The sequence below is a fragment of the Musa acuminata genome, chromosome BXJ1-2, assembly GCF_036884655.1.
Source record: "Musa acuminata AAA Group cultivar baxijiao chromosome BXJ1-2, Cavendish_Baxijiao_AAA, whole genome shotgun sequence".
Lineage (NCBI taxonomy): Eukaryota > Viridiplantae > Streptophyta > Magnoliopsida > Zingiberales > Musaceae > Musa > Musa acuminata.
Window position 1 is genome coordinate 14133954 of NC_088328.1, and position 72089 is coordinate 14206042.

General features: G+C 35.9%; 2 non-coding genes and 1 pseudogene across 2 annotated transcripts; all 3 read left to right on the forward strand.

The window, feature by feature from the left end:
• Nucleotides 1–15872: 15872 nt before the first annotated feature.
• LOC135594760 (pentatricopeptide repeat-containing protein At2g04860-like) lies at nucleotides 15873–26794 on the forward strand (annotated as a pseudogene).
• Nucleotides 26795–44394: 17600 nt separating this feature from the next.
• Nucleotides 44395–44474, forward strand: LOC135613853 (small nucleolar RNA Z199). Its single transcript, XR_010487389.1, has one exon. It is a non-coding gene; the product is annotated as a small nucleolar RNA Z199 (small nucleolar RNA).
• A 103-nt stretch (nucleotides 44475–44577) lies between these two features.
• LOC135613881 (small nucleolar RNA U18) lies at nucleotides 44578–44648 on the forward strand. The gene has a single exon (XR_010487394.1). It is a non-coding gene; the product is annotated as a small nucleolar RNA U18 (small nucleolar RNA).
• The last annotated feature ends 27441 nt before the right edge of the window (nucleotides 44649–72089 follow it).

Consider the following 72089-nt stretch of genomic DNA (forward strand, 5'->3'; position numbering starts at 1 on the left):
ACACATATGATAAATCATATACCTTATTTTTCCAAAAATCTAGCAAAAGAATTATAATTGGGTTCATCATAAATACCATAAAATTTATCACCGTTGTCAAATATGATGATCTTGACTTTTCTATCTAATTATCTATCAACTTTATTTATATACACTTCAAGAGTGTAAACAATCATAGACTTTACATAAATTAAATATATATAATCATATCTCAATAGGTTATTTATATAGTGATAAAATGTCTCTCTTTAATGAGATGAAAGTATAGAGTGATAAACATAACCTTAAGGAGTTTATAAAACTATATTTTATTTTAATATTTAATTATAAAATCATTGTAAACTTAAGATTCATATTAATTATATATAGACTATTATACAGAATTCAAAGGTTAATTTTATTGAATCACAATAAGTTTACAATCACCAAAAAAAAAATATTATTATAATAATTCTAGGTAAAGAATCCAAATTCCTAAAATTATAAGAATATAATATGAATCCTCAAGATCTATCAATTGAATCATCTTTAGACGTAGGCGATAAATACAAACTAATATCGCTTTCACTTTAAGATGATTCCCTATAATAATGAATATTTCATTCTCTTTGGGTTTTATCCCCCTTCATTTTTTCTTTATGAATAGCTATTATTGGTAACATATGATCAAACATCAAATTAATCCATCAATAATATCTATAATATTTTATTTGAACCATATAAAGGTTATATTTATATCTTTTCATTTCAAATCAAATCTTATAGTCCTTTCCTTGCTACAGAAGTAACATTTTATTATGAGGATATTCTTTTATGAGTCTATATAGTAATTATAAACTCAGGTGACTTATGCTTTATCCTTATTTTAATGTTACCTACATTCTGAGTAGTACTCAAAATATTATGAGTCTTGAGCTTACAGCTTTATCATTTATTTTGAGGATATAATATTGAATTCCTCAAATACTATCATATTAAGGTATCAACTAATGACTTATCAGAAAATTTAAATTGATCTTTAGATATTCTCATACACTAGTTATAAAATGTACTGAAGTTAAAATTTCATAAAATTGAGTCTTTCATACATTTCATAAAATTGAGTCTTTCATACATTTCTTAATCAATTACCATAATTATTTATTTCACAAAATTTTTAATAATTAAATGTATATTCTTTTCAATTAATCTGATCAAGGTCTCACTCACTCAATATAACTTGTATATGCTCAAGTCATTTATTTCAAAAAGTATAGGGGCATTTACAAAAATACAATGAAGTACCACTATAATAATGTAACATTAATGCTTTGAGTTTCCAAAATATGATGAACTATTGATATTATCTATATTTCACTTTTGATAAAATATTAATATATCTAGTGTTTACTTAATCACTTATGGAGAACTAATATCATCCTTGTGGAATAGTGTTGTCAACAAAGGGAAGAACTGTAATTTACATAAGGGTAAAACTGTAAATATGTCAAAATATTAAAAATATTAATAAATTACATAAGGGTAAAGTTGTAATTTGATCGAAAGGAAACACTAGGGCAAAACTGTAATTTTGTCAAAAAGATCTGATCTGCAGTGCCGCCACCTTTGCGCGTGCGGCGCTGCCACGCCGCTGCCAGCGCGCGGCCGCTGTGGCCTCGGCGCTACAGCCGCGGGGCTTCCTCTCCCCGCGCGCGGCTGCCGCGGTTCCTGTCGCGCGTGGCCGTCGCCTTGCGCGGCCTAGCGCGCGCGGCTGCCGCTTAGTCGTGGCTTCTGCACGCGAGCGACCGCCGCCTGGATGCGGCCAACCCGCTCGCAGTCGCCGCCTGGGCGCGGCTCCTGCACGCGCGCGGCCGCCGCCTAGGTGCGGCCTGTGCCGACGCGCGGCCTGTGCCCACGGAGGGCAGCGGCTGCCGGCGTCTGCGGCCACCGCCCTTCCGCAGACGTCCTCTGCGGGCGCCACCATTACTCGTGAGGGCGGCCGCCACGTTGCCCAGCTCAACTGCTGCGACGCGCACGCTGCATGGTGCAGCCACCGCTCGCTAGGGGACCGCTGCCGGTGATGCAGAGGTGGTACACAGCCCTTAAGCGGGATTGTCGATAATGATCGACAGAGATCACTGCCTAACAACATCTATAGTAAATTCATCGATCGAACATAAAATTTTATATTTATCACAATTAACGAGCAAATCATATAGAAAAAATAAATCAATAATATTCGATAAATCATTAATATATCATAAATAAAAATAATATATTTAATATATTTAATCTCAAGAACCTAGACTCTTATATCAATTATTAGCATAAAATCTATAATCATATTATATATAATGTGAAAAAAATTTTATGCCAAGTTTAAAATCAAATAAAATTAGATCTAATAATATTATGATGCATACCTTGTTGCTATCTGATCTACAAGTGCCCTCATTGTAGATCAGATAAATTAGGAGAGAGAAAACTTGAGAGAAAGATCTTAATCTCTCAACTACATTGAGATGCACTGAGATCACCCTTTTAACCCATAGAGGTTGCGAGAGCATAGGGTCTAAGATAAGTTAGGAAAGTTCCTCCCATCAAAATTACTTAGGACCACATAATTTAACACCTCTCCCTACGAATAAGAACAGCAACCCCACACCCGAAAAGCCCCCAGAACAAGGGTTAAAAGTGGCGAAAACTACAAGATCTGCCCTATCAAACTAAACTAAAAGATTGCCCAACCAGTTCAATTGATTTGGAAGATCCAACTGATAATATGAGATAGTGAACGAAAATAGATTTGGAGCATCTTATATGATTAGCCGCACAATGATATTATTACTCTTAGGTATCACACGTGTATAGGGCCAATATAAAAAGATAAAATATGGTCTAAAATATCCCATGAATAACAAGAATTTTATTGTAATTCATATCCCATGAGCTTATCATCCCAAGCTACTTTGATAGCTATTGGTCAGATAAAACTTAGGAAGATAAATTACAAATAATATTCACTAAATTTTTTTATCCTGATTCTTATTGCCATTATAAATATTATTTTATTTAATATCATTTAGGACTAATTTCATAATGTATTTTATAAATTATTAGTCCAGGTCACTTTGGTGGCTACAAGACCAATACAAAAATATAAAATATAATTTAAAATATCTTATAAATAATCAAAACTTTATTATAATTCATATCTTATAAGTCTATCATCTTAGGCTACTTTGGCAACTATCGATAAGATAAAACTTATGAAGATAAATTATAAATAATATTTATAAATTTATTTATCTTGACTCATACTAAAGTAATTCAATAATAAAATAACAACCATAATAATTATTAAATATTAATCAATAAAATAAAAAACTCATATGATAATCATGATAGCATATAAATCATGAAGAGCCTTTATGTGAAAGAAAACTATCATTTCATAATTTTAAGTATATACATATGAATAATCAAATAAATATCCAAGAACAATAATTGAATTTTATTTGCCACATGTTAAAACCGACGTCTACAACCACCGCCCTTCCATAGGCGTCCTCTGCGAGCACCACCATTACGCATGAGGGCGGTCGCCACGTTGCCCAGCACAACTGCTACGATGTGCACGCTGCATGGTGCAGCCACCGCTCACTAGCGGACCGTTGCCTTGATGTGCGAGGTGGTACACGGCCCTCAAGCGGGTTTGTCGATAATGATCAATAGAGATCACTACCTCAACAACATCTATGGTAAATTCATCGATCGGACATAAAATTATACATTGCTCATAATTAACAAGCAAATCATATAGAAAAAACAGTTCAATAATATTCGATGAATCATTAATGCATCATAAATAAAAATAATATATCTAATATATTTAATCTCAAGAATCTAGGCTCTGATATCAATTGTTAGCATAAAATCTGTAATCATGCTATCTATAATGCAAAAAAAACTTTTATGCTAAGATTGAAATCAAATAAAATTAGATCTAACAATATTACGATGCGTACCTTTCATTGTTGTTTAGAAGAATAAACTATATCTGATATACAAGTACCCTCATCGTCAGATCTGGATTAGGGAACTAAGAGAGAGGAAAATTGAGAGAAAGACCTTAATCTCTCAACTACATTGATATGCATTGAGATCACCCTTCTAAAGGTCTTGTCTATTTATAAGCGAGAGCAAAGGATATTAGATAAGTTATTCGGAGAATTCCTTTATTTATAATATATCTTACCTAAATAGGGCCACATAATCTAAGGGTTAAAAGTGGCGGAAACTACAAGATCTACCCTATCAAACTACACATAGTCTAAGGGTTAAAAGTGGCGGAAACTACAAGATCTACCCTATCAAACTAAACTAAAAAGATTGCCCAACCAGTTCAATTGATTTGGAAGATCCAACTGGTAATATGCGACAGTGAACGGAGATAGATTTGGAACATCTTATATGATTAGCCACACAATGATATTATTACTCTTAGATATCACACGTGGCTAAGTGTAAGAATTACTGCATCCTCATCCCCTTGCTGGCAAGCCAGAGTTAGTTCACATATCTCCAGAAAGTTTGGCTGCGATTCTTCATGGGATCTGAAGTCAAACAAGCAGGGTGGTGTCTATGCCCATGAGCTCAGATTTCATCGTCTCACCCAACTGGATGGCAAAAGCCGATTTGAACATTCTTGAGAGGCATCCAACGCGCTGCATATCACCATATTTGAACTAAATGGGCTTTATGTATCAAGAGACTAGTTTGAAGTATTAATTATAATATATAAGTATATTATGCTTTTGGATGGAGACTTCTCTAACTCATTGTATAATATAAGTCTTGGTGACTCTACATTTATAGTTTACATTAAGAAATGATAATGGAGTACTTCAAAAATTTTTGTTCATGATGGACATATCGGATGTTACAGGAGATGATGCATCAGTTGTGAGGGTTGCAGCACTCATCCTTTGCTTGTTTGGAATATGCCAAGCATCAGGAGACACTTCGACAATGAAAGATACATAGGAGCATGATTAGTTGATTTGTCAAATAACTAATAGTTAGACAAAAAAAATTTGGAAAACAGTCTATTTATTTCACATGAAAACTCTTATATTTGTTAGAGATATAATTTAAACTTTAATTAAGATTAGCTTAAGATTTAGAAGTTGAATGGGATTAGGACTTTACGTTGTTCAATAAGAGTAGAAGTTTCAATGCTGTTAGGCTTTTATATATTAGGATGCATGACATCTTATTCAACACACAAGAGAAGAGAGGGTGTTGTCGAGCACTTCAATCCTCTCTAATAAAGGTTCCATTTTTTTTGTTTGATTTTCTTGTCTATCATTCTCTCTCATCTTCTTCTTTTTTTTCTTTTATTATTATGTGGGTTTGGGTTTAAAATTTAACATTGTATTAGAAAAAAATAAATAAATATTTAAAGGTCTTGTTAGAGAGAGAAATAATGCTATTAGAGAGAACCAATACTATTAGAGAGAGAAACTATGGAGAGAAAACTAAGGAGAGAGAAACTCCTTGTGGGCGCGGTTGTAAGGGCCCTGCCTGCACTCGGCCGGCTTAGCGACTGCTGCTGCAGGCAACCTGCTTGCACGCAGATGGCAATGCCAAAACTTTTCCAAAGCACAACAAATATAGTTCAAAATCAATCTATCGTATGAACAACCTGGTTTTGATACCACTGTTGGGGAATCTTAGGGGTGACAACACATGTGTAGTGGAAGAATAAAAAAATAAAATCCTCAATTTCCTAAAGATTTGTTCATCGTCGTGCGAAGATTGGTGCGCAAAAATCTGCAAAACTAAAAACTGCGTATAGAATAGATTGTGTTACCTAGGGAGATCGTATATCTCTGTTTCTGTTGAATCTCGAATTTTGATGAAACCAATTGATAGTATTTATGATTTAATATGTGTTTTGAGTGACGTAGAAAGCTTCGATCAGGGAGAGACAATTAAAGCAGAAGGAATGATGTTCGACCGAAGAAAAACACATCAGAAGATTAGACTTCGCGCCAGAGGATCGATCGACGTATCGACATAAGACTTCGGGCCATGGTTTCAAGTATCGGGCCAAGAAGAGCGAATATTGCACTAAGGATATTGGAGTTACGAAGGTCAACTAGCCGATTGAGCAATAGGCCATAAGAGAGGACGATACGCCGAATAATCGGACAAAGCGTCGATGGATCAATGACATGCCATACAACATGATTCATACTTAGTAATAATTGTCTAGATTGAAGTATGTTTTATGTGTGCAGGATTAACTATGATTGTAAAGCATAAAGTAAAATGAAGTCGCGGAGTCAAGAACGCGATTTCGTTGGGAGTTCGAGAGTTCGTCGGAAGTCCAAATATTCGTCAGAAGTTCTATCAGAATTGACCGAGAAGTCTCGGCGCTTGCCAAAGAAGCTCATCGGAACTCTCTAAGAAGATCATCGTGAAGTCCAAGAGCTTGTCGGGAGTCCGCTGGAATATTACCGAGAGATCGTTGGAAGTTCATTAGAAGATCGTCGGAAGCTTGCTGAAAGAAACCTAGACTTACGGACTTTGTTTAGCTTATTAAATATCTTAAAATTCATGGTTAGCACATAATTAGGATTAGAATTGGGCCGACCCAATTAGGGGATAATTGGGCTCAAGTTTGGGCTGTGTTAGACGAAGAGAAAGGCCCAAACAATGACCAAACAAGTGAAACCATCGTAGCATAGTCTCCGAGACTATTAGGTGGTGGTACCACTAGTCTGGGCGGTGGTACCACCTAGACATAGTCTTTTAGGTGGTGGTACCGCCCATACCTTGAAATTTTAGGGGATTTGAATTTTGGCTCTATTTTTGAAGCCATTTGGAGTATATAAATACCCTAGCTATTCCTGCATGGAGACACAAGAAAAGTAAATGAAAACTCTATGTTTCTAGAGTTGAAAACCCTTGTAAAGTATAGAGTCCCTCCTCTTAAAGTTTAGAAACCGTTCTAAGGGAGAGTGTGAGGGAAGCTTTGTAAAAAGGGGGTGTAAAGGTTCTCTCCTGAGCCTACAAAAGGAGAATAGAGTTGTAAAAAGGAGGTTAATCTTTGCCTATTAAAAGAAGATTGTTAGTCGATGCCGATGGCCTCGACGAAAGAGGAATCTGTGGAGTAGATGTAGGTCACGATGACCGAACCACTATAACTCGATTTACATTAACTTCTTACAATTTACATTTACTGTAAACTGCCATTCTTTACTCGCTTTACATCTACTACACTCTTCCGTATGCTTTCAAGTTAACAACTTCTGAAACGAGTTTAATTGCAATGAGATTTTAAACCGACGTAATTTTTACTACTGCACTTATTCAACCCCCCCCCCCGCCCCCCTCTTAGTGCCGACTCGTTCCTAACAATTTGTATTAGAGCTTCATAATTTCTCATTTGGTTTAACACCTAAGAGAAATAGTTTTTTTCGGCTTTCAAAAGGGTCACTCTCTCATTCGTCCTCCCTTGTTCAATGGGACAAACTACAGATATTGGAAAAGTCGAATTAGAGTTTTATTGCTTTCATTGAATCTCGATTTATGGAATATTATCGAAAATAGATTTCAAAGGTCTTCTCTTCCAATGAACCATTAGAATGATTTGGAGAAGAAGACTTTTTCTTTAAATGCGAAGCTATGAAATTATGCTTAATGAGTTTATCTTTCGAAATTATGCATGATGATTCTTGTGATTTATGGATTATTAATTTTTACCATAATAAAAGTGGCTTATTGATTTTTGTCATAATAAATCTTGTACTTTTATTTTAAACGATGATATATATTTTGATTTGGCATAAAAAAAAAGAGGGGACAAAGGCGTGCTTGTATGAAACAAACAACTAAAAAGAGGAAAGCTTTCTCCTTGAAAAATTTCTCTACTTTATCGACTTTTTAAAAATAAGAGAGTAATGAACCTATCTTTTTCTTTAGAATCCCTTGAAAATGATTTTGATTTGACGATTTGAATTTGAATAAGCTTTATCTTGATTTCTTGGAATTACTTGAGATTTTTATTTTTAATCAAGATCTCTTCTTTGTACTCCTATGATTTTTCTTGATATTTTACTAAAGAGGAGATTTTCTATATGAATCATAAGATTTCTTATGCATGAATTGAAATCTTTTTCTCCTACGTTTCTTTTGTGATTTACTAAAGAGAATATCTTTTTCAAAATTCATGACTTAAAATTTTATTTGAATATCTTTTATTATTTGATCTCCTAAGATTTCTCTTTGAATATTTAAGTGGAGATTTATCAAAATGAATCATGTCTTTTGGTATTCACATGATCTCATCTTTCATGTTTTTTTATCTTTGTATAATTCCTTGTATTCTTGAAGTATATATCATCATCTAATTCTTCTTAATATTCTTCGATGATATGAATGCATGAAATACTCATGATATTATTTTGATGCTCTAAAATGATATAAACTTGCTAGCTTATGAGTATCATGTATGATATGATGATTGATTTATTTTTAGTATCATGCATAGAGTAAGGATGATATGTAAAGTTTTAAAATGCATGTTGTAAATTGAAACTATAATGATGCACAAACATATTGAAATAAGGTTGATACTTTACCTTTGTCATGATGTGAAGATTGATAAAAAGGAAAAAGAATTATAATATTATATTCTTCCCTTCTATTTGATAATGGCATAGGAGGAGCAAATTTTACTTGCTTGCTAGCTAGCTTTCATACTTTAAGAAGAAGCAAAAAACTTGCTCCTCTCAAAAGATGCAAAAAATCTTGCCAACTTTTATATGTGTAAATTTTGCTAGCTCCCAAATTATAAAGAGAAAAACTTGCTTGCTTGCTTGCACATCTAAAGAGAAACAAAAATTACAAACATACATATCGTAAAAAGAGGTAAAACTTATTAGTTTGCTCATCTCAAAAGCAAGAAATGCTATATTGGAATCTCAAGCAAAAGTGCTATCTTGCCTATCTCAAGAAGTAAAACTTAGAATTTGTACATTACAAAAGGAAGCAAGAATCGCTAGCTTGCATACTTCAACAAGAAAGCTATCTTGTATTTGCTTTCGAAATATTACTAGCTTACACTTTCTAAAATGATGAAAATTTTTTTTTGCTAGCTTGTATGTTGTAGAACATGCTATCTTACTACTTTGCATATCTAAAACTTCATAGCTTGTATGTTCTAATATGATATAGCACTTGCTAAATTTGCTAGCTTGCATGATGATAAAACTAAAGATTATGATTATATTGTAATGATTTGAACTGTAATATGTCATAAACACTTGATAGTTGAACTTCTCCTTTTTGTTGATGACAAAAGGGGAGAAGTATGATGTTATGCATAAGTTTATGATAAAACTCAAAATCAAAATATCAATAGAGGATGTGATGAGGACTTGGAAAAAGATAACATGGTCATCACAACATACATTAGTATCAAATTTAATATAATAATTATGATTATAGTTATAAATATTTTAAAAATTTTCTCACTCAAGATAGAAATTATGCTTACTAGAAATAGAAAGAGATATGTGAAAATTTTTTATAGACCTGTGACACAATTGAAAATTTTTTTCTAAATAGTACATGATATTTAGATACTAGAGCTAATAATCATATGACTAAAAAGAAATTTCTTCTTTGAGTTTGATAAATCCTTTATTTTAAAAGTGAAGTTTGGTGATTCTGTAAACATCAAAGGCATAGGAAAAATACTTATTAGGACAAAAGATAATAGTCTTGCATGTACTGCTAATGTTTTCTAAGAGAATATATCAGTTGGTAAAAACATAATATGAATAATCTAATAAATAATGTCTACAAAATTGAGGATGAAAAGAATCGAGTCATTTGCTACCGTCGAGATGTCTGCAAAATAATATGACTAGAAAAGATCAGCTGCTAATGTTTCCTTTGTATATTCATAGTGACAACGATTCTTCCTATTTTAATTCAGTAATTGAGGATGATTCTTGGTCATGACATTCACATTTTGGGCGTATATATTTTTATAGATTGAAAATATCATAAATAAAAAAAAGATGGTCACAAATTTTCCTATGGTTAACCATCTAAATGAAAGCATGGGAAGAATGTATTACAGGAAAACAAAATCATTAGTCCTTTCCTTCAAAACAGATATAGAAGAGTTAGAAAGCCACTAGAAAGTGTGATTAAGATATCTGTGTGTCGATTGATCCAGCTTCATTTGGTGACAAAAAATATTTCCTCACTATTACTGATGACATTAGTAGAAAAACTTAAATTTATTTTCTTGAAATGATCTAAAGCTTTTCATATTTTTTTAATATTTAAATCATGGTTAAAATAGAAAGTGACTATTATATTAAGATATTAAGAGTTGATAGGGATGGTAAATTTACTTCCAATGATTTTAATGGATATTAAAAAAATCATGACATTAAATGATAATTGACTACAGATGAAAATTAAATCGGTCTTTTTACATGATGAGTTACAAAAATAAGTTTATATTGATTGGGCTCCTCGATTTATGTTACAAGGATTTAAAAATTAAATTTATAAATTAAAAAATATTATATGATCTAAAACACGCACCTAGAGCATAATAATATATATATATATATATATATATATATATATATTATATTATGCTCTTCGTAGGATCTGGAGCTATTTCATGTCCTCTAATAGCAATCAATTGTAGAAATGTCAACGACAGAAGTAAGAAGTAGACCGTATTACAATAGCAACATGCGCATCAAGTCATTTGATTCAAAAATATGCTAGGAGGATTGATATTAAAATAAGATGTACAGACGAAAATTTTTTATGATGATTCTTTTGTAACTACTCGAAATCTAATCAATCATTATAGAAGCAAGTATATTCACGTGAGATATAACATCCTAAGACATCAAGTGAAAATAAAGGGATTCAGATAAGATATTATAGAAGTGAAGATGAAATTATAGATATCTTTACAAAATCTCTGAACACTAAGTATTAGTATACCTACGAAGACTGAAGTTAATTTGCGAAAGAGATAACAAGGATGAGGAGAAGAGAGAGACAAAGTGAAGGAGAGGAGACTTGGGAGAAAAAGGAAGAGGAGGAAAGTTGAGTTAGTGGTTTAAAATGTTGGGTCTAGCTGGGTTTGGACCAGATGATTTGGACAGTAAATTCAAATCTAATTTATTAAAAAAAATAAAATGAAAAGAGAAAGGGGAAGAGACATGCATGATGCGTACAGCGAGGGAATTGTGAACAGTGAAGGGTTTCGACATTGCAGTGAACTGAGGCGGTGCACAGAAACATTGTAGCTAAATTTTATCAGTTTTGACCCAAATTATATATGGAGAATCCTTTCAGTAAGCTCTACAATCCTAATGGTACTGATCTATAATTCACCCTATCTAAGGAACTCATTTTGATACATAAAGAGGAAAAAAGAATTATTCCGTTGTAATAGATTTTTCTCAACAAGTGGTATTAGAGCCAGGTTATTTGGTACTAGTTTTTTTCTTGTGTGATTGAAATGGAGGAGACAGGTGGTATGATTAAATTGAACTCATCAAATTATTTCACTTAGAGGTGTATGATGAAAGATTTGCTCTATTACAAAGATTTGTATAAGCTCATCAAGGTTAAAGATAAATCTTCTACTATGGACAATGAAGAATGAAAAGTTCAACATAAAAAAGCTATTATCTATATTAGAAGATGGATGGATATAAATTTGCATGAGCATATTTTTGATGAAACCAGAGCTGATATTGTTTGGCAAAGGTTAGAAAACCTCTTTACAAAAAAGATAGTAGGAAATAGAATTTTTCTTCTCAGAAGACTTGTAAATTTGAAATTTAAAGATGGTGGTAACATTATTGAGGACATAAGCTTATTTCAGAGTCTCACAAATAAGCTGATTGCTATGAAAATGAATATAGATGATGAGATATAAATATTATTACTTTTCAGCTCTTTACCATAAAGTTGGGAAATATATGTTGTGACAATTTGTAACTTTGCATCAAAGGGGACTCTAACTATAAATATGATTAAAGATAGTTTGTTAAATGAAGATGCTAGAAGGAAAGAACAAGAAGAATCTTCTTTTGGTGCATTTGTTATTGAAAAACAAGAAATACGTGGAAGAAGTCATAGCAGAAATCCACATGGTTATAGAGGAAGATCCAAGTCTAGAAGAGATATCAAATGTTTCTATTATAACAAGCCAGATCACAAGAAGAAAGAGTGTAGGTTTTGGAAGCGAGAACAGAATGAAAGGAAGAAAAATAAGAAAGAGATCAATACAATTGCTATTGAAGATGATATCATTATTGTTTGTGATGACGGTTGTGTCAGTCTTGCAGCTTATAACAGTAACTGGGTAATTGACTCTAGTGCTTAATTTCATATTACTTCTCATGGTGATTTCTTCATATCTTACACTATTGGTAATTTTGGTACTGTCAGAATGGAAAATAGTAGTACATCTAAGATTGTGAGTATTAGAGATATTTGCTTAGAGACCAATATTGTGAGCAAATTGATACTCAAATATGTAAGGTATGTTCCAAATATTCATCTTAACTTGATATTTATAGGCATACTTGATGATGAGAGATTTACATACTATTTTGGTGAAAGCAAATGGAAACTCACTAAAGGTTCTCTAATTGTGACGAGAGGAAAAACAAACTTAGACTCTTTTTATGTCATGGAAACTAAGCTACACAAAGGAGATATTAATGTAATTCAGAATAGTAAAAGTATAGATTGTTAGCATAAGAGGCTTGGTCATCTCAACGAGAATGGACTTCAAACTCTTTTTAGAAAGTAGTTTTTACTAGAGTTGCAAGGTACATCACTTAAATCTTATGATCATTGCTTAGCTGAAAAAACACAGAGTTATTTTTCATATATATCCATCATCTAGAAGATTAGATGTTATTGATTTGATTCATATTGATGTTTGTACTATGCAAACTAGAACTCATAGATGTGCTCTTTATTTTGTTACTTTCATTGATGACCATTCTAGAAAAGTGTAGGCTTTTGCTTTAAAATCTAAAGACTAGGTACTCGATGTTTTCAATAAGTTTCATGTCTTTGTTGAAAGAAAATTTAGCAAAAAGCTAAAGTATATTTGAGTAGATAATGATGATAAGTACATGGATCCTTTTGAGAATTATTGTAGGTTCCATGGTATCAGGCTTAAGAAAATAGTTCCTAAAATTCCTCAACAGAATGGTGTGGTAGAAAGGATGAACAAAACCGTTGAAGAAATGATTCGATGTATACTTTCCCACGCTAAGTTACCTAAGTCATTTTGGGGGGAGGCTATGAGAACTACAATTGACTTTATAAATCTTTCTCCATCAGTTCCTATAAAAGGTAATGTTTCAAAGAGAGTATAGAAAAGAAAAGATATATCTTATAATCACTTGAGAGTCTTTGGGTATAAAGCATTTGTTCATATTCCCAAAGATGAGAGGTCCAAACTTGATAATAAGGTAAAAGCATGTATCTTCTTGGGATATGGTCATGAAGAGTTTGGATACAAATTATATAATCTAGTGAACAAGAAGATTATTAGAAGCAGAGATATTATATTTCTTGAAAATCAATTATTTGATGATAGTGATAATGTTGAAAAACCAAAAACCTCTATTTATATTCCTTGGAGTTTGGGTCTAGTTTCTTCACTTGTAGTTCATGATGATCATGGAGGAGATGAACAAGAAGATCGTGGTGAGAATGTAACGGTTGATGATGTTGAACTAACTGAACAAGCACCTCTACTACCAACTGAGATTCCATTGAGAAGATCCATAAGAGAGCGACAACCATAACTAGATATCCTCTACATGAGTATGTTATGCTTACTGACGGGGGAGAGCCAGAAACTTACTAAGAAGCTATTCTACATGAGAGTAAGAATGAGTGAGTTAAAATCATGTAAGAAAACATGAGATCCTTGCTTGAGAATCATACATATGACTTAGTAAAGTTGCTTAAAAAGAAAAAGCTCTCAAGAATAAATGAGTTTACAAATTAAAGACTAAAAATAATAGCTCACAACAAAGATACAAGGCACGACTAGTTGTGAAAGGATTCAGTCAGAAGAAATGTATTGATTTTGAAGAAATATTTTCTCCTGTGGTGAAAATATTCTTTATCTGAGTTATTCTTGGTTTGGCTGCCCGCTTGAATTTAGAAGTTGAGTAACTTGATGTGAAAACAATATTTCTTCATGATGACTTAAAAGAAAAATTTATATGGAACAACCAGAAGGTTTTAAAATCAAGGGAAAAAAAAACCTAGTGTGTAAGCTTAAGAAAAGCTTATATGGACTCAAATATGTATCTAAATAATGGTACAAGAAGTTTAATTCCTTTATAATAAGTCAAGGGTATAATAAAACCACATCTGATCATTGTATATTTATGAAAAAGTTTTAAAATAATGATTTCATTATTCTCTTGCTATATGTTGATGATATGCTGATTGTCGGTCATGATGCCGATAAAATTGAAAAGCTTAAAAGAGACTAAGTCTTTTGCCATGAAAGACTTGGGATCGGTGAAACAAATACTTGGCATTAAGATTCTTCGTGATTGGAAGAAAAGGAAGATTTGACTATCTCAAGAGACTTACATTGAAAAGGTTCTTGAAAGATTCAACATGAGTAAAGCCAAAGCAGTTTGTTCTCCATTTGTAGGTCATTTCAAACTTAGTTCGAAACAATATCCTACAAGTGAGAAAGAAAAAGAAGAAATATCCAGAGTGTCTTACTCATCTGCAGTAGACAATTTGATGTATGCTATGGTTTATACTAGGCCAAATATAGCTCATGTAGTTGGAGTTGTCAGCCGATTTCTTTCTAATCCTAGTAAGGAACATTGGGCAGTAGTAAAATGGATAATAAGATATCTAAGAGGTACTTCCAGGTTGTATTTATGTTTTGGCAGTAATAAACCTGTGCTAGAAGGGTACACAAATGCAGACATGGCAGGTGATACTGATTACAAGAAGTCCACTTCGGGATTCTTGATGATATTTATAGGGGGAGCAGTCTCTTGGGAGTCTAAGTTATAGAATTGTGTTGCTCTATCAACTATAGAAGCAGAATATATAGCGATTACTAAAGCTTGCAAGGAAACTTTATGGATGAAAATGTTTCTACAGGATTTGAGCTTGAAACAAGAAGGATATATTATTTACTGTGACAGTCAGAGTATCATTCATCTCTTCAAGAATTCAACATACTATTCCAGATCTAAGTATATTGATGTGAGATATTATTGGATTCGTGATGTGCTTGAGATGAAAGACTTACAGTTGAAAAATGTGCATACCAATGAGAATAAAACATATATTTTAACAAAATCTTTACCTAAGAAAAAGCTTGAACCATGTAGGTGAAGAGCGGGCTTAGTATAGTCGACCATATGAGTTGGAGGGGAAGAATTTTTGGGTCCAACCTATATGTGGGCTTAGACTAGATGATTTGGGTAGTAAACCCAAATCTGATTTATTAAATAAAAATAAAAAGAGAAAGGGGAAGAGATGTGCATAGTGCATATAGTGAGGGAACCATGAATAGTGAAGAGTTTCTACGTTGCACTGAGACAGTGCACACAGAGAGAGAAAAAAACATAAAGAGAAAAATAAGATTTTAAGTTTTTTTGCTTGACAATCAATAAAACTTTATCAATTTTAACTCAAATTATATGTAGAGAATTTTTATAGCAAGCTCTAGTAACAATATTGATGTATAGTTTACCCTCTATGAGAAATCCATTTTGATACACAAAGAGGAAAAAATAATTATTCCGCTATAACATGTTTTTCTCAATATAAAAAAATTAATTTGAATCGGATCGGTTTAACCAAAAAAATCAAACTATAAAATCTGTCTTCGTTCTAATATCATCGGACGTAGTTGAGGATGTCTATGTTCAAATAGAAAAAAAAAAAAGGGACTAAAATCGAATAGCGAGGCATCATTTGCTAAAAAGCGAATAGTGAAATATTTTTCTTGTAAAATATCCTGGTAAATCCAAGAGCAGATGTGTAATATCACTGGAACATCGGTCGAGAGAGCACCATAGCTGGAGAGAGCCCCATATGCATGTGACACTACAAGAATCAAAACCTTAAACCCTTTGGTGTGATTTGGGGCAGTTCCGGGATCCAACCGTGAGGACATTTGGTGCCATCAATCACCAGGCTGGTGGTAGTTCAAGCGCATATGAAGAGGAGTGATGGTGTCCTGCTATGCGCTGAATGGTTATGGAAGAGAAGGTTTCAGTGTCTTTGAGTCACTGAGGAGGTCAGAAGGGCTTATTGGAGGTGGTTTTACTTTCATTAGCTTGCTCAACTCTTGTAGTTCATTGAGTTTTTTGCGACTTACGTAGCCAGGCTCATTGTCTGGTTGTAAAAATTAGCTCTTGATTCTGATGTAGTTGTTGGTAGCGCACTGGTGGATATGTACGTCAAGCGTGGAGTAATCAAGGATGCTTGCAAGGTTTTCGATGCAATGGATGCTAAAGGTGTTGTCTGTTGGAACGCTATAATAGTAGGTTATGGAAAATATGGTGAAGGCAAACAGGCCCTAAAACTTTTTGCTAAAATGCTTCAAGGAGGGCCGAGACCTGATGAAATAACAATTGCTAGTATTCTCAGCTCTTCTGCCAATTTAGCAGCTGCCGGTGAGGCTTCACAAGTCCATGATTATGTAGCAAAATGTAGGTTTCAGGCTTTCCTGCCAATTGGAAATGCTCTCATTATGGCATATGCGTAGTGTGGTAGCATTGATGATGCTACCCAATCATTTTATCTTCATCTGATTCGGTGACCTGGTCTTCAACCAAAGCCGGTCATCCGGATGAGGCTTATGATGTTTTAGCTAGTATTCCATTTGAACCTGATGCAAATGTTCTTGGAGCCTTTGTTGGTGCATGTAAGGTCCATGGCAATGCTAGAATGGCAGAATGGGCTGCTAAGAGACTCCTCGGTTTGGCGCCAAATAAGTCAGTGAATTATGCTCCCTTTTCTAGCCTCTATGGAGCTGAAGGTTGTTGGGAGGATGTGTTAAGCACGAGGAGGATGAGGCATATGTGTGGTAACAAGGAACCAGGTTGCAGTTGGATTGAGATTGGTGGCACAAATCATACCTTGGTATCTCATGACAGATCACAGTTGCAAGCTTGAGAAATATATTTTTATTGTAAATAATTATTCGGTTGATCGATAAGGAAAATTATAATTTATGACACACTGGTGGATGAGGAGCTATTAGAGTGAACTATCACTGAACTTTTCTGGTTGTTGAGCAATATATTAGTTTTGTTAAATATGCTGAAAGCATTCTGGAATGGTTGCTCGAATTTCTTATCTTGAGAAATTAATTTACACATCCTCACAGCTTTCTGTCGGTGGCCATGTGTTAATTAATCAGTTTTGGTTCCTGCCAATAAGGTAGGAATTAGGAGATGCTAGTTTTTAATAGAAATACTAGCTTATATACTTTTGTTCGACCTGCAACCTTTTTTCCACAAAGTATTGTTGTAAAATCTAAATTAATACTTGTACCAGTGAATTTTCTTCCATTATCTTGTCGTAAAAGGATAGCTCCTCTCTAGGTTGTCTTTCTGATATATTATCTTTTTTCAGGTGCTCTGGTGATTTTTTAATTAAACTTTCATCAGTCAGACCAGAGAACCCTTTCGGAAATTGATCCTATACTCCTAAAAATAATCCAGTTTGGATTTTGTGTACTTCAAAATATATTATCTCGCGTGAGCAAACATGGACTACAATATTCTAGTTTAGACCACTTGGTTAGCAGATCTTTGGGGTTCCACTTCCATCTCTGAAGCATCACATAAGGTCAGTTTGGAATTCTCACTTGTCTATGAATTATTAATTTATCTTAAGTTTAAAGACACGAAGAGTTTTCAGCTAAATCAGTCATTTCAATTGGAAGTATGTTAACGTGTATTTAATCGAAATAAAATCCACAATGGATCAATTTTCCTGTTATCATGCAATGGACCAATGACATTGCATAGGAGGTTCTTGTTTGTTTTTTGTTCTTACATATTCTAGTAATAGCACAAGTCTTATGACTAATTTCCATAAATTACCTCCTTCTATGCCTTTTGTGTCAGCAACATACTGTGTGAAAATGTGCATCATCAGAAACTATTCTAGTGTGTTCTGTTCAAGATTTGTAGGCTCTACTTCTTAAAATTCAATTTGATGAAAGTTGCTTGATACTTAATACTATTACAGAGTAATGTATTAGTTTAAGGCCTTGCATTATACAATATATTAGAAGCCTTCTTCATCTATTGACCTGTTATCACTTTATTCTTATCTTTCTTGATGACCATCAGGGTCGATTCTAATTTGTTGCACCTTATAGGCTTATACCTTTATGAACTGTTTTCTAACATTGTGCTCATTTAGGACATCATTTCTTGGTTTTCCTATTCCACATGCTCCTCTTCGTAAAAAGCTGCATTCTGCTAACATCGGTTTATCTCAGTCATCCCAGAAAAATGCTCGAATTGTGACTGCTAGTTTTGAGGCAAAAACAAGATGTAAAATTCAAGATCAATCAGCTATAGTTTGTTTGTCTGAACAATAACATGTCTTGCAACACTCTTGTACATGTTTTTGATATCATGTTGATCCAGTTACATTGTAGCTTAGTGATTTTGCAATTTGAAATGTCAAAAATAATGTCACATTATATATTTAAAGAGCTGGCTTCTTGAGCAAATGATCTTCATATGTCCGTGGTTAATCTCAGTTTTGCCTCGATTCATACTTTTATCTTGTATTTCATCCATATTAGTCAGTCAGTCACAAGAACTGCAGTGTGCTTACTGATTCATCTTCCTCTGTTAATGCAATGGATCAGTCAATTTGTCGTTCGATGCTCATTTTGTTGTTTATGCTTACTGATCCTAGTAATAGTGCAAATCTTTTATGAATAGGTGCTACAGCTATAGTTGGTATTGATCCACCAATACATATCATGTAATAATGCTATTTGCTCTTGTACACTTGGACTTTGCAGTTCACAACAGCTTCACCAACTCTATTGACCATTTAGTTCAAAACCAGTCCAACCATGAAATCCACTAGGAATATAAGATAGGTTTGATTGAAGATGTTTGATTGATTATATTCTCCAGTTTAGTTGCATTATGGTAGTCAGGAACTACCTGCCTTGCATATGTTCATGTACTGAGTCAAGGCTAAATTGTGATTTAACAAGTTCCAATTTTATAAGGACCTAACAAAATGTCTTTGTACTCTTTAAAACCCACTTATATTCGGGACTCAGCACTCGAGTATTACCATTCTTGTAGTATTAGGTGATGATCTGATCTTGACATAGATGTTGTTACTTAATCCTGCGGACGAATTGAACAGTGAATAATTATATTATTTTTCTGCAGATGTTTTTTCTTTTGAAGCTGGATAGTGTATACTTGGGCAATTCTGATTCCTTGTTCCATGTGCTATTTCAGGATTGATAGCTCCACAAGTCTTAGTGCACCAAAGGAAAATTCTCATTCCAGGTAACTGAACTTGTACATTCAACCGTTTCCACAATTAATTTTGCTTTCCATGTTCATAAGGATCATTATCTATTTTGTAAAAAGTTTGTATTGTTATGATGAGAATATTGAGTGGACATCTAAGAATTATAAGAAAAGATAGAAAATCAAATTATTTTAATTAATAAATAGTTTGGTGTAATTCATGAGGATGAATAGTCTGACGAGTTTTATATATGTTAGACAAAATAAATTGATTAATATTAGTGATAGAAGGAGGACCTAAAAATCTATTAGCAATCATAAAAAAGAGAGATTTAAATACTCCTGGCTTAACTAGCAGCATTATCTTGTCCACGATATAATGACTAAAGAAGGTCAATTTATTATTTTTATTATTATTATTTGTTTATTATGGTTCATGAGCTTATATAGTCCAATCGCTGTTTGCTGGTTGATGACAATTAATATCGGCTTGGATGGCCACTGAAAGGAAGGACTTTGGTAAGCATGCTTCAATGAGCCATCGAGTCTTGATGTATTTGACGGATTATGCTCCGAATTTCTCGATACATAAATGATCGTGACAACAAATTATTATTGTTATTATCATAAATGATGCTACCTTAAATTGATAGAAGGTTTTAGGTCCTTTGTAACTAACTTAGGCATCTAGATAATAGATGATAGAAAGAGAATGAAGAAGACGTAGTAAGAGTGGAATAAATAAAGATGATTTTTCCTGCCTGATAGAGGAAAGGCAGTTTGCTCTTGAATTGATAGTTTTCATTTTTCTTGCTCAAGCATTTCTCTTACGGAAGAATGTTCTTATTTATGATTGTTTTCCTTGTAGTTGGTAAGAGTATCATAATCCTTCAAAATTTTTCTAATCATAGCATTGTATTTCTTATTAGCATGGAAACAAAAGAGGATATTGTCAGCATATATCCAGTGATTTTAACTCTGAGTATTTAAAAATTGAATTATAATTTCTAATAAAATCTTTTTATGTCTCTCTCTATCTCTTGTTGTTGTACTACTAAATTATCTCACATCTTCTACCTACAACATTTATATGCCTCCTTATCACATGTTCATATTTTTTTTAAATAATTCTTTCGTATTTAATTTTTCTGTACCTAATTATTACAAATGAAAAATATTTTTCTATCTTTTTTTAGTGACTTTGCACGGCTATACCTATTCTTGTGTTAATTGTGTTTTTCGAATAAGTGATATACGAGAATTAAACATTAAACTATAGAATCAAATGTCAAGTTAAAGGATAAAATATTGAGTCGGTAAATCAAATGTCAAGTTCAATATGTCGCAGGATTAATCGATGTACCGGAGAATAGATCAATGTATCAAAGGTTGACATGTTGGAGGATCGATTCATATGTCAATGGATTGATCGACAAATCATACTTCATCCCTTGAGAGAAAGCTTAGTTGATCATAATCTATGTTTCATCTTTGTTTTCTTTTTTATTTGTTTTGAGAAAAATCTCTTTAGATTAATTTTTTTTCCAATTGAGATGTATGGATTCATGTGTCAATAGAGATTTTATTTTTTGATTAATGAAAATAGGCAAAAACTCTATTTGTCTCTACTATTCTATGAGTCTGCATATGACATCGTCACTCTCACGCCTTGCCCTTTACTAGAGTTAATGCATGTATGGATTTGGTTATATCTTTTTTTGTTGAATCTTTTTCATGGCCTATAGGTAATTTGATAAGCTAATGATTTTTTTATAATTCTAAATAAAGTTAATAATAACTAATTGATTATGACAAATTAGATAATATTTTAATTTTTTACAATGCCTCAACATGATATGATATGGGCGTGAAAGAGGTTCAAGAATCATTTTTTTTTTATGAGGACTGAAAATAAATTATTTAATCATGTATTATAGGGTGAATTTTGAAAGATCTCCCCTAATTCATACATATGACTTTTTCGCATAATATGTATATGATCGAGTATAAAATTTTATTTAATCACTTAAATTCGATAGCATTTGTTTGTCTCCTTTTCTTGGATTGGAAATAGAGTTTCATAAATAAGACCTCAGCATCCTTGAACAAGGCAGTCCACCACTTCAAAAAATCCCGATATACAAGTGTTCATGCGGCATTAACTATTGGACGAGGTGTTAGACATTTTTTATACCAAAATGTGTTTCTTGCTAGAAAAGAAAAGCAGTAGAGAAAAAAAATTATAGAAAAATTTTCATTAACATGTCCTCTCCTATTTATACAGGAGAGAGAATTTTTCTCAATAAATTAGAACATTTTTCTCAACAGAGTAGAGAGATTTCCTCGAACAGTTAGGGAAATCTCATTTGCTATCATGCACCCGCAAGATGGTGCTCCTATCAAGAAATGATGCTCCTATCAAGAAGACCAATCTTGCTCCTATCAAGAAAACCAATCTTGGACCGTTGCAATGTAAAAAGTTTACGAGCTAGAGGCTTCATGAGTGAGTCGGCTAATTGATCAACTGTATGGACATGAGAAACACAAAGTTGACGACGGACAACTTGATCGCGCACAAAGTGAAAGTCAATAGCAATTTGTTTCATACTGGAGTGAAACACCAGATTAGCACACAGATAGATAGCTCCGACATTATCACAATATATTATAGGAGTAGAATTGATGTTGAGTTCCTAGAGTAGATTTGTGATCTAATTGAGTTCTGCAGTGGTAGTGGTAATGGCACGGTATTCAGCTTCAGTTGTAGACCGTTCGATTGTCTTTTGCTTCTTAAAACTCCAACTGATTGGATTAGCACCAAGGAAGACAATATACCCCGATGTGGATATTCTATCATCAAGGTTGCCTACCCAATCAGCATCGACAAATGCATGAAGATGAAGTAAAGAGTGTTTACGAAGAAAGATACCATGATTGAGGGTCCCTTTAAGATATCGCAGAATTCTCTTGACCGTAGACCAATGCATAGTAGACGACTACTGCATAAACTGTGATAATTTATTGATTGCAAAGGAGATGTCTAGACGGGTGAGAGCTAAGAACTATAAATAACCAACAACTTGGCAGTATTGAGTGGGTTCCGTAGTAGGACTTCTATTAGATAATTTGAGAGAACCACTAGTAGAAAGGGGGGTTGTAACCGCATTTGTATCCTACATGTTTGTCTTTAATAACAAATCTTGAATATACTTTCGTTATGATAAAAAGAGACCTGAAGATATGATTGTAGCTTCGATGCCTAGAAAGTAGTTTAAGGGTCCTAGATCTTTAAGCGAGAATCGATCCGCCAACTATTTAATGAACGCTTGGATTTTGACGGGATTGTTGCCTATAATAATAATGTCATCCACATATACTAGAATATATTTTGTGTCTCCATGGTGATGTCGTAGAGATAATGAAGTGTCAGATTTGAAGTTGAGAAAGCCAACGGAAGTAAAAAAGGAGCTAAGTTCAGTGTACCAAGCTCTTGGAGCCTAACGAAGTCTATAAATAGCTTTCCGAAGTTTGCAAACATTCTTTGGATACTGAGGATGAGTGAAACCAGGAGGTTGTTGCATAAAAACATCTTCGGTTAGAGACCCCTATAAAAGGACATTATTAACATCCAATTGTCGTAATTGCCAACCTTTAGTGGTAGCCAGACTCAAGATAAGCCGGATTGTAGTGGACTTAACAACAAGACTAAACATCTTAGTGAAATCAACTCCAGGTCGTTGATGAAACCCTTTGGCGACAAGGCGTGCCTTATATCGAGCAACAGAGTCATTTGGGTTTCGCTTAATTCGAAAGACCCACTTACACCCGATGATGTTTTATGAATGATAAAAGGGTATTAGATCCCATGTTGAGTTCTGGAGGAGGGTATTATATTCCTCACACATGACGGTACGTCAATGCGAAGATTTTTGGGCTTGAGTGAAGGTGGTGGGTTCAACGGTGGGGGATGATGAATCCATAATAGCATGTAGGTTAAGGACTTAATGCGGTTTGAAAATACCACTCATAGAGCATGTGGTCATAGGATGGCTAGAGACTACAGGATCATGAGGCGGTGTTGGTGGAATAAGCGGTTGAGGATCAGTGGCACAAGCCGAGTCAAGTGGAGACACGTCAAGGGCACTTGGTCGAGAAGGAGGTAAAGATAATAATTGTGTTTCGGAACATATTACCCCATCAATTGGGGAAGAGAGGAGTGGAGTAGGAATGGAAGGAATGGGCAATTGCTGAACTGGAGTAGTATAGTGTGGATCAAGAGGGGAGGAACTGGATGATGTCATGGGAGGCTCGTCCGATTGGACCGGAGGTATACTCCAGTGAGATAGTGAAGTGGTCCGCATGGCAGGATAATGAAGGTTTTGGAAAGGAAAGTTAGACTCAACAAAAACAACGTGACGTGATATGAAGACTTTGTGAGTGTGGAGATTATAGTAGCGGAAAGCATTATGTTCAACTGAGTAACCAATAAAGATGCAAGGAGTAGATCATGATGTTAACTTATGAGAGGCATAGAGACGTAACTAAGGATAACATAGACAATCGAACACTCTGAGTTTACAAAAGTTAGGGGGTTTGTGAAATAGTATGTCAAAGGGGGACTGGTATTATAGTACTGGTGTAGGCATTCGATTAATAAGATAGACAGCAGTTTGAAAGGTTGTTGTCCAAAAAGTTGAAGGCACGGAAGCCTGATATAGAAGTGTGAGCCCAGCTTCTACTATATGCCAATGTTTACGTTCGACGGAGCCAACTAGTTGAAGAGTATGCGGGGGAGACTTGAGGTGTTGGATTCCACAAGCTGAGAGATAAGATGTCAGGGCTTGATATTCACCACCACCATCAGAGTAGACCGTTTTGATGGCAGACTGAAAATGATTTTCGACCAACGCCCGAAAGGTGGGAAAGATGGTGGAAACGTCATATTTATGGTGAAGAGGATATATCCATGTGTACTTAGTGAAGTGATCTACAAAAATAACATAAAATCTGAACTTATCAAAAGATAGGATTGGAGCAGGACCCAAACATCGGTATAAATAATTTCAAATGGTTTAGAGGAGGAAATGAAAGATGAGCCAAAAGGCTACCGATGACTCTTATTACTAAGACATGCATCACAATGAATCATAGAATTAGTGGATTTAAAAATAGGAAGAGAGTAACGAGAAAGTAATTTTTGCTAAATAAGGGATGAGGGATGACCAAGTCGACGATGCCACACATCAACTGGAGCCGCAACGGAAGAATGAACAGTGGGCTGGGTTATTTGGGAAGCTGACGGCCATTCGTAAATGTTGCTTCTATTCGGGCCCTGGACCAAGGATGCCCCCGTGCTCAAGTCTTTAACAAGAAATGAATCAGGAAAAAATTCAATTGAAGTATTGTTATGTTTGTAAAATTGAGAAACAGAAATGAGGTTGCGTTTAATATGAGGGGCGCATAAAACATCATCGAGTGTAAATGTAGTAGAATCAGAATTAAGCGTTGTGGAACCAATATGAGTTATAGGAAGTCATTTACCGTCACCGATTATGATATCTTCATCGTCGCCATAGGGGTTGTGAAGAGACATTCTGAAGATCAGCGGTGATGTGATGAGAAGCACCAGAGTCGACAATCCAGTTGGACTAGCTAGTTGTCGGAGTAGTTAGGAGATTTGCTTGAGGCCAGTGTGATGGAGTAGGGAGGCAGGGACGAGGCCGACAAACTTTAGCGGTATGTTCGATTTTATTACATAGTTGGTAGACGACCCGTCTTTGATGGCTCGGCGGGGCAGGATGCCAAGACGAATGATTATTGGAGTTGCCACTTTACGAGAAGTGATGACTAGGAGGATAAGAGGGGTGTTGCATAGGACTCATAGGATCAAGATGTACATTGGTCAAACCTTTGGTGATGTTTGGAGGGTATCGAGTGCTCTTCCGTTTGGACTTGTGACTGACTTGAGCTGTAATAGTCAATCCAAGCAGTTTGTCCGCATGCTTCAAATGCGTCTCATAATCAGTCAGCTTGTCATAGAGTTCTTCAAAGGAGACTGGTGAGTCGCGTGCCCGAATTACAGCAGCCAATTCCTTGTAGTCGTTGCCGAGACCATTTAGGGTATGGATGATGATCTCTTCGTCACATAGGGAATGACCTATCAAAGCCAAGTCATCGATGATAACCTTAATATTTTATAGATAATTAGTTATAGTACTTCCCTCTTGTTTTGTCACCATCAACTTGGATAGAAGACTGAGCTTGCGAGTACGTGAATGATTCGCCAAGACTGTTTATAGTTTAGACCATGCATTGGTAGCAGTCACACATGAAGATATTAAAGGAGCGACGGATCCAGCAACTGAGGCTTGAATAGCTTGGAGGATAAGACGATCTTGACGCAACCACAGTTTGTGAGTTGGATTGGGTACTGGACTAGATTCTCTGGGGATGTTGAGCATGGCTGACGGACAACTAAAAGAGGCATCAACGTAACCTAACAAGTCGTATCCAAATAAAAGATTAGAAAATTAAGCCCGCCAGGATGCATAGTTGCCACCCTTTGATAACTTGAACGGGATTAGTGTGACAGCATTGATGGAGATAAGCCCTGTAGAAGAAGAAGTGGGAGTCCCTACAGAAACTGGAATATCAAAAGAACAGCAATGTCTCATATGCTCATGTCAAGAATGAGGGAGGGAAGAGGCAGCTGCAGCTGCTGTAGTTTGTTGCTGCATATTATGCACTACTGTAGTTTGCTGTTGCAGATTGTGCACTGCTACTATAGTATGCTGCTGCTGTTGCAGTTTGCTACTGCAGATTGTGCAATGCTGCGGCAGTATGCTACTACAAATTGTTGCTGTAGTTTATTGCTACTGCAGATTGCGCACTGCTGCTGCAGTTGGCTACTGCTGCAGTTTGCTGAAGGGAGCCTGGAACAGAGGAAGGAGGTGAACCTTGTACTTAATATACGGCTGATAACGCAATTGCAGCTTCCTTGTGATTATGCAATAGAGGAAGCTGCTGCGTGGTGGAGGAGTCCTGTCAGCCTCTGGCGAGGCTGGAAGGGGAGAAGCAGCAGCGCAGCAACACAACGGCACTGCCCTTTCTACCCAGATGAGGAGGAGCAGCGGTGCAGTGGCACAATGGCACTGCCTTTTACAACCGAAGGAGAAGAACAACAGTGTAGGTGTACACAGGCAGCGGCGTAGGTGTGCGCTGCCTTTTACAGCCGAAGGAGAAGAACAGCGGCGTAGGTGTACGTAGGTAGTGGCATAGGTGTACGTATCCATACGCTGAGGGGAGATAGAGCCCTCAGATTACTTGGGGTATGGCTCTGATACCATGTTAGAAAAGGGATAGAGAAAGAAATTATAGAAGCTGATTTTCATTAACATGTCCCTCTCCTATTTATACAGGATAGGAGAGAGGATTTTCCTCAACAAATTAGAGGATTTCCCTCAACAGAGTAGAGAGATTTTCTCAAACAATTAGGAAAATCTCATCTGCTATCATTTTTAAATCATTAGAATAGAAACATAAGAAAAATTAATGTGGAAATAAAATTATGTACCTCTAGCAATTGTTGTCAAGAATTTCAACAACGGTTTCTTCTTGAATTTTGGCACTTCTCAGCTCTAAACTCTCGCTTTAGATGGTATAGGAAATCCTTTGGATTTGAAAGAGATGTTGAGCCCAAGGACAAAAACTCTCGTTTATATAGATATTCTCCCATCAAGAACATTTATTATCACCAACTCATAACCTCAAGAATTAATTCAAATTTATAATGTTCGAACCATAATGAAGAATATTAATGATATTATATTTAATAATAATGATTCATTTAGAATGAAAAACTAAAATATTTAAACCATAATAAATAAATAAAAAAATTAATTATAATGAATGATGAACTTAATGAGAACGGTTATATTATTATTAAATAAAATATTTAATAATAACGGTTACATTCTCTCACTTAGTCTATACATTTAGCTTAATAATTTGAATTAATCTTTATCAAACAACTTTCTTAAGAAATAAATATATGAATCATGGCGATAAATCCTCTAAGAGCGAGTATTATCATCCATATATCACGATGTATTTAGTTTCTTAATCTTAATGTGATAATATTACTTAACGAATAAACCTTATGTTTATTCTTGGTCTAGTACCAATATATTTTCTCAAAATAATATATACCTAAATGAGAAAATATTACAATATATAAGAGTTTCAATATCATTACAAAGTAAAACTAAGTCTCATTTTCTCTACATGATCCTTGAATTTCAGAGATGGCATGTCTTTAGTCAAAGGATCAGCAATCATCAATTCAGTGCTAATATGCTCAATAACCACTTTCTTTTCTTTTACACATTCTCTTATGGCTAAATACTTAATGTCGATGTGTTTACTTCGACTTCGACTTTTATTATTTTTAGCCATAAAGACAGCAGTTGAATTATCACAGAAAGTTCTTAATGGCCTAGAAATAGAATCCATGATTATAAGTTCAGAAATGAAACTCTTAAGCCATACACCATGTGAAGTAGTATCAAAACAGGAGACAAACTCAACTTCCATAGTAGAAATAGCAATCAAGGTCTACATGGTGATTCCCCAAGAAATAGCTCCACCAGCCATCATAAAAATATATCATGATGTTAATTTACGAGAATTAACACAACCGACGAAGTCTGAATCTGAGTAACCAATCACATCCAAATTGTTTGTATGTCTATACATAAGCAGGTAATATTTGGTTCCTTATAGATACCTCATTACTTTTTTTGTAGCTTTCTAGTAGTCCATACTTGGATTACTCTGATATCGACCTAGCATCTCCACAAAAAATATAATATCAGGTCTAGTACAGACCTGAGCATATATAAGGCTTCCTTTGGTAAAAGCATATGGGATGTTTTTCATTGATTCCCTTTCAAGGTTGTTCTTTGGGCATTGGTTCAAATTGAACCTATCACCTTTCACAATGAGAGCAACACTTGGTAAACAATCATTCATCCAAAATCTTTCTAAAAGTTTATCGATATAGGTTTCTTGTGATAGACCTAAAATGCCTCAAGGTCTATCTCTATAAATCTTAATACTAATAACATAAGATGCTTCACCCATATCCTTCATGTCAAAATTTTTAGAAATGAATTGTTTCACCTCATGCAGCAAACCTTTATCGTTGGTTACAAGCAAAATATCATATATGTATAAAACAAGGAAATATATTTTACTCCCACTGACCTTCTGGTATATAAATTGATCTATGAAATTTTCAACAAATCCAAATGAAGAAATCACTTCATAGAATTTAAAATACTATTGGTGTGAGGCTTGTTTTAAACCGTATATAGACTCTTAAGTTTACAAACCAAGTGTTTACTAACACTAGAGGAAAAACCTTCAAGTTGTTTCATATAAACCTCTTCCTCTATATCTCTATTAAGAAATGTTATTTTTACATCTATTTGTTACAACTTTATGTCAAAATGAGTAACTAATGCCAAAATGATACAAAGATAATCGTTCTTCGATACAAGAGAAAACGTTTCCGTATAATCGATTCCCTCCTTTTGAGTAAATCCCTTTGCAATAAGTTTTATCTTGTATCTCTCAATGTTGCCTAATGAATCTTTCTTAGTTTTAAAGACTCATTTGCAACCAATAGTCTTTCCTTCCTTAGGCAACTCTACAAGATCCTAGACTCCATTGTTTATCATGAAATTTATCTCTTTTTTATGGCATCATGTCACAAATTTGATTCGTTGAAACTCATAGCCAATGAAAAGGTTTCATGATCATTTTTTGCTCCAATATTATCGTTAGATTCAAGTAGATATATAACATAATCACTAGGAATTGCTGATCTTTTATTTCTAGTAGATCTTCTTAATGTTGTACCAATGTTTCCCTGAGGAACTTATAGTTCATCTAGTTATTCAAGAGCTTTTTGTAATTCTTGAACTGCTTGATCTATTAGAATATTGTCAACAACACGTGGAATTTCAATGATTGATTGTTCAGCATCAGTTTGTACTTGAGGAGTGCTATGAACTATAATCAATCTATTATTTGATGTGGAAGGTTGAGATTATATATGATCATGTGCAGAAACTATGTTCCTAAAATGATCGCTCCCACTAATCATATTGAGATTCTTCTTAATGTTGTACTAATGTTTCCCTAAGGAACTTGTGGTTCATCTAGTTGTTCAAGAGCTTGTTGTATTTCTTGAACTACTTGATCTATTAGAATATTATCAGCAATATGTGAAATTTTAATGATTGGTTGTTCAGCACCAGTTTATACTTGAGGAGTGCTATAAACTATAACTAATCTATCATTTGATGTAAAAGGTTGAGATTCTATATGATCATGTGCAGAAACTATGTTCCTAAAATGATCGCTCCCATTAATCATGTCATACTCAAGAAATTTAGCATTTTTTTATTTCACAATCCTAGTTGTGTAAGATGGACAATAGAACCTGTAAACTTTGGACTTTTCGGCATATGCAATAAAATACCCACGGATAGTCCTCGGGTCTAGTTTCTTCTCTTGTGAATTATATATCCTGACCTCAAACGTACATCCCTAAACGCGCATATATCGCAAACTCGGTTTCCAACCTTTCCATAATTCAAATGGTGTATTTTGGACAACCTTAGTTGGAACTCAGTTTAATATATACATAGACATCTTTAGTGCTTCAGCCCACAAGAACTTAGGAAGATTGGAGTTGCTAAGCATACTCCGCACCATGTCTAATAATGTTCAGTTACTTCTTTTTGCAATATCATTCTAGTCTAGAGAACCAAGCATAGTGTATTGGGCAACAATCTCATGTTCTTGAAGAAACTTAGCAAAAGGACTAGGTGCTTATCCATTTTTAGTATATCTATCATAATATTCTCCACCTTTATCTGATCTCACAATTTTAATTTACTTATCACATTAGTTCTCAACTTCAGCCTTAAAGACTTTGAAGGCATCTAATGCTTCATTTTTTTTATGAAGCAAATAGATATATATATATCATGAGTAATCATCTATATAGGAGATAAAATATTTCTGACCATATGTGTCCATGTTTGGACAACATATATCAGTATGAATAATCTCTAATATGTTTGAACTCCTATTAGCATCCTTTTTTGACTTATTGGTCTGCTTTCCCTTAATACAGTCTACACAAGCTTAAAATTAGTAAAATCAAGAGTACTAAGTATCCCATCATTAACTAATCTCTTAATTCTCTCTATTGAGATATGTCCTAATCTTTGATACCATAACATAGAGGAGTTCTCATTAATATTACACCTTTTAGTGCCAGCATGAACATGCATTGAACTTTGAGTGTCATCATTTTATAAGAAAATACGATAAAGATCATCAGACAAAATACATTTCCCAACACAATCAGATTTATATAATAAACAAAATGATGTGTCTTGAAAATTAAAGGAATATCCAACCGGTACGAGTCTAGAAATAAAATTTAAGTTTCGTGAGAAACTTAGTATATAAAAGGTCCTTTCCAATTTTAAAACAAAACCACTGCTTAAATTAAAATGCATGTTTCAATTGCCTCCACATGTGAGCCCATCTTATTACCTGATAAGATGCTTTGCTCACTTCCCATTGGCTTCCTTAGGTTTTGTATACCCTATAAAGAGTTTGCAATATGGATTATTGATCCAAAATCAATCCACCAGGTGTTAATCAAAGAAATTATCCACAATAGATATCCATCCACTCTAAATGGAGGAGAATCCTCTCCTTCCATATCTTATCATTATCATCACTAAGTTCGAGAATGTCACATCGAATATCAAAGAAATTAATAGTTTGAGAAACTACATAAAATCAAACATGTTTATGTCAAAATTTGAGGCTTAATAGTTTAAATTACATGTTTTACCAATGTGAACCATGTCAAAAATATGAATCTCATGACATAAAAATTACTTGTCGGTTAAATTTTTAATTCAAATAGATTTGATCTTTATGAAAAAACTATCAAATTATATTTCAATTCATAATCCTTGTGGGTAAATTATAAAAATAATCTGATATTTTATCCTGATTAATTATATTGAATACAATAAAAGATCTTGTAGGATAATAATTATTATATTGAATATAATCTATCATAATATGATGTCTAATTACTTATGTTATCCTTATTTTAATTTTATATATAATTTTAATTAATTAAGAATGCTATGGTTAATTCTTAATTAATTAAGATTATATAAATCATTAAACATTTTGGATATATAAAATTGACTCATAAGCATAAATTAATATAACTAAATATGCATTATGAGCATTTTACCGACTCCAAATATTGAAATGTTATATCGTCATGATTTTCAACCTGAAATATATCAAGAAGTTTTAAAAAGAAACCAAAATGAAATCATATTTATGGTATAAAAATGAAAATTCTTTCGTATCAAAGCAGAGGTCAATTGGCTCTAATACCAATTGTTAGACATTTTTTATACCAAAATATGTTTTTAAACTATTATAATAAAAACATAAGAAAAACTAATACAAAAATAAAATTGCGTACCTCTAGCCATTGTTGTCAAGAATTTAAGCAACAGTTTCATTTTGAATTTTGGTACTTCTCGGCTTAAAACTCTCGCTTTAAATGGTGTAGGAAATCATTTGGACTTGAAAAAGATATTGAGCCTAGGGACCAAAACTCTCATTTATATAAATGTTCTCCCATCATGAAAATCTTGTTAGGATCGAGAGCACTAAGAGGGGGGGTGGTGAATTAGTGCAGCGGAAATCTTACAACGATTCAAAACCAAAAGCTGCGTTCGTTCAATAAAAACTATTATGATGCAAAAACTAATTCTCAGTTTGTATCTAAGTGCAGTTTGCGTCTAAGCGCAGATTGCGTCTAAGCGCAGTTTGCGTCTAAACACAGTTTGCGTCCAAGCGCAGTTTGCGTCTAAGCGCAGTTTGCGTTTAAATGCAGATTGACGTCTAAACGCAGTTTTACGTCTAAACGCAGATTTACGTCTAAACGCAGTTTTACGTCTAAACGTAGTTTTACGTCTAAACTCAGTTTACGTCTAAAACGTCTAAACACAGTTTGGACAGTTTTACGTCTAAACGTAATTTTACGTCTAAACACAGATTTACGTCTAAACGCAGTTTTACGTCTAAACGCAGATTTACGTCCAAACTCAGTTTACGTCTAAAACGTCTAGACACAGTTTGAGCAGTTTTACGTCTAAATGCAATTTTACGTCTAGATGCAGTTTCAAAGGGAGCTGAACTTTAGAAACTGGTTCGTAAGAGCGCAGAAGACAGTTTTGCAGAATCAAGGCGTAAACGTAAACTGCAATGTAAATATCGTACGAAAACACTGGTTTACGTCTGAAAACAGATTCGGACAGATCAGCACTTAAAGACTTGTTCGTGAAGGCGTAGAAGACAGTTTTGCAGAATTAAAACGTAAGCGTAAACTGTAATGTACGAAAACACCGATTTACGTCTGAATGCAGATTCGGAAAGAACAGCACTTAGAACTTGTTCGTAAAAGCGCAGAGAGCAGTAGTAATGAAGGAGGTTTGCAGTAAGGATAAAGTGCTCAAAAGTAAACGCAAACCAGAGATTTAGAGTGGTTCGGTCAGTCTTGACCTACTCCACTTTTGGCTTCCTCCACCGACGAGGTCACCGACGTCAACTAGGGGCCTTCCTTCAATAGGCGAAGGCCAAACTGCCCTTTTACAGTTTCTCTCCTTTTGACAGGCTCAGGAGACAACCTTTACAGACCTTTCTCTCCTCACTTTACAACTGAAAACTTGAAGAACAGAAGGAGGAGACTTAAAGGCTTTACAACACTTTTGAGCTCTTAGAATCGCAGAAAAGATCAAGATTTCGGTGTAGGTCTGTATCTTTTCAGTGCTGAATGGGTGGGGAATTTATAGGCCCCAACCCAATTCAAATTTGGAGCTCAAAACAATCAAATCCCGGAATTCTGGGATCAGGCGGTTGCACCTCTTGACTGGAGAGGTTGCACCGCCTGGCAGAGCTCGAAGACCGAGCTCAGGCGGTGCCACCTCTCTGCCAGGGAGGTTGCACCGCCCAGTCTTGCTCAAAGACTGAGCTCAGGCGGTGCCACCTCTCTGTCAGGGAGGTTGCACCGCCCAGTCTAGCTCGAAGACTGAGCTCAGGCGGTGCCACCTCTCTGCTGGGGAGGTTGCACCGCCCAGTCTCGCTGGAAGGCCTAGCCCAGGCGGTGCCACCTCCTGGCCTGGGCGGTTGCACCTCCTGGTGCAATCAGGGTCCGAATGGTTCATTCCATTCGGCCCAATTTCAGTCTTTCAGGGGCCCAATTGCCCCAAGATTAAGCCAATGGGATCACCTCCCATTTTCCAACTTAATCAACGTGCTAACTACGATTAAATCTAAGACAATTTCTGCAGCTTTGCTTCGGTGCGTCAATCGCTCCTTCCGGCGAGTTTCCGGCGAACTTCCGTCGATCATCCGATGAACCCTCGGTGATGCTCCTGCGGACTTCCGGCAAACTCCTGGACTTTACGACGATCCACTTGGCAAGTTCCGACGAGCTTCGCTTGGCAAGCTTCTGGACTTCTCGGATCTGTTCTCGCAGAACCTCCGACGACCGTCCGAACTTCCGTCGAACTCTCGAACTCCCAACGTGATCATGAACTTGACTCCGGCGCAACTCCTACTGCTTGTCTATCTTTCATCGTAGTTAATCCTGCACACTTATCTCAACACATAGATTAGACAACAAATGACAATTGACTTCATCATCAAAATCCGAGATTCAACAATCTCCCCCTTTTTTGATGATGACAATCAATTGATAATGGAGTTATCCTTAACTCCCCCTGTCTATATGCCATCGTTGAGATAAGTCAACCTTGAATTCAAGACTTAAGAATTCAAGTGACGTATTGATAAGTTAGATCAGTTAAACTTATCAATACTCCCATCATGATACTTATCATGATATATCTCTTCAAAGATGATGTCAGGGCTTGACATACATCATCAAGTTTGTATGATTGTGTTTGTAACTATTCATCATGTAGTTTGAACATTATCATATAAAGCTATGAAACACTATTACATGATGCACACATTTGAAATATTCTAGCAAGTTTTGCATTTTCTTCACATGATAAGATATCAACTCAGGGCATAATGCAAACTTTAGCACATGTTCATATATCTCTTGGTGATGCAAGGATGGCATAATCATAGCAGTGTTTATAGCATCATTCATAGTATTTCTAATCATGGCAGTGTTTATCAATTCATATATATCTCCCCCTTTGTCATCAACAAAAGGCGTAGTAATCATGATACCAGAAAATAATAATAGCAAGCTTATAGAAGAATTTTACATGGATTGCTTTAAATACTTCTTCCCCTTTGTGTTATAATCCATTGTCTATGTAAAGATTTTGCACATGAATCACTTCATCAAATCTATTTCAGAAACTCATTTTTTATGAAAGTGTACAAGAAAATCTGTTTCATAAATAAGATGCATTCGGACAAGATTTTGTTGCAGATTTTCACATATAATCATAGAAACATGGCAATCAAGTGGTTTGATCATTCAACATAGTTCGAAAAATAATTTTAACAAATTTATCTATTCGGACACATCAACATTCCTAATTCTGAATCAAGGCACAAGGTTTTCAAAACTTTTAGTTTCAAAGCACAACATTCTTAATTTGGACACATCACATACCAAACAGTAATGATACCATAAAAATCTGAGATAACTTTTACCACAATGTGCAAGATATATGTTTACCACGATAGATGTTTACAGCCAGCACATCAGAAGTGAGTAAGAAGTTTACAACAACAACAGGTGTTCAACAAGTTCATTGATGAGGTGGAAAATTAAAGTACCTAAACAAGGAGTCAAATTGACTATGAATTTGCTGCAGCTCAGATAGGATTTGATCTTGTCGTTGTTCAATCCGTTCTTGTCTCTGTTCGAATCGATCCATTCGAATCCCAATTTCTTCGATGGATGTATGAGTTTGCTCAACTGGATGTGTTTCCTCAAAGGGAAGGGTCGGAGGAGATTGAGTACCCCTAAATACTGGTGTTTCTGGTTCTGGTTCAGGTTGAGGGTGATCAGTCCTTCTAGGGATTCTAACCCAGTTACCGTTTCTATAGTAACATCTTAGTCGGTGAAGTAGATTTTTGTTTATTATGCTGAATCGATCTACTTTCATTACTTCTTCTTCTGGTGGTATTAGAATGTCGTAAGCTTTCATTATTCTTGTGATTATACCACCATATGGGAGCATCATATCTTTCTTAGATAATTCTAACATATTTTGTTGAATAAGATAGCCAAGACAGATGTCATGTCCCTTCATGATTGAGTACATAGTTCCTAATTCTAATTGACTTATTTCATCATGATGGTATTGTTTAGGAAGAATTATACTAGTCATGATATAATGAAGTATCTTAGTGTTCAAAGGCAATAGATGTTCACAACTTTTAGGAACTAATGCTATGTTAGGATTGGCAAAGATTGTTCCTAAGGCTTCAACATAGGATGTTCCAATACTTTCATCATCCCATGATCCTCTAAAGTAGAGTCCTATGCTTTTTATGGGAATGCCTATCATATCACAAATGTACCTATCAGTGATTGTGATGTGTTGTCCTAAAAGATAAGTGGACATCCTTTCTTCATCATCTATTTGTATGTTATTGTAAAATAATCTAACTAGCCTAGGATAGATGGGTTCGTTAATCTGCAAGATTGGAAGTAGATCTAGGTTTGCAAACCATTGGATAGTCTCTAAGTTTCTTAGTTCATTTAGATCTACGTATTTTCCCTTACTGATACATCTAAGTTCGAAAGAGGGAAATTTTTCAGCATGGTATTTCGAATCGAAAAGAGTGAAATCAAACTCTTCTACTAATCTCCTCTTTCCCTTGTCCCTTGAGGATCTTCTAGATCCCATAACTACTGCTGTTTAGAGGGATGATGATGAGCTAGAGTAAATGAAGAACAAAACAGAATTTAAGAGCTTCTTAGAGAGTACCTTTGTGAAATCTTCAAGAGAAGGAAGGATTCTTGATGTTTTGCTCCGAAATGGGAGGTATTTGGAAGGCTTAGAGGAGTGAAATGGGAATGGAGGAGACTTGGAAGAGTAGAGGAGGAAATGGGAGTGAGCTGGGGTCGGTTCCATAGCCGGCCCTAGTGTGGGTTTAAAAAGGCAGAGTTGCGGGCGGTTGCACCTCTGGCTGGAGCGGTGCAACCTCTGGCAACTCATGGCAGCCGGAGGTGCCACCGCCAGCTGGAGAGGTGCCACCGCCTGCAGCCAGTGAACACCTAATGTGTTTTGATCAGGGAGCCTTTGCCTTGAGGAGAGTTTGTTTCTTACGTGATTTCGTATGAGTTTTTATTTAAGGAAGAAGCTCTTGTATGATCAAAATAGATCTTTTAACGTACATATGTCATACGTATGTTGATAGTTTGTTTGGTATCCCTTTTCAAGATCATGACATATTTAGTTTCTTCATGATACAAGAATTAATTCGTAGATGATAGTGTTGACGGGTTCGAAGATCAAAGGGATATGTGAATTTGGATATCATATGCTTCTAATAAAGTTTGTATCCAAATCGTATTTGTGATTTCATAACTTCCACTTGTTACTTAAGCGTTGCGAGTTCCTTTTTGACTCTTGGTTTATGACTATCGAGAGTCAAGGAGCAGAACATTATTTCTTGCTCCAGCCTAAAATTTTAATGTTTTTATAGGAAGGGATGATTTTTAGGAACCCATTTGCTTTTGGGTGCCTCATAAATAGATCTATATTTTCTATCATGTTGCATAGAGTTTGTCATGGTTCTTTTAGGAACCCAAATCAATTTGTTTGGACTTATTTTCTTGAATGGACAACAATGTGTCTTGTGTCCAGATTTGCAACAAAAGTTGCACTTGGTTTGGTGTTGAACATGCAAGATGGGGCCTTTTATGAAGGTGGTTGGATTTTGGTGAGGACTTCTCACAAATCCAATTCTACTCCTTTTTGGAACGTGACCCTTGTTTGTAAGGATCATGTTTAATGACTTGCTACCAACCTCGAATTTCTTCAAGGTGTCCTTAAATAGCAAGTTTTCTTTTTGGAGAGTTTCTAGATCATGGCATTTTATGCATGGGCTTAACTTATCATGATGTTCAGCATTTAACTTATCGAAATTACAAATAAGACTATCATGCTCCTTTTTTAGCAATTTGTATTTACTACTAATAGTCTTACACTCATCAAACAGTTCATGGAAAGCATTTAATAATTCATCAAAGGATAAATCTGCATCTATTGAATTTGTTACCTCATCTTCGATGGCCATTAAGGCGTAATGAGCAACTTGCTCGGTGTTGGACTCCTCTTCCTCAGATGTGCTCGAATCATCCCATGTTGCTTGGAGCGCCTTCTTCTTTGTTGTTCTTTTCTTGACTTGGGGACAATCACTCTTGTAGTGTCCCGGCTTTTTGCATTCATAGCAGATTACTTGGTCCTTTTTGGGTTCAAGTTTATTTTTTGCATCATTCTTAAACTTGTTTCTTTTAAAGAACTTTTTAAACTTTCTTGTTAGAAGTGCCAAGTCATCATCACAGTCCTCATCACTTGAGTTTTCTCTCAAGTGGCATTCTGAAGTTTTGAGTGCCATATCCTTCCTGTTCTTTGGAAGGATGTCTTCTTGCTCTTCATGAGCTTTACAAGTCATTTCGTAGGTCATTAATGACCCGATTAGTTCTTCAAGAGGGAAATTTCGCAGATCTTTTGCCTCTTGAATAGCGGTAACTTTAGGATCCCAACTCTTAGGAAGGGATCTTAGTATCTTATTAACAAGCTCAAAATCCGAAAAGCTCTTTCCGAGTCCTTTTAGACCGTTGACGACATCCGTGAAACGGGTAAACATGTCGCCAATGGTTTCACTCGGTTTCATCCGAAAAAGTTCGAAAGAATGTAACAGCAAATTGATTTTTGACTCTTTTACTCTACTTGTGCCCTCATGGGTCACTTCGAGCGTGTGCCAAATATCAAACGCAGTTTCACAAGTTGAAACACGGTTAAACTCGTTTTTATCAAGTGCACAAAATAAGGCATTCATAGCCTTTGCATTAAGAGCGAAAGCCTTCTTCTCCAAATCATTCCAATCGATCATTGGAAGAGAAGACTTTGAAAAACCATTCTCGACAAGATTCCAAAGATCAATGTCCATAGAAATAAGAAAGATTCTCATTCGGGTCTTCCAATAGGTGTAGTCCATCCCATTAAACATGGGTGGACGTGTAATGGAATGGCCCTCTTGGTTTCCGGCGTAAGCCATCTCTCTTGGGTTTTAATCTTTTTGAGAGTTAACCGGGCTCTGATACCAATTGTTAGGATCGAGAGCACTAAGAGGGGGGGGGTGAATTAGTGCAGCGGAAATCTTACAACGATTCAAAACCAAAAGCTGCGTTCGTTCAATAAAAACTATTATGATGCAAAAACTAATTCTCAGTTTGTATCTAAGTGCAGTTTGCGTCTAAGCACAGATTGCGTCTAAGCGCAGTTTGCGTCTAAGCACAGATTGCGTCTAAGCGCAGTTTGCGTCTAAACACAGTTTGCGTCCAAGCGCAGTTTGCGTCTAAGCGCAGTTTGCGTTTAAACGCAGATTGACATCTAAACGCAGTTTTACATCTAAACGCAGATTTACGTCTAAACGCAGTTTTACGTCTAAACGCAGTTTTACGTCTAAACGCAGTTTTACGTCTAAACTCAGTTTACGTCTAAAACGTCTAAACACAGTTTGGACAGTTTTACGTCTAAACGCAATTTTACGTCTAAACGCAGATTTACGTCTAAACGCAATTTTACGTCTAAACGCAGATTTACGTCCAAACTCAGTTTACGTCTAAAACGTCTAGACACAGTTTGAGCAGTTTTATGTCTAAATGCAATTTTACGTCTAGATGCAGTTTCAAAGGGAGCTGAACTTTAGAAACTGGTTCGTAAGAGCGCAGAAGACAGTTTTGCAGAATCAAGGCGTAAACGTAAACTGCAATGTAAATATCGTACGAAAACACTGGTTTACGTCTGAAAACATATTCGGACAGATCAGCACTTAAAGACTTGTTCGTGAAGGCGTAGAAGACAGTTTTGCAGAATTAAAACGTAAGCGTAAACTGTAATGTACGAAAACATCGATTTACGTCTGAATGCAGATTCGGAAAGAACAGCACTTAGAACTTGTTCGTAAAAGCGCAGAGAGCAGTAGTAATGAAGGAGGTTTGCAGTAAGGATAAAGTGCTCAAAAGTAAACGCAAACCAGAGATTTAGAGTGGTTCGGTCAGTCTTGACCTACTCCACTTTTGGCTTCCTCCACCGACGAGGTCACCGACGTCAACTAGGGGCCTTCCTTCAATAGGCGAAGGCCAAACTGCCCTTTTACAGTTTCTCTCCTTTTGACAGGCTCAGGAGACAACCTTTACAAACCTTTCTCTCCTCACTTTACAATTGAAAACTTGAAGAACAGAAGGAGGAGACTTAAAGGCTTTACAACACTTTTGAGCTCTTAGAATCACAGAAAAGATCAAGATTTCGGTGTAGGTCTGTATCTTTTCAGTGCTGAATGGGTGGGGAATTTATAGGCCCCAACCCAATTCAAATTTGGAGCTCAAAACAATCAAATCCCGGAATTCTGGGATCAGGCGGTTGCACCTCTTGACTGGAGAGGTTGCACCGCCTGGCAGAGCTCGAAGACCGAGCTCAGGCGGTGCCACCTCTCTGCCAGGGAGGTTGCACCGCCCAGTCTTGCTCGAAGACTGAGCTCAGGCGGTGCCACCTCTCTGTCAGGGAGGTTGCACCGCCCAGTCTCGCTGGAAGGCCTAGCCCAGGCGGTGCCACCTCCTGGCCTGGGCGGTTGCACCTCCTGGTGCAATCAGGGTCCGAATGGTTCATTCCATTCGGCCCAATTTCAGTCTTTCAGGGGCCCAATTGCCCCAAGATTAAGCCAATGGGATCACCTCCCATTTTCCAACTTAATCAACGTGCTAACTACGATTAAATCTAAGACAATTTCTGCAGCTTTGCTTCGGTGCGTCAATCGCTCCTTCCGGCGAGTTTCCGGCGAACTTCCGTCGATCATCCGATGAACCCTCGGTGATGCTCCTGCGGACTTCCGGCAAACTCTTGGACTTTGCGACGATCCACTTGGCAAGTTCCGACGAGCTTCGCTTGGCAAGCTTCTGGACTTCTCGGATCTGTTCTCGCAGAACCTCCGACGACCGTCCGAACTTCCGTCGAACTCTCGAACTCCCAACGTGATCATGAACTTGACTCCGGCGCAACTCCTGCTGCTTGTCTATCTTTCATCGTAGTTAATCCTGCACACTTATCTCAACACATAGATTAGACAACAAATGACAATTGACTTCATCATCAAAATCCGAGATTCAACAAATCTATCATCACCTACTCATACGTTCAAGAATTAATTCAAATTTGTAACGTTTGGACGCTAATGAAGAATATTAATGATATTAAATTTAATAATAATAGTTCATTTAGAATGAAAAATTAAAATATTTAAATCATAATAAATAAAGAAATTAATTATAATGAATGATAAACTTAATAAGAATGGTTACATTATTATTAAATAAAATATTTAATAATAATTGTTACACGAGGACAAAAAAAAATTCAAAAACTCACTTTCTCTTTTATTATAATTCATTTTCAATAAATATTCACAAATATTATTTGTTTTAAATATTTAGACTAAAATATTAGATAAAGTAAATAAAATAAAATTTTAGCATGCCTTCTTTTGAAATATATCAAAACCTTCATAATTTTCATGCAAAACCATTCAAATTCTCATATTAATTGTTTTATAATACCTCATAACCTATAATAAGTTGATAGTTATGATTAATCAAAATCATAGTCATTAGGTTATATATATATATATATAGTGTGTGTGTATATATATATGTTTGTATATATATTATATATATACACATATATACGCATATATATATGTATATACACACACATATATATATATACACACACATATATATATATATATATATATATATATATACGAAACATAATATATTATAACTTTTTAAAATATAAATAATATTATATAAATAATATAATATAATGAAAGAGGACAATAGAAATGATGCAGACATATTGAGCGAATGTGAGATTAGAAAATATAATATAATTTTTCATAATAAGGAAAGACTTAAATACTCTTGAGAATTCAAATATTTTTGATAATAATAAGAATTGATATGTTTAAATCTTTTAAAGCCTCAAATAGTCTAAGTGGGAAATTACTATTGAATCTGCATAGATTTCAATTTTTTATTTTTAGAATTGTGTTTGAAATAGATATTAATAGATAAGAAAAGAACTTTATATTTGCAGCCATACTTGTGATAGATATTGATATACAAATAAATAAAAAATTATAATTGAGATAGAGATTAATGCTAAAATGAAGACAAAAAATTACAGGAATTAAATGAAATAAAAACCAATGAAGAAACAAAATAACCTTAAAAATAAATGAATAGGCATATAATTAAAGCTTCATTTTATAATTATGCATGAAAATTGGTTTATTACATAATATTTTTATTTTAATACATATACTTGATGTAGAGAGTAGTATATAAATAAAAAATAAAAAATTTCGTTTAATACACTAATGAAGAAAAATAATAGATAAAATTAAATTTAAAAAATAGATGAAGAGAGTAATAACCTAACAAAAATTTTAATCAATGAGCACAAAAGTTGTTTATTTTAATAAATATATATATGAAATGGAGATTAATATAATTAAAAATATTAGATTTAATACAAAAATAAAGAAAAATTAGTCAAAATTAAAAAATAAATGAAAGAAAAAAATTAGATCTAAAAAAAAAATTAAGGATGAATTTTTAGAAGAAAAAAATAACATACTTTTGAAAATTTTCTATAGAGCACCCCTAATTTGTAAAATTTTTGCAAAGTATTTTTTTTTTAAATGATAATTTTTCTCTTAACCCCCGTTGGACCCATTGTCACCTTCGCCCTACATTGCTACCCTTATCGTGCTTGCTCATGACACTCATGCAAGGAAGGAGAAGGCACAATGGCTATCGTCAATTTGGGAACTTGCATTGCCTCCATAGACCTACACTACCACCTTGCACTATTTACCCTCTCTTTTGCCCCATCAAACTCACGCGAGAAAGGAGGGGGTGAGGGTCATCGTTGCCTTTGTAGACCCTGTCAACCTTGCCCCAATGTGACTCATCCATAGCTTCTTTCATGAAGAAGGAAGTGGCGTGAAGGCTATTGCTACCTGTATGGACCCCATTTGCCCCCCATCAAACCTGCTATCTTCTCTATGTCTCATTCGTTTCCTGTGCAAGGATCGTGGGCGATGGATTCGAGAGGAGAAAGTGGCAATGGAAGGTGGAGCTAACAAGAGATCGAGATAAAATAATCTTTTTATAAAATAAAAAAATATTTTGTGAAAAAATTCAAAAGTAGAGATACTTTTCAAAAAATATAAAAATTTAATAGGAGAGCACAAATTTGAGCTCCTAACTTTTTAGACACAAAAGAAAGCAGCTTAGCTTGTGAACTAAACACTTGCATGTTTTATATACCTTCTTTAGAAGTATTTTGGTCTTTTAAAAACCAAAATGATCTTGGCAAACTAAAAAGTCGAAGCCCAATTCCTAGTTTTTTCGATCTAACCAATCAGTCCGATCTGAGATTAATAACTATGACAAGAACATATAAGTTCATCTAAAAATAATTATAGTCAGAAATTCCTATTTGTTTACTATTATTCATTTAAAATAAATGAGAAACGATATTGTATTTTTCAAAAAATAGAGGCCTAAATTCAATAAATATACGTAAAAAAATAAAAATTATCATCTTGGAGATATGTCAAAATATTTTGAAGTTTCATTTAAAATCACTTAAAACTTCCAAATAAAATAATTATCAAATCTTAATGTATAATAAGGTTAATAATTAGGATTTGTGAGAATTTAAACTAATTGAAAAATGATCTATGGACATGGTTATAGTTTTTTTTATTATTATTATAGTTGATTCAATGGAATGAAAAATATTATAATCCTATTCCAAAACTTAAAAATTAAAATTATATGAAAAACTTAAAAATTAAAATTATCAATTATTGATATTTTTTATCATTAAAAAAATAATAATGGAGACTCGCCTTTTAGGGTAGTTTGAAGATGAAAGGATGCTCTACGGATAAATTTACATAAATCATTCATTTAAAGAAAAGAAAATTTAAAGTGGAGATAGTGAATTCACCTTGCTGTGTCTTGTCTGTACCCTCCCCCTCAATGGACCGGGCTTTGACGTCATTGTCTTTTTTGATGGCCCAATCTGTCGTGACATGCCCCATTTGCTTGTTATTAGTGGATGGTTCAGATTGGGATGGAGGGAGGAACGGCGGATGAAAGAAAGAGGCGCGTTGCTCTCCTCAACATTAGGGTTAGCGTTAGGGTTAGGGTGTCTTCCACCACCTATAAGAGCCTTAGAGCCTCTCCTCCCCCACTCCTTCCCTGTATGTGGCGACCAATGCCCTCTTCCTCGGCCGTATTCTCCTTTTTACTGCTTCTCCACCTCTATCACTGTGAACGCATGTTTGCTGTTCTTTTCTTCTTCGTTGTCTAAATCTTGTGGGAATGGATGGATCAAGTGATGAGGAAACTGCAACAATATGATGGGGGTAATCCCTCCATGATTCCTAGTATTTAAGTCTCTGATGGTCCTCCTTTGCTCTTACATCGCGTAACATGGTTTATGTTTCGTATTATCGTTCTTCGATATGCCTCAGATTGATTTAATGCTTTGGTATCTTTCTAAGGCGGGATATGACGATGAAGATAATTGGTCCGTGTTTCTGATTTCATGGTGACTGATACTTTTACCAATTCTGATCCCCCACATCAACAAGCTTTCGTTGGACATATTTTCTATTTTGATTTCTAGTTTAGACGCTGTGATGAATTATGAAACAAACTCTACGCATGCCAGACTTCAGAGATGCATGAGCAACTGTGAGAAGATAGTTGTTCCATCCTGTCATCATCCTCGAATCTATTTCTTCAGAACATTGCTTATTTTAATTGGACTCTTGTGCTTTGTTTTGAGGATTTATTTTTGGCAATTGTTCTTCTATATCTATCCGTGTTATTTATCTAAAGTGGGATACGACGATAAAGTAATTGGTCCGTGTTTCTGAGTACATGGTGACTGATACACTGATACCAACTCTGATCCCGTACTCAATGATTTATGTTGCACATATATATATACTGGTATTTTCTCATTTTCTCTATATTTTATATGCATTGATGAATTACGAAACATAGTCTACGAGAAGGCATTTCATTATTCTGCGTTAGCTAATCTAGTCTCATCACACTTTTAACTTTTACGTTTTTCATTTTCTACAGAGATTTGTTTGTGGCAAAATGGATCATTGTTCTTTGTTTGAATTTTCATATGTTTTCATGCGTTCTCCAGTTGAACATGTCTGGAAAAGTCATCATTCTCATGATTTCACAGGCACTTCAGAATAGACATTATAATATTCATTGGTCTTGTTAAGGTAGCTACTTGATATTACCATGAAAAGTGCCTGAAGAGTTTCTTTCCTCGACGATGAGATGTATTTGAGGAAACTGATTGGTAGAAAAACATTTTTTGCCAGTTGTTTTCAAAGACTGGACATTTCTTATTAGAAATTAGATGTCTTCATTATTCTGATAGAAGGCAAGGTGGAGACCTTTGGCTCCTCAATGGGCTAATCCTCTACCCTCCTAAATTGAGCTACTAAAACTTGAACTCTCTGATTCCAATTAATTCTTCAGGTCATTCATTTGATTGATCTTGGCATGCTTGATTTTGTAGATGAATATTACATGTGTCATGGAAGATGATGCATTATGTGTAGTGATGAATATCTGGTTGGATAGAAGAAAAAAATCATTTTTGACATCTTGTATTGGTCTGTTTTATTGTAGTTATTAGTGTGAAAATAACCTCGAAGCTGTAATTTCTTATTACAGAAAAGGGGTCATGATTGCTGAAATTTTTTGATATATTCTCTAATGATATTTTTCTTATTATTTAATTTCTTAGTGTGATTTCTCTTATCAGTTAAATTATGTGTCTTTGGGATATATATATATATATATATATATATATATATATATATATATGAGTTTTAAGAAGAAAAATCAAGAATTATGAAGTTGCAGAATCTTTACACCAGGCTTCAAGCCCTCTTCCAGAGAAATGCTTCCAGGTTATAAGGGATGCACTAAAAATGGGTTACATGGGATGCTTTAAAGATGGCTTCCCAGCTAAGCTTGGCCAACATTATTATAAAGTCTTGGTATTGGAGCTGAGAGATTTATAGAAAACCTAAAGTTGTAGAAAATCTCAAGTCCCTCCATGGCATGTGAGAAATGTATGCAGTGATATAATTTAGAAGTTCTCATTTAATATGACCATATTTGCAGTAAAAAACTTGTAAGCAAAATATAAGTTAATATGATTATACAATTATGAGGAATGGATATATTATACCTTTTATTTAGTGTCATACAAATGGTTACATGGTTTATTATTCATTTTGGTGATTATTTCATGGAGGAGTTGCTAAGATGACTATAGAATTATGAAATTCAAAAAGAAATTTAATCGAGTATGAATTAGTGTTATTATAAATTTTAAGATTTTAAATTTTTGAACAAATAAATAGATAAATATTAAAAGTTAATTTAACTAAGAAATAAACATAAATAAGAGAATAAATAAAACGCCTACTTCGGAATTCTATTCTCTAGATGTTGCTAACTTTAATTATTAACATTGCTTTCCAAGATTAATAAGCCTTTTCAACTCACTTAAAGAGAATCATTACGTTTATTAATTTTAAGAATTTTACACATTTTAAATTTAGTAACATAATTAGAAACTTATGGAACTCAAGCAAAATTCTAAGAAAAAATTTTAACACTTTGAAATATTAGGTATGCTTCACGTGAGATATTCGCAGTCTCCAAAGTGCCTTAAATTATGAAGCAAATCAAAGTATTCAAAATTAAGAGTACTAATGGTATTATCACTCGTTCTTCTATGTAGTATAACCATTGACACTACTGAAATGATATTGTTAGGGTTATCCGTTATCCTGATAGTACCACCATTTAGACTAGATGACACTATCGCTTTTTGATAGTGTTATTATTATTTAGGTGAGACAATTACCTCCTATGGGTGATACAACCGTACATACACTGATTTGGCCCAATAAGGGCCCAAATCCAACTTAAATTCAGTCTGAATTTAGCTCATTTCTAATTGAGGTCTAATCTTAGCTTAAATTTTATTCAAATAAGTTTTCATATCAACAACCACTTCTTTTGGCATGTTCTAGAGTCTTCCAATAAGTTGTTCATTCCTTCGGCATGTTATCATTTTTTTCCACATGTCTTTTGATCCTTCGGCATATCGTCTTATCTTCGCATGTTATTCAATCATTCATCACAATGTCCAAGCCTTTGGCATGACTTCTAATCTTCTATTATGTCATCCAATTTTTTGACGATCCGAATCCTTGGTTGAAATGCACCTATATCACTTATTTTGTCATCCAAACTTTTCACAAAATTAGTTCCTTAATTTATCGATTGATTTTATTATCAAAATTTGAAAATATTTCACTTGAAGATGTTTGAAAGACTTCCTTTATCTTCATACCGTAAATATAAAATTGCATCATGAGTATCAAATTGTATCAAGTTGAAAAAATATTGAATGAAACATAACTTGATAAGAATCATGAAGACATAAGAGTTTCCTATTATGATATCATAGTATTATGATATTGGGTCATAGCTTCTCCTCTTTTGTCATCAACAAAAAGAATTGAATATATAAGTCATGAATACAAAATAATCATAATAAAAATAAATTATAAATCACAAGCTATGAACACCGAGAAGTCAAGAGAAAGGTAAGTCATAAAATCTAGCATATATCATAGTAAATCTCACCCTTAGTCATTTCAAAAAAAAAAAAAGAATCACAAGTAGAAGTAATGAAAACAAGTCTTTAATCATTCATTTAAAAGATTCAATATGCCTAATTCTCTTTTAATAAAATCAAATTGAATCTCACTTAGAGGCTTAGTAAAAATATCTATAAGTTGATGCTTTGTATCAATAAAATATAGAAATATATCATGATTATCAATATAATCCCTAATTAGATGATGTCTAACATTAATGTACTTAGTCATATAGTATCGGATGGGATTCTTTGTCAAATAAGTTACATTAGTTATCACATTTTATATAAATATTTTTTAAGAAAATTTCATAGTCTTTTAAGGTGTGTTTTATCCGTATACCTTATGCATACTATGCACCAACTATAATATATTTTATCTCACGGTAAATAGAATAACAAAATTTTACTTTTTAGAACATCAAAAAGTAAATGCATAACCTAAAACTTGACAAAGTATTTTTTCTATCAATTTTATATCATGCAAAGTTAGCATCAACATAAAAAAACCAAGTCAAAGTTATTAGATTTAGTATATTATAATCCTAGAGATAATGTTTCTTTGAAGGATATAATTTTTTTTATTGCTTTAAAGTGAGATTATTTGGGATTAGATGAAATCTTGCATAAAAACTAATATTAGACATTATATTAGGTTTAGGGACAATGAGGCATAATAAGCTATTTATAATACCTCTTTAGGTTTTTTTATTAAAGTATTTTCCTTCATTATCCATGTCTAATTTAATAGAGATGTTCATTGGTGTGTTAATAGATTTAGCATTATCTATATGAAATCATTTCAATATATTAAGAATGTACTTATTTTGACTAATAAAAATTTTATTATCTAATTAATTAATTTATAATTTAAAAAAATCAATTCATCCATTAAGTTCATTTCAAATTCTTGACTTATATTTTTGGAAAAAGATTTATATAATGCTTCATTTGTGAATCAAAAATAATATCATCAATATAAATTTAAATAATAAGAATATTATCATTAAAATGCTTAACAAATAAAGTGGTGTTAATATTACCTTTTAAAAAATATTTTGAATCAAGAAAAAGTAAAGTCTCTTATATCAAGCCTTATAAACTTGTAAATATGATTTGCATAAAGATTATTTTTAAAAATAGGTGGTTGTCCAACATAAACCTTTATTGAAATAAAATCATTTAGAAAAAATACTTTTAATATCTATTTTAATTTAAATTTTTTAAATATGCATAGGTAAAGAGCGTCCTATCCATAGGAGCAAAGGTTTATGTATAGTCAGGACCTTCTTCATCGTTAAAACCTTGGCTACTAATCTAGTCTTATTTCGAATTACAATATCATTTTCATTTTACTTATTTTTAAAGACTAATTTAGTATCAATTATAAGTTGGTTACTAAGTTTAGAAATAAACATTTAAGCTTTTTTTCTTTTAAATTAGTTCAGCCTTTTATGCATCACCAAAACCCATGGGTTATCTTTAGGAGCATATCGATATATTTAAGCTCAATTTGAGGGGAAAAAAATGATATTTACATAAATAATTAAAAGAATAAGTTTAAATACCCTTTGATATGTTTTCAATAATTTGCTATTTAGGATGACCACTTATATATTTCTATTCGTTAGGTAAGATTGCATTAGAAGTAGATGCATCCAAGTTGTTTGGGGGAGTGAAAGTTGCTAGTCATAGGTGTAGTACATGTCATCACATGAGTGATTACATGTGTGACATGAGACACACTCTTTTGCTTATTATTATTATAATATTTTTTTACTTTATATATATATATATATATATATATATATATATATATATATATATATATATATATATATATATATATATATATATATATATATATATATATATATATATATATATATATATATATATATATATATATATATATATATATATTGTGATGTCTATCGATATATGCAATGAGAATCGGATCATGATAAGATCACGATAATGAGACCGTTTCACTTTTAAATACAAACCCTAGATAATCTCGGTCATAGGTTACTCGAGGGGAACATCGAGATAACCGGACATATTACTGTACTGTATACTCGTCCATATGATGGAAGCGGTTGGTCTCATAGCTACCGCTTATGGAATGTTGGATGGTTGATGATACCTCTTTGTTAGACAATGATTCTGTCATCCCTGTGGTGTATCTAGTCCTTAGACTTGAGACATCAAGGATGTCCTGTATAAGTACTCTACTCTTTGATACCAGACTTATATGTCTGGAAGTTTCAGATCTAGTACAACCGATTATCAGGAGTGGTAGCCAACCTTATGAGGGCTATTGAGTATCGATCGAGGATCATCTACTCTCGGTATCATGAGGTTAATATCCTATGTATTCTTGTTTAGACAAATCCCTAGCCAAGGTCATTCGAATTGAGAGAGAAAGATTTCTCCGGTAGAATCCGATTCGAGTAGAAACCATATGAGCTTGACAATACCATGCCCGGTATATAGTCTTTTAGATATTAGATGGATGAGGGACTATAAATATATGGTGACTAAGGATGGACAGGTCCAATGGATTGGATTCTCCTATATCGTCTAGGGACTACGACATAGTGGCCTAATACATATGTAATCGATGAGTCAAGTGAATTATTATGAAGATAATTCACTAAGCTAGAAGGATTTCTGACAAGTATGACTCATGACCAGCTCAATATTAAGCCTAGAGGGTCATTGTTAGGACTCTAGCTAGAAGAGTCCTAAGAGAGTTTCATTGAAAGGGACATGGGCATTCATGTAAAACTTATCTAGCCGACTCTTATTAAAGAGGTGAAGAGGTCGGCTAGGGTTAGTGTTAGTTGGGAGGTTGTTTCTTAGAGTAGGAGTCTTATTAGGAGTCTTAAGTAGCAGTCCTATTAGGAGTTGAGGTTTAGAAGCCCTATAAATAGTCATGTTTTCATCCTCTTTTGATAAGCAATAGATGAATCTTTTTAGCAGCCTTTGAGCAGCAACTTAGAGGAATGAACCCCTATAGAGTTCCAAGGAGGCCGATCCCTTAAAGAGATCAACCCCAAGCTTAGAATCCGCTAGGGTTCTATCACTTGGTATTATAGCAACGTTCTTGGTGTCTCGCTGCCCTTCCATAGCCATCCATTAGCCATCCACAACCGCACAAAGCAATTCCCACAATTGCTTAAAAGATCGTCGTTGAATTCCATCGTCATCTCCACCATCACGAATCATCCTTTGATCTCCATGTGAATTGCAATAGGTTCTGGTTTCCTACCTTACTACTACTGTAATTTAGTTATCCTTATTCAAAAATCTAAAAAAATCATTCCTATATTACTGCATAAATTTTTCATCATAAAGTTTTTATCTTTACGATGAAAGATGCACTGTAGAATTCCAACCTTATAACACAGTTTGTTTAATCTTGCTACTGCATTTTTTCTATCCAAATCTCTATGAAATTTTTATGACAGCTTTGACACTTCCTAATAGCGGATTTTCCTTTGGTTTTGTCAAAAAATTCCCAATATAAACCACTGATCTTTCACTAGATGCACTATAGAATTCCAACCGCATAGCACAATTTGTTTGATCTTGCTACTGTGTTTTTTTTTATCGAAATCTCTATGAAATTTTTATGACAGCTTTGAAACTTCCTAACAGCATATTTTTCTTTAGTTTTATCAAAAAATTTCCAATATAAACCACTGATCTTTTACGTCCAGACTACTAGATGCACTGTAGAATTCCAACCGTAGAGTACAGTTTGTTGGATCTTGCTACTGTATTTTTTTCTATCCAAGTCTCTATGAAATTTTTACGACAACTTTGAAACTTCCTAACAGAGGATTTTCCTTTAGTTTTGTCAAAAAAATTCTCAATATAAACCACTGACATTTTACGTCTAAACTACTACACTTTAGACGTAAAAATCTGCTATAGTACCTTTCCTTGATCCTCAATGTTTTAGAACCTTCCACCACCCTATGCCATTAACCCATCAATAAAAAAAAAGACAGGGATATCTCTGATCTATAGGCATATGCTATGGCTTTTCAAGATCCAATTGATGCCAAATTTGAAGCATGAGAATCTCGGATTGAATCGCAGCTTAAATCACGCTTGGAGGACAAATTGCACGCGTTGTTTGTAGAATTCAGAATTGGATAAGTGCCGAGTCCAACTAAATTTCAGTAAGGAGAGAGTTCAGAGAGGCCTCCAGAGAAGGAGGGACAGCCCTCGGACATGATTCACCCACACATGAGGGTGGACTTCCCGCGATGGGAATAAGGAGACTCGGCGGGATGGATTTCGGGTGCCAAACGTTACTTTCGCTACTACCGAACGTCAGATGATGTTATGGTGGAAATTACTATCATCTGCCTTGAAGGAGATGCTATTCAATGGTACAATTAGCTGGAATATAATCATGGGGCTCCAACGTGGAATCAATTTAAGAATGCACTGCTGAATCGTTTCGGACCTATGGAGTATGAAAATATCGATGGCCAACTCACAAAGATTCGACAAACTTCTATGATTCAAGAGTACCAAAATAGGTTTGAGAAGCTATCATACTTTGCTCATGATTGGACTGACCATTAATTGTTAGAAACATTCATCGAAGGACTCAAGCCAGAGATAAAAGGGGAGGTCAAGGCGCGACAGCCCCGTATCATGACAGTTGCGACTTCTTTCGCCCGAATATGAGAAGAACGGCTCAATCAAGATGCTTGAAGGATGAGAACCTCTCCTAGGCCCACAGCATATAAACCTTCTTCTACTCCCAACTGTCCTTCGCTGCAAAAAAAATTGACAAGAAAAGAACTACATGATTGATCAGCAAAGGGTCTCTGTTGGTATTGTGATGAGCTGTGGAACCGCGATTATCGCTACAAAAGGGGCCGCCTCCTACTGATTAAACCTCTTGAAGACATAGAGAAGGAGGTCCAAGAGCATGAGGAAGATATTATGATGCATGCCCTTATCGGTTACGCGAACTCGCAAACGATGAAAGTGGGAGGACTTCTGAAGCAACAACCTATCATTGTTCTTATTGATACCGGGAGCACTAATAATTTTATGAATAGTAAGGTTACTGTCCAAATGGCCTTACCTATCGAGAACTGCAACAGGTTTGACATTAAGGTCGCCGACGGACGAATTTTGAAGTGTGATCATAGGTGCTCGCGGGTGAAACTATTGCTGTAGGATAAAGAGATAAATGTAGATTTCTTCCTCCTCCCTTTTGATAATTATGAGGCTATGCTTGACATCAAATGGTTGACAACATTAGGTGATATTTTCTGAAATTTTATAAAACTAATTATGAAATTTTATAGTAAGAGGAAACAGGTGATACTGCATGGGAAACGTGGGGGCGACGTAACGATGATTTGCACACAACGAATGGAGAAGGTTTTGCACAAAGCATGCAGCGGCTTTTTGGTACAACTTGAGTAGCAAACTAAGGGAGTGCCAACAAAATTTGAAGATCCAAATCTACTTCTTTTACTTGTTGAATTTTCAGATATATTTGACGAACCGCACAACCTACCTCCTACCCGTCGGCATGATCATTGTATACTGATTCTTCGAAGCAAACCTCCAGTAAATACTTGGTCATATCAATATTTGCATCTCCAGAAAGATGAAATAGAAAGGATTGTAAAAGAGATGCTCGAAATAGGAGTTATTCGGTCAAGTTGCAGCCCCTACTCTTCACCGGTGCTCCTCGTACGAAAGAAGGACGGAACATGGCGAATGTGCGTTGATTATCGAGCTTTCAATGGTATGACCGTCAAGGACAAATACCCTATTCTAGTAGTGTATGAAGTTCTTGATGAATTAAAGGGAGCACAAGTCTTCACAAAGCTGGACTTTCGATCCGAGTATCATCTGTTAGGATCGGAGTGGCACTAAGATGGGGGTGAATTAGTGCAGCGGATTAAAACTTGTAAGTTTAAAAATGAATTTGTAAATACAAGGAGATTTCGTTTCAATTGTAACTTGAGTAGATGAAAACCGAAAGCTAGCAGTAGTGTAAATAACAATTTCAGAAAAGTAAGAACTCACACATTCAAGGAACACACCAATTTAAAGTGGTTCGGTCAAAATGACCTACATCCACTTGCGAAGCCTTCTTCGAAGAGGCTCCCAACTTTCACTAGCAAATCACTTTGAAGGGGAAGGACAAATGCCCCTCTAACAACCTTTTACAGTGGTTCACGCTCTTACAAATTTTCAATGAGAAAGAAGGAGGTGAACACTCAAGAAATTGAAAACAAGACTTGCTAAAGACTTTGCTAAGGCTTTTTTCTTTCAATCTATTGCTTCTCAAAATTTATATTCTCTGCTGAGAATTGAGGGGTATTTATAGACCCTAAGATGATTCAAATTTGGGCTCCAAATTTTGAATTCTCTTAGGTTCCCGATGCTGGCGGTGCCACCGCCTGTCAGTGTCTGACACTAACAATGGACTGGCGGTGCCGCCACCGGAACTCTCGGGTGCTGGGCGGTGTCTGACACTAACTAACTGGGCGGTGCCACCGCCCAGTCCGGCGGTTCCACCGCCCGACCTGACCGATCATTGGTTGGGCTTCAAATCTGGCCCAAACCAAGTCATATTCGGGCCCAATTGGCCCCTAACCAGGATATAAGATTATCCCTTAATCCCAACCCTAATTACATGTAAACTACACAACTGAAAATATAGTCCTAAGCAAGTTTTTAACCAGCAAATGTCGAGTCTCCTTACGGCGAGCTTTTCGGTGATCTTCCGGCGGACTTCCGATACACCCTCAGATTTCTTCCGGTGGACTCCCAGCAGGCTCTCGATCTTGTCGCGAGTTCAGCGAGTAGCAGAGCCTTCTTGGTGATCTCCACGAACCTCCAACAATTTCTTCGGCAGACTTCTGAAAGTCCTCGATTTCTTCTTGCTTGGTTCCGGCAACATCTCCGATGAACCTTCGGATTCTCGAACACCCATAGAACTTGACTCCGGTATCTTTGCTTTATGTTTTCAGGCTATCGTAGTTAATCCTGCACACTTAACTCAATAATATGGATTAGATTAATTAATCCATCAATTGATTTCATCATCAAAATCCGAGATTCAACAATCTCCCCCTTTTTAATGATGACAATCAATTGATGACGGAGTTAAACATAACTCCCCCTATCGATATGCCATATTATGAGAGGATAAAAATACATGAATTCAATCTCTTTGAATTCAAGCCTAAGCCGATAAGTTCTATCCGTTTGAACTTATCGTTATTCTCAATAAGCATGAGCAAATACGAAACTTCGTATTTCTCATAATTTCAAGCTATGAAAATTATTTTCAAGTCGAATGATAAAAGACAATTATCATTTCGACAAGAGATATGAACTTTCAATATAAATTTCATGATATAAATATAAGGCATGATTTCATATGATCAACCAATCGAAGAACTTACGATATTCTCAAAGAGTTTTGTGATGCATATAAGACATTTGCATTACACAAGCTTTTGCAATTCATATAAGTCATGCTATCGAATTGGCACAAGTCATCACAAGTCATGTTTTGCTCATTCTTCTCCCCCTTTATCATCAACAAAAAGGAGATGAGACTTTAAGCGTACAATTTATGATCATAAAATCATTAGAAAAGGAATTCAGCATTAAGATCGATCATCCAAAATTCATCTCATTAAAAATTCAGCATTCATCCAGAATTCATCTCAGCATTCATCTAGAATTCATCTAAGCATTCATCCAGAATTCATTTTAAAAAATATCGGCATTCATCTAGAATTTATCTCATAAAAAAAAAATCAACATTCATCCAGAATGCATTTCAAAAATTCAGCTTTCATTCAAAATTCATCTCATTAAAAAAGCATGGCTTTCATACAAAAGAAAGAAGATGACAAAACTTTAACTTGACATTAAGAGTAATCATACAAGGAGCGCATGTCAAGGTAACAGAATAAGAAGGCATATCGATTAATCCTTAGGAGGAAATCCATAGTTTTTATACATGACATCTATTTTTTTATTTATTTATCGTAGTTCCTTCAAAATTTCAATTTGCTGAATTTGAATTTGCTCTTGTTGTGATTTGAATTGTTTTTGTTTTGATTTGATCTGATGCAATTCTGTCATAATGTGCACCTAAGTCTTTTAAGTAGATTTCTATTGATGGTGTTAAATCGATTAACTTGAATTATTTATTCATCAAGCGAGACACAAATATCATGGGCAAGTATTAATCGAGTAATTAACCCCCCATATGATAACATAGTATCTTTAGCTATTATATCCTGCATATGTCACCGGATTAAGTATCCAAAGCAATTATGCTATCCAGTCATAATCCAGTACATGGTGCTTAGCTCTATTTGACTCATTTCATCAAGATGAAATTGCTTAGGAAGTAGTATGCTAGTCATGATGTGATGAAGAATTTTAGAGTTAAAGGATAGTAAGTGCTCGCAACTTTTGGGTATCATACCTAGGTTCAGATTTTCAAAGATAGTTTCTAAGGTTTCGGAGTAAATTTCTCCGATTACATTGACATCTTATTTATTTCTAAAGTAACAGCCCTTATCCTTTTCAGTAATTCCAATTAGTTCATAAATAGTACTATCAAATATTTTAATTTATGTTCCTAAAAGGTAAGTACTTAGGCTTTCATTGTCCATACATAAGTTTGCATAAACTAGCCTAACTAACCTAGGATAAATTGGTTCATTGATTTGTAGGAGAGGTAAGGCATCTAAATGTGCAAACCATCTAATGGGTTCTAGGTTTTCTAGTTCATCTAGATAAACATGTTTACCCTTATGTATAGTTCTTGTTTCGAAATTTAGAAACCTAAGAGCTACTTCTTTGGATCTAAAAAGATTTTGGTCATATGAATCTCCTCAACCCTTTTCCCTTTTGTTCTTGTTGATCTCTTTGGAGCCATTATCTAGACAAGATGATAGATCAAGAATATGAAACTGTGAAGAGTAGGCAAAATAATGAGAAGAGGAAGGAAAGATTTCAGATTTTACCTTATGGAGAATTCCTTGAAAGATAGAGAGCTTGAACCAACAAGAATCCCTCTCCTAGGCTTCTAAAGGTTGGAATGAGGGTTAGAGAAGTTATGAAGGAGTTGTGGGAGATTTAGGGAGAGTTCTCACAGGTTGGGGGCGGTTCCACTGCCGGCCCTAACCCCTTTTCTTATAAAGGAGATCTCGGGCGGTGCCATCGCCAATCCGAGCGGTGCCATTGCCTGGCGACCGAGCGCTCAAACGGTGCTACGGCCGGTTCTGGCGGTGCCACCACTGGCATGCCAAGAAAGAGAAAGAAAAAATTTCTTTCCTCCCGCTTTTTGTTTTTCAGAGGTGTTTGGCTCTAGGATAGGATCTTGGATTGCACTTTAATATGTCATTTGGAATCGAAAGAGAAGGAAGAAATCAAATCCACGAAAGAATAGAAAGAGGATGAAAAACTTTTCAGAAAATACATTCAAACAAGCTTATTCTCAGGGACAATTTAACATGCCTAGTTCCCTTCTAATGAATTCAAATTAGTCTTCATTTAAGTCTTTTGTAAAAATGTCTGCTAATTGATGATTTGTGTCAATAAACTCTAAAACGACATTATTGTTAAGGATATGATCGCGTATGAAATGATGTCTAACGTCGATATGCTTAGTTCTAGAGTGTTGAATTGGATTTTTGGTAAGACATATAGCACTTGTATTATCACATTTTATGGGAATATTTTTCAAGTAAATTTCATAGTCTTCTAATGTATTCTTCATCCAAACAACTTGTGCACAGCATACACTTGCAGCAATGTATTCGGCTTCCGCTGTAGATAGTGCAACTGAGTTTTATTTCTTGGAAGTCCAAGAAACAAGTGCATGTCCTAAAAATTGGCATGTTCCGGATGTACTTTTTCTATCTATCCTGCATCCGCCAAAATCGACATCTACATAAGCTATTAAACCGAATTTATCAGATTTCGGATACCACAATCCTAAATTGGGAGTTCCTTTAAGATATCTAAATATTCTTTTAACACTCTTAAGATGAGATAATTTAGGATTAGATTGAAACCTAACGCAAAGTCCTACACTAAACATGATATCCGGTCTAGTCGCGGTGAGATAAAGTAGACTACCTATCATTCCTCTATACATTTTTTGATCGAAATTCTCACCATTTTCATCCATATCTAACTTCGTCGAAATACTCATAGGAGTGTTTATCGCTTTTGAACCATCCATGTTAAATTGTTTTAATAATTCTAATGTATATTTAGATTGATTAAGAAATATACCATCACTAAGCTGTTTAATTTGTAATCCTAAAAAGAAGGTTAATTCACTCGTTAGACTCATTTCAAATTCATGACTCATACACTTGGCAAATAATTCACATAGTGATTCATTCGAAAAACCAAAAATAATATCGTCAGCATAAATTTACACAATAAGAAAATTATTTTTAAAGTGTTTGATAAACAATGTAGTATCAACCTTGCCTTTGGTAAAATTATTTAAAATAAAAAAGGTACTAAGCCTTTCATACTAAGCTCTAGGAGCTTGTTTCAAGCCATAGAGAGCCTTAGTCAATTTGAATACATGATTAGGAAGAAGAGAATTTTCAAATCCGGGAGGTTGTTCGACATATACTTCTTCGAAAATAAAACCATTCAAGAAGGCACTTTTGACATCCATTTAAAATAGTTTAAAATTATTACTACTAGCATAGGCAAGGAGCATCCTAATGGCTTCTAATCTTGCCACAAGAGCGAAGGTTTCTTCGTAGTCGATACCTTCTTCTTGGTTGAAACCTTTGGCCACTAATCTAGCCTTATTTCTAACCATGATACCGCATTCGTCTTGCTTGTTTCTAAAGACCCATTTAGTATCAATGACTAAATGATCACTAGGTCTAAGAATAAGCTTACATACCTCATTCCTCTCAAATTGGTTCAATTCCTCTTGCATTGCAATGACCCAAGAATCATCTTTCAAGGCCTCGTTAATGCATTTAGGTTCGATTTGAGAAAGGAATGTGGTGTTAGCACAAAAATTCTTGAAGGAAGAACGAATTTGAACCTCTTTTGATGTATCTCCTAGAATTAGCTCCTTTGGATGAGCATCCACATACTTCCATTCCTTAGGTAAGGAAGAAGATGCATCCAAGTTGCTATTTTTAGAAGGGGGTTCATTTAAATTCAAATTTTTTAAAACCAATATCATCATCAAAATTATTTTTATTTAACTCAAAATTTTCATTAAAAACTATATGAATAGACTCTTCTATAACTAAGGTTCTTTTGTTAAAAATACGAAAAGCCTTAGAAATGGAAGAGTAACCAAGAAAGGTGCCTTCATCAGATTTAGCATCAAATTTTCCTAAAGCATCCTTTTTATTCAAAATAAAGCATTTGCAACCAAAAATTTTAAAATAAGAAACATTTGATTTTTTTGTTATTTCATAATTCATAGAGAGTCTTTGATAGAGACGGTCTTATTAGAACCCTACTCATGATGTAGCAAGCCGTATTCACGGCTTCGACCCAAAAATACTTGGGTAGACTATGTTCATTCAACATAGTTCTTGCCATTTCTTGTAGGTTTCTTTTTTTTCTTTCAACTACTCCATTTTGTTGAGGATTTCTTGGAGTGGAGAAGTTGTGGTTATATCCATTAACTTCACAAAAACTTTGGAAGTCATAGTTTTGAAATTCGTCATCATGATCACTCCGAATTGATGAAATCATGAAGCCTTTTTCGTTTTGAGTGAGTTTACAAAATTTAGAGAAACATTTGAAACAATCACTTTTGTGAGCCAAGAAATAGGTCTAAGTATATCTAGTATAGTAATCTATAATTATAAAAGCATATTTGCTTCCTCCTAGACTTGTTGTGTCAATTGGTCCAAATAAGTCCAAATGGATCAATTATAATAGTCTAGTGGTGCTAATTTGATTTTTTGGTTTGAAACTAGTTTTTATTTGTTTACCTAGTTGATACGCATCACATACTTTGTCCTTAACAAACTTCATATTGGGAATCCCTCGTACTAATTCTCTAGATGAGATCTTAGATATTAGTTTCATACTTGCATGGCCTAATCTCCTATACCAATGCCAAGCATCATCATTTAAAGTGGAGAAGCACATTTCATTACTTAGTTCATCAAGGTTGATGGTGTAGACATTATTTTATTTTAAAGCAATCATTGACAAGTTATTGTTTGGTTTTTCAATAATGCACGCATTAGATTTAAATCTAATGATGTAATCTTTATCGTATAATTGACTAATACTTAAGAGATTATATTTTAATCCATCAACTAGTAATATATCATCAATTGAAAAACATGATTTATTACCTATGGTTCCCTTGCCAATGATTTTGCCTTTGTTGTTGTCTCCGAATGTGACATACCCTTCTTCTTTGCTAGTGAGCATAGAGAAATGAGATGGATCTCCAGTCATGTGTCTTGAGCATCCACTATCAAGATATCATCTCTTGTTCCTAGCTTGTGGGTTTGTCTATAAAAGAGGATGGTTTTTAGGTACCCATTTAATTTTGGGTGCCTCAAAAATTGATCTACTAATTTTGTTATTCATCATTGAAGTATTTATAGTTCCTTTAGGAACTCATATCAACTTATGTGAACTAATTTTCCTAAATGGATATTTGTAAGCAACATGTCCAGATTTACAACAAAAGTTGCATTTCAAACAAGGTGAAATGTGTAATGTGGGTCCTTTAATAAAAGTGGTAGGATTTTGGTGAGATCCTCTCATAAAATCAATTCCACTTCTATTTGCGACATGACCCTTATTTGCAAGGATCATGTCCAATCCCTTGCTACTGACCTTAAACTTATTTAAGGTCTCTTTAAGTAGCAAAATTTTATTTTTTAAGGTCTCTTTAAGTAGCAAAATTTTATTTTTTATTGCTTCTAAGTATTCACACTTAGAGCATGGAGGAGTTTGAAGACTATCAAGCTTATTTTGTAGTAAGACATGCTCTTTCTTTAAAAGATTAAACTTCTTACTAATAGTTCTACACTCATCAAATAATTCGTGAAAAGCGATAAAAAGTTCATCGAAAGATAAATCTTCATTAATTAAATCATATACCTCTTCTCCTAAAGCCACTTTATTGCTAGCTTCTTTACTTTCTAAATCACTTGAATCGTCCCAAGTCGCTTTTAAAGCTTTCTTCTTCTTTGATTGCTTCTTCTTGGCTTGGGGGCATTCATTTTTGAAGTGCCCCGGCTTCTTGCATTCGTAGCATATTACTTGGTCCTTTTTATGTTCAAGTTTATTTTTGGTGTTATTTTTAAATTTTTTTTTTCTTATAAATTTTTAAAATTTTTGAGTTAAAAGTGCAATATCATCGTCACTGTCCTCATCACTTGATGTTCCTTTCAAGTGATCTTCTTGTGATGTAAGCGCCATATCCTTCCTATTCTTTGGAAGGGGGTTCTCGAGCTCTTCATGAGCATGGCATATCATTTCGTAGGTCATTAGAGACCTAATAAGTTCTTCAAGAGGAAATGTTTTAAGGTCCTTGGCATCTTGAATGGCTGTAACTTTTGGATCCCAACTTTTTTGAAGGGATCTTAAGATTTTAGTTACTAGTTCAAAGTTAGAAAAATCTTTACTAAGAGCTTTGAGTCCATTGATGACATCCGTGAAACGGGTGTACATGTCTCCGATAGACTCACTTGGTTTTATTCGAAAAAGTTCATAAGAGTGCATAAGAATGTTGATTTTGGACTCTTTCACTCGGCTAGTGCCTTCATGAGTGACCTCAAGAGTTCTCCAAATATCAAAAGTCGAATCACAAATTGAAACGCGATTAAATTCATTTTTGTCTAATGCACAAAATAAGACATTCATAGCCTTTGCGTTTAAAGCAAAAACCTTCTTCTCCGATTCATCCCATTTGCTCATCGGAAGAGAAGATTTTTTAAATCCATTTTCGACAATAGTCCAAAGCTTGAAATCCATGGAATTGAGTAAGATCCTCATACGAGTCTTCCAATACATATAATCCGACCCATTAAATATAAGTGGATGTGTAATAGAATGACCCTCATGCATGCCAAAGTAAGCCATCTCTCTTGGGTATTAAATCAAATATGAGAGTGAGCCTAGCTCTGATACCGATTGTTAGGATCGGAGTGGCACTAAGGGGGGGGGGGATGAATTAGTGTAGCAGATTAAAACTTGTAAGTTTAAAAATGAATTTGTAAATACGAGAAGATTTCGTTTCGATAGTAACTTGAGTAGATGAAAATCGAAAGTTAGTAGTAGTGTAAATAACAATTTCAGGAAAGTAAGAACTCACACATTCAAGGAACACACCAATTTAAAGTGGTTCGATCAAAATGACCTACATCCACCTGTGAAGCCTTCTTCGAAGAGGCTCCCAACTTCCACTAGCAAATCACTTTGAAGGGGAAGGACAAATACCTCTCTTACAACCTTTTACAGTGGTTCACACTCTTACAAATTTTCAACGAGAAAGAAGGAGGTGAACACTCAAGCAATTGAAAATAAGACTTGCTAAAGACTTTGCTAAGGCTTTTTTTTTTTTCAATCTATTGCTTCTCAAAAGTTGTATTCTCTGTTGAGAATTGAGGGGTATTTATAGACCCTAAGAGGATTCAAATTTAGGCTCCAAATTTTGAATTCTCTTGGGTTCCCAATGCTGGCGGTGCCACCGCCTGTCAGTGTCTGACACTAACAGTGTACTGGCGGTACCACCATCCAGTCCGGCGGTGCCACCACCGGACCTCTCGGGTGCTGGGCGGTGCCACTACCCAGTCCGGCGGTTCCACCGCCCGACCTTATCGGCCATTGGTTGGGCTTCAAATCCGACCCAAACCAAGTCATATTCTGGCCCAATTGGCCCCTAACCAGGATATAGGATTATCCCTTAATCCTAACCCTAATTACATGGAAACTATGCAACTGAAAACATAGTCCTAAGCAAGTTTTTAATCGGAAAACGTCGAGTCTCCTTCCGGCGAGCTTTCCGGTGATCTTCCGGCAAACTTCCGATACACCCTCAGATTTCTTCCAGCGGACTCCCAACAGGCTCCCGATCTTGTGGCGAGTTCAGTGAGTAGCCGAGCCTTCTCGGTGATCTCCGCAAACCTCTGACGATTTCTTCGGTGGACTTCCGAAAGTCCTCGATTTCTTCATGGTTGGTTCCAACAATATCTCCGACGAATCTTCAGATTCTTGAACACCCATCGAACTTAACTCCGGTATCTTTGCTTTATGTTTTTAAGCTATCGTAGTTAATCCTGCACACTTAACTCAATAATATGGATTAGATCAATTAATTCATCAATTGATTTCATCATCAAAATCCGAGATTCAACATCATCAAATACGAGTATGCGAAGAAGACATACCAAAAACCTCCTTTCGAACACACAATGGCCACTATGAATTTTTGGTAATGTCCTTTGGTCTCACCAATGCTCCCTCCACCTTCCAGAGCCTTATAAATGATATTTTCTAGAATTATCTTTGTAAGTTTGTGCTGGTTTTCTTTGTCGATATCCTTATTTACAGCCCTTCTCTTGAAAGTTATTTTCAGCACTTACAACTTATTTTGACGATTTTGTGAGAACATGTTCTTTTTGTCAAAAAATCGAAGTACAACTTTCTTCAATAGAAGGTGAAATATCTTGGGCATATCATATCAGAGGAAGGTGTATCGGTGGACCCTTCTAAAATTGAAGCAATGCAGAACTAGCCCACCCCGAGGAACATAAAATCGCTATGCGACTTTCTCGGTTTAACAAGCTATTACCATAAGTTCGTGAAAAACTATAGAAATATCAGTGCACCATTTACTTCGTTACTAAAAAAAGATGATTTCCAATGGTCGGACAAAGCCACCACCGCCTTCGATGAACTTAAAGCTGCAATGACAACAACGCCCGTACTAGCGTTGCCCAACTTCGGCAAGACTTTTGTATTGAAGTCGATGCCTCTGGAGTCGGAATTGGTATTATACTAATGCAAGATGCTCACCCCCTCACTTATACTAGTAAGGCGTTATCTCATTCCCATCTCAAGATGACTATTTACGATAAAAAGATGCTTGCGATTGTGCATACGATGGCCAAATGGAGATCGTACTTGATCGGGCGATGCTTTCAAATCAAGACCGACCATAAAAGCCTAAAATATTCCTTAGAGCAGAAGATATCTACCCCCGAGCAGCAAAAATAGATAACAAAGCTTCTTGGATATGATTATGAAATAACTTACAAAAGGGGAAAGAGAATGCTATTGCAAATGTGCTTTCACGGCTACCCGAGCAAGTTGAATTTTCGGTCATTTTACTTCCGACTAGCGACTTCCTTGAAGATATTAAGAGGGAATGGTAGGAAGATCCGAAAACTAGTAAGATCATAAAAAAATTGGAGGAAGCACCATGCTTCGTGGCTCATTACAGATGGGACTCAAAATAATTGTGCTATAAGGGACGCATTGTACTTACGCCAAATTCTACTTGTATAAAGACAATCCTTCAAGAGATGTATTCCACATCTATGGCCAGGCACTCTGGGTTCCTTAGAACCTATAAGAGAATTATGTAAATTTTTTATTGGGAAAGGATGAAAAATATTATTGCTATATTTGTGGCACAATATGATGTATGTCAAAGACATAAAGGCGAGACAGTAGCAAGACCCGGAAAGCTGTAATCCTTACCTATCTAAGACTCAATATGGACTGATATATCAATGGACTTCATCGAAGGGCTTCCCTCATCACAAGGAAAAACTCAAGCAAGGATGAAAAAGTAATATGATCAACACAAAGGCGAAAGAGAATTTTCAATAGGAGATTGAGTCTTCCTATGGCTCCAGCCATACAAGCAAACATCAATCCATATCAGAGCATCTATGAAGCTTTCACCTCGGTTCTATAGACCTTATAAAATTCTGGAGTGCATCGGAGTGGTAGCATACAAATTGGACTTAGCCGCTAGCTCCCGAATTCATCCAGTCTTCCATGTATGGTGTTTAAAGCTCAAGCTGGGACAAAATGAGACAACCCAAAGCTATCTACCAAGTATGACTATCCAAGGAGGACTTAGACCTAACCGAGTGTCATTATTAATCAACGGATCGTGACTCGACGACGATGACCCACTATTGAAATGCTAATACAATGAGTGGACCTATCAGCAGAAGATGTCACTTGGGAGAACTATAACGACTTGAAGATCAAATTCCCAAAATTCATAGATCGTCAGCCTCGAGGACAAGACTGATTTGAAGAGAGCGGGTCTATTAGGACTCTAGCTAGGAGAGTCCTAATAGAGTTTTATTGAAAGGGGCATTCATGTAAAGCCTACATAGCCGACCCGTATTAAAGAGGTGAAGAGGTCGACTAAGGTTAGGGTTAGTTGGGAGGTTGCTTATTAGAGTATGAGTCTTATTAGGAGTTGGTTAGAAGTAGGAGTCTTGAGTAGGAGTCCTATTAGATTTGAGATTTAGAAGCCCTATAAATAGTCATGTATTCATCCTCTTTTGACATACAATAGATGAATTTTTTTAGCAGCCTTTGAGCAACAACTTGGAAGAAGGAACCCCTATAGAGTTCCAAGGAGGCTAATCCCCTAAAGACTATTAGAAAATCTTGGGGTGACATCATATGTGCAGCGGAAGAACAAGAAAATAAAATCCCTAATTTCCCAAAAATATGTTCGTCGTCGTGCGAAGATTGGTGCGCAAAAATCCATGAAACAAACTGCGTATAAAATAAATTGTGTTACCTAGGGAGATCGTATATCCATGTTTCCTTGTAGATCTCTATGAGATAGTGAAGGAGGTCAAGCGTCCTCCTCTCTAGTAGTGATCCACACAGTAGGGCTGCGACGACGCTTCTCAAAACTCCAGGCCTGCTTTGAGGTGAAGAGGGGGAGGAGAATAGGAGAGGCAAGCAAAGGCTCTAGCCTATGAACCACTGAATCTCTCCTATTTATAGAGGTCCCCTGTCAAACCCTAATGGATCCTCCCCTAGTGGGTATTGGATCTGCATCCAATTACCCAAGCCTTTTAGATTAGTGGATCTCTATCCAATAATCTCTCATGGGCTCTTATTGGATCTCATCCATGGGATCCAATAATTCAGGGGCTTATTGGATATCTAATAAGATAGGGGCTCCAGCGAATATCTCATATCCAAACCTCTACTCATCACAATGCCTACCATATGTATGTGACCCTCTAGGCCCAATATCAAGCTGGCCATGAGTCATACCTATCAGAACTCTTTCTAACTTAGTGAATTATTATCTTTATAATAATTCACTTGACTCATCGACTACGGACGTACTAGGCCATTACACCGTAGGCCCAAACGATACAAGGGAATCCAATCCATTGGACCTATCTATCCTCAGTTATCGTATACCAATAGTCCCTCATCTATCTAATATCCCAGCGATCGTATATCGAGTTTGGTGATCACAGTATGTAGAGGGACGGTCGAAGGCTTAATAGTCCCATTTTAGTTGGGTTTGGTGGCCGCTTTAGGTTTGTAAATAAAGATTGTATCATGTGGACACTTGTGAGAGATTTTCGATCTATAGTGGACCATTTTGACCCTTTGTTGTGCAACTATTCAGAGCTTGTAAAGTTTGTTTGTAATTTGCATTGTCTATAAAGTGTTTTTGGAAATGCTTGCTTGTGGATCCCGAGTGAGGTATTTTCTCTAACCCGTTTTCTCTTTTGTGGGTCTTAAGGGACCATGGGATGCTTCGGGGAGGCTGATCTTTGCGGAAGGACATGTAAGGGTGCCGCACGACTTAGGCAAAACCAGCTAAGTCTGTGACAGATGGTATCAGAGCGGGACAAGCACTCATAGGAACACTTGGCATGCAAACGTGGGGGACCTAGCGGAGTTGCGTTGAGGCTAGTCAGCACACGCACGATCGTTTGGGAGAAAACGGGCATAGAGATGTAGGGAAAAGGAGTCGCTCGGAGGAGTGAGCATCTGAGATTAGCATTCAGAGGAATGACCAACCCTTCGCGCAAGAGGCACCATAAGATCAAGTAAGCTTGGAAGAATGCGGAGCGCACAAAGGTTGGGATGGCTGAGTTTGAGCTATGGCTCAACGTTGACAACTATACTTGATGGTGCTCAAGGCAAGCGAGGCACTTGGTAAAGGATGAAACCATGCAAGGTGGAATGAGTTGCTCAGCGACCGAAAGAGTTATGCAAAGCTCACAGAGGTGAGGGGAATTGCTAACTCAAAGAATTTGGTACTCATGCATGTGCTTGTATGCGGACGATGGAATGTTCGCGACCATCCCAAGGCGACCGAAACTCGGTGCCATGAAGCATTGAAACTTTCTCTTCGGCATGTGAAGGATGCGTCTGTAAGAGGCTGAAGTGTGCAACGAGTTCAGCATGTTGCTAGGCCTTGAGTGGTACAGCAAGGGTTGTATTGACGTGGAATCACAATCTAGCAAATGCATTTACAGGAGGCAGAACAATGCACAATTTATTCAGCAAATCGGAGTAGTCCAAGGGGATGGTGGTCTCTGAAATGAAGAGAGATGTTGCTCCAATGGGACAGTTATCTAGGAGGGATAGATCCTGGTTTCTCTAGAGGGAAAATCATGTGCAACAGACCGCATATGTTGAGGAGGAGTACCTCAACAAACAACAACTCCACGAAGCTCAATGGATGAAGCAAGTGGCGAGGAGTCGTCGCATGATCTCGCTTGAGAGAATGCATTGATGGATGCATTTCGAGATCAAGTGGGGAAGTGACGCAAAGCAATACAAATGAAGGCACACTTAGAGTTGATATGGAGATTGGACTTAAGAGAGGGCTGACCCGTGGAATGGTGGGTGCGAGGGCTACCATCAACTCAATGCAAAAATGAGGAACGGAGCAACTTGGGTGTAACTTGGTGAAGTACCCAAGTCGCATAAAAGGAGCCAGCATAGAAGATGGAACATGGAGCGGAGGCACAGTGCTTTCCTTGGACAGAGGTCAAGGACATGAACTCTTGTAGAGGCAAAAGCAAGATCATGTTGTTCCAAGGGTCCTTCATTCTGATGGAGCGGACTCATCTTGCATGGTGCCAAAGACGAAGGGAGCTTATGGGCATATACACCTTATCTCAGAGAAGCATTTGATGGAGGAACTAAGGTGACTCAACTTGCGGAGGTGAAGTTGGGTTCAGAAGGCCTTGACACGGGGCAAGAGGACGCAGAGGCAGGTACTCTTGAAGAATATGCCACAGTGTTGCCATTCAAGTTGCCATAAAGGAAGCGGTGTATAATAAAGATTGTGCTAGTAGGGGCAGAGGCCCAAGATCCAGACAATGGTGCACCATTTTCAGCGAAGTCGGTGGACTTTGGGAGCTACTAGGCGACGGACTGTCCTAGATCGGTGCTTCATCTAGGTGTGACACAAGAGTGGATGGATGAAGGTCGATTGCCAAAGGAACGAACAAAATCGAAGGTGGAAGAGACCCTACGATGTATTGGCAAAGGCCACACATGGAGGGATCACAATTCGAGTTTGTCCCACAAGGATCAGAATGCAATGGAGATGTCACCAGGAGGCGACATTGTGTAGCGGATCATGGTGGAACAGTTCGTGGCAATACGATACACACGACATAGTCCCATGAGGGACTAGATCATACAGAGGTATGATTGAGAGCTACTGGAAGCTCCACTTTAGTGAACAACATGATGGCAAGAAGGGCTATGGATTCAATGAGTGAAGGCCATGGTACCGCAGAGGTGGGTCTTCCGTGCGTGCATCGAATTTTGCATCGAATGAAAGCCTTAGTCATCGACATATGGGGGCTGTGTTCCACTAAGGGAAAAGTTTGAATGCAAGTACCAGTGAGTCTCATGGGAGGGACTTGATCATGCAGAGGTATGATCGAAGCAGCTGGAGAGTTTGGACTGCTCTAGAGCCCATTTTCGCTTAAGGGAGCCCGACAAGTCAGAGGACAAGGTCGAGTAAGCAAACGTTGCTTTCAAGGAAGCTAAGGAGAACAGAATCGGTGCAAATCCTACAATGTGATGGCAGAGGCCATGCATGGGAGTTGTAGTCAGCCTCTCCATCGACCAAAGGTAGTTGCTTGGATAACATAGAGGTGTTGAAGCAAGGGGTCGAAAGGGGCGAGGAAGCGACGACGAGTCCAAAGGGACTTAGCTACCCAAAATCAAGCATAAGTTAGAATAAAGGTGGACTCGAAGGAGTGCCACAGAGACATATCTACTAATCGTGAAGAAAAGGGATGTAGATACGAAGCAACGAATAGTAGGGCCATGGGCATGGCAATACCATAGTACCACAAAGGCGGGACTTCCGCGAAAGTCATTGATCCCTTACTCTCATGGAGGGAGAGCGCTTGGTCGTAAAAGGGGCTGAGGAGGCCGAGCATGCAGAGGCAAACTCCAAGTACCGAGATAAGGCTGAAGGGCAAAGGCCAAGGAACTTCGTAAGACCGGTGTCAATGAGCTTCTCATCAATATAGCTGAAAGTGAAGGACTTCGGGTCATGTAAGAGTGTACGACCAAGGAACGAAGTAGGCAATATGCGGTGCTGTACCTTTGCTACTCAGTGGAGTAGGCGACCGGGTTGATGGAGAAGACGGTACAATCCCATATGTGACCAAAACTATTAGAGACTTACTCTAAGTTGGGGTGAAAACTTCTTGCATTCCATAAGTTCGATGGCATTGAGAAGGTGAATCATAGTAGCTAACTCAATGCAAGGAGTACAAACACTTCAAATACTTCAAAAGTGTGAGCATAGAGTAGGCGAAGGCCAGTAACTAGCTCGATGCATGGAGTATAATCTCGAGGGGGCGGGCGAAGTCAAGTAACCTTTGCCTTCTTAACTTTTAAGAGACTAGGCAAAATCGAGTACCCCAATTCTCTTATCTATCCAGTAGAGGAGCTCTGCACAAGTTCAAAGACCCTTCGAAGATAATAGAAGATAATGGTTGTCAAATCCTCACTGATGGTGATCAATGCTACTAAGAGTAGACTATTCGCTATATTTTCCAACAGAATGCCAATCGAAAGCGGAAGTGATGCAAATCTACTTGGAAGTGACATCTAAATGAAAGAAGAGTCGATGGACATTTTGTGGAGAAAGGACCCAAAACTTCAAAAATTTACGAGGCGATACTCGTTAAAGCTCCAACAAGCATCCACCCAGTTCAATTAGTATGTGGTATTTGAGAGACTGGCGTATAGTAAGGATGGTCTTTTCCTTCATCTGGAGGATCCGTAGGAATCAACAAGGATCAACACAACTCAGCCAACCCCACACTAGAGTCAAAGTCATTGGCGAGTTGAAATAGCATAGCGGATCAAAAGTTCGACTACTCAACAATAGCAGCGAAGAGCAGTTGGGAGCCAAGAGGCACATTACAGCTGGAGCAGAAAATTGAAGACTCAGCAAAGGCGAGGAGTTGCAGTGTCGGCAAAAGGCTTCGACGAGGACATCGAAGGAATAAGTGGGGGAGAATGTTATGGATAAACCTCTAAATAGGATGTTTGATGTAATGCTTATGTATGTCCATGTCTTTTGGTATGTTCATGCTTTGCACAGCATGTAGAGGGACGGTTGAAGGCTTAATAGTCCCATTTTAGTTAGGTTTGGTAGTCGCTTTAGGCTTGTAAATAAAGATTGTATTATGTGGACACTTGTAAGAGATTTTCGGTCTGTAGTGGACTTCGTTATGCAACTATTCAGAGCTTGTAAAGTCTGTTTATAATTTGCATTATCTATGAAGTGTTTTCAGAAATATTTGCTTATGAATCCCGAGTGAGACATTTTCTTTAACCTCTTTTCTCTTTTGTGGGTCCTAAGGGACCATGGGAGGCTTCAGGGAGGCTGACCTTTGCGGATGAATACGTAAGGGTGCCGCACGACTTAGGCAAAACCAGCTAAGTTCGTGACAACATGGTGCTGTCAGACCCATATGGTTTCTTTCTCGAGTCTCGCTCTAATCGGATTCTCATGGAGAACTCTTTCTCTCTTAATCCGAATGACCCTGGCCAAGGATTTGTCTGAGCAAGAACACATGGGATATTCCTCTCATGATGCCGAGAGTGGATGATCCTCTATCGATACTCAATAGCCCTCGTAAGGTCGACTACCACTCTAAATGACCAATTATACTAGATCTGAGACATCCAAACCTATAAGTCTGGTATCAAAGAGTGAAGCACTCAAATAGGACATCTTTATTGTCTCAAGTCTAAGGACCAGATACACCACTATGACTACAAAATCACTGTCTGACAATAAGGCATCATCAACCATCCAGCATTCCGTAAGTGGATCAATCAATGAACTCATTCTCCAATGAGCACCTGTACTGTATCTCTAGTGTCCCCATACGAGCAACTATGAGACCAACTACATCCATCATATGGATGGGTATACAGCACACCAGTCTGTCCGGTTATCACGATATCCCTCTCGAGTAATCTATGATTGAGATTATTTAGGATTTGTGTTTAAAGGTAAATTGCTCTTATTATCGTGATCTCATCACGATCTGATTCCCATTGCACAGATCCAAGGATATCATAATATATACATGTATATATGCAATAGTTAATATAAAGTGATAAATACCATAATATAATAAGCAAAAAGATTCTGTGTCAAGTCACACGTGCTATCACTCACGTGATTGGCTTGTTGGGCACCTATGACTAGCAAAGATATCAACCCCAAGCTTAGAATCTACTAGGGTTCTATCAGTTACACATATGGTAGGTGCTGTGATGAGTAGAGGTTCGGATATGAGATATCCGTCGGAGCCCTTATCTTATTAGATATTCAATAAACCCTTAAATTATTGGATCCTATCGATGAAATCTAGTAAGAGTCCAAGAGAGATTATTGAGTAGAGACCCACTAATCTAAGAGGCTTAGGTAGTTGGATGGAGATCTAGTATAAAAAAAAGGTAAGATCTATTAGGGTTACGTTGATAGGAGACCTCTATAAATAGGAGGAAACCAAAAGGCCATGGGCTAGGCTTTTTGGCTGCCACATCATATTCTCCTCTCTCCCTCTCCTCCTCAGCTAGTAGCACTTGCTTGGGGCATGTGGACAGAAAGAAGGGGCAACCCCTTCTTGATTACATGGTGTGTGCGAAGAGGAGATTTAGGCAGCGATTTAAGTAGCATCTTTGCAGCCCCTGTCATATAGATCACCACTAGAGAGGAGGATAGTTGACTTCCTTCATTCTC